This window comes from Chelonoidis abingdonii, chromosome 1, assembly GCF_003597395.2.
Source record: "Chelonoidis abingdonii isolate Lonesome George chromosome 1, CheloAbing_2.0, whole genome shotgun sequence".
Lineage (NCBI taxonomy): Eukaryota > Metazoa > Chordata > Testudines > Testudinidae > Chelonoidis > Chelonoidis abingdonii.
The window spans coordinates 208,624,959-208,684,745 of record NC_133769.1 but is presented as its reverse complement, the minus strand read 5'-3'; the positions used below and the strand labels follow the sequence as shown (position 1 = coordinate 208,684,745).

The 59,787-nt window shown below is 44.8% G+C and overlaps 1 protein-coding gene and 1 long non-coding RNA gene across 4 annotated transcripts; one reads left to right on the top strand and one right to left on the bottom strand.

The window, feature by feature from the left end:
* Positions 1-10,202: 10,202 nt before the first annotated feature.
* On the bottom strand, positions 10,203-13,507 carry LOC142046289 (uncharacterized). Its single transcript, XR_012655157.1, has 2 exons — positions 13,418-13,507; positions 10,203-10,854 (listed from the first exon to the last, which is right to left on the bottom strand). It is a non-coding gene; the product is annotated as an uncharacterized LOC142046289 (long non-coding RNA).
* Positions 13,508-13,950: 443 nt separating this feature from the next.
* LOC116821860 (histone H4 transcription factor-like) lies at positions 13,951-32,297 on the top strand. Of its 3 annotated transcripts, none has more exons than XM_032775322.2 (10): positions 13,951-14,021; positions 15,290-15,466; positions 17,807-18,030; positions 23,022-23,136; positions 24,229-24,381; positions 25,374-25,451; positions 26,506-26,626; positions 28,278-28,416; positions 30,602-30,717; positions 31,111-32,297. In XM_032775322.2, the coding sequence occupies exons 2-10, from the start codon at positions 15,316-15,318 to the stop codon at positions 31,508-31,510; spliced, it is 1,497 nt and encodes a 498-aa protein (XP_032631213.1). In that variant the 5' UTR covers positions 13,951-14,021; positions 15,290-15,315; the 3' UTR covers positions 31,511-32,297. The 3 variants fall into 3 exon arrangements, with proteins under 3 accessions (XP_032631213.1, XP_032631214.1, XP_032631212.1); XM_032775323.2 differs by having other exon boundaries at positions 13,951-14,026; positions 15,314-15,466; XM_032775321.2 differs by having other exon boundaries at positions 13,951-14,026.
* Positions 32,298-59,787: the final 27,490 nt, after the last annotated feature.

The window sequence follows — 59,787 nt, the reverse complement described above, 5'->3', positions numbered from 1 at the left end:
TACTGCTGCAAAAAATCTCCAATCAAAGGCGCAGGGGCACACCGACACCTAGAGTGGAGCACCCACAGGGACACTCATCTCGAAGAACGTCAGTTACTGCACAGGGTGAGTAACCTCCTCTTTTCTTGATTAAACCCCTGATTTGGAAACCTTTATAATGCTGCTGTAAAAATTTACTTCAGGCTCTGACTTACACAAAGTATAGCATACAGCACATTTTAAAACAAACTTTGAGAACATTGTCTTGGATGTTTTCTTTGTATCTTTCTACACGCACTACTTGTTTGAGCTATGGAACTCACCATTTCCATTTCAAACTGAAATTCATCAAGCATCCATAATATAATCAAACCCCATTTGACATTTCAGATTGTTTTCTGAAGAATCCAAGAAATCCCCCACTGCCCTTGTACAGGGCCCTGAGCTCTCCCCTAACACACTGCTATTCTCAGTCCTGAGTGTTCTCATGCATGCTGTCTCAGCACCCACACACGCAGTCCCCTACTGCTGCCCTGCATCCAGCTCTGAGCTCTTTCCCAGATAGATAGGTTGAAGAGCACCATCCTCACCAGGGGCCCAGCAGTTCTGGGAACCCAAACTGCATTCAGTGTGTCTGCTTCTCCAGGAAGCATCAAATACCCAGATCCAGTCCTCCCATGTGTCTGTGACTGGAGATTCCTAGTTAGGGTGACCAGATGTCCCAATTGTATAGCGACAGTCCTGATTTTGGGATCTTTTTCTTATATATGTTTCTATTACCATACAGCCCCGTCCCAATTTTTCACACTTGCTGTCTGGTCACCCTATTCCTGGTGCTCCCTGCTTTGCTTCTCCCAAGAGTTGGGGGTGCCCAGGGACACCAGGACTACAAAAGAGGTGTTGCAATGTGGCCCATGGAATTGCAGTGCCTTTCAAATTTGGCCATGGAAGGGTCTGGACTACTCCCCCCTTGTGCCCCTGCCTAGCAGTGGGTCCTGTAGCCCACGCACCACCAGAAAGCTCCTGGGCATGACTGTGCCGGTACTCCTCCCAGAGCTGTGCCACACATGCCGCAAGGCTTGACTTTGCAAGGCGCTTAGCACACTGGCCCAAATACAGCAACTCACTTAAGCACATGCTTAACCTTCAGAGGCATGGAAGTCGAAGGGAACTACTTATGTCCTCAGAGTGAAGGATGTGCTTAAGTACTCTGCTAGCTGAAGACCAGAGTGCTCATCACCTTGCAGGATCAAACCTTCTCACCTTTTCTCCTGCCTGCCTGTTATGTCTCTTGTGCCCTCCTTCCTCCAGCACAGGACTCCACCATCTCTGTGCATCTAGAGCAGAGAGCATACATATACACCAGCAGCAGACACCATTTTCTATACTCTGGGTCCTAGTGCTGCGCCTCCCCCACCCCCACAGTCTGGCACCTGAGGTGGTCGTTTCAGTTTGCCTCATGGTAAGGCCAGCCCTGGCTATCATGGTGCACCTAGCATGGAAAGCAGGTTCCAGATGGTTGTGGGGCAAGTGTGGGGCAGGCCTGGCCCTTGCACTGTGTCAGGGGTGGGTGCAGTCTTGTCACCCTGGACGATCCCCCACCTCTGGGATCAGAATTTTAAAATATTGTGCACAGAATTTTTGGTTTTTTTGGTGCAGAATTCCCTCAGAAGTAGTAAGGGGAAGGTTAACACAGTTGTATGGATTCAGAAGTTGGCTTTTTTTCATTTCACATTATTTTTACTATAAAACTAGAACACAGACACTAAACCATTTTAACAAATGTTTCCTGATAAAGTAATAACACAAAACTTGCAGAAATTTACAAGTTATATAAGAACATTTATGAAACACAAAACAAAGGCAACTTAAATGTCTTTGAGCATATGTCATACTGATATAAGCACTTTTATACTAATATAACTATTGTCTACATTAGAGGTTATTGGCCTTGTCCTCACTAAGACTAAAAAAAAGGGAGTGGAGGTGTTCTTAACTTGTTAGCTAACTCACATTAATTAACTCAAGGTAAAATCCCAGTGAAGACAAGGCAATTTTCAGTTTTCATACCTGTGTGTGACTTTTGAAATAGAGTTACCGGTTAAATAAACTATTCCAGTATGCCATCTGATTTTTTGTGCAGTATTTAAAGAGACATATTATACCATCAGATCTATCTCAATAGCTTAATAGATGGCAATTTCCAATGCCCAAATATTATTTGATTTTGCTATAGAAATTACATACTATCAAAATATGCAGGCAATACTTCCTGATGCAGACAAAACTCTCTCAGTTTTCTAGCATAGATGGATAAGAGAGACAGGGCCGGCTCCAGGCACCAGCAAAGGAAGCAGGTGCTTGGGGCGGACTATAGAAAGGGGCGGCACGTCCAGGTCTTCAGCAGCAATTCAGCAGCGGGTCCCAGTACCTCTTGGAGCAAAGGACCCGGCGCCGAATTGCTGCCGAAAAATTAAGCAGTGCGAAGTGCTGCTTTATCCTTTTTTTTTCCCTCCTTAGCCGCTTGAGGCGGAAAAAAAGCTGGAGCCGGCCCTGAAGAAAGACAATCCACTGACTCATTAGAGATATTGAAATTGTGACAGGAATATTCTAAAACTTTTCAAAGTTAGTTTTTAATATGTATTTTTATTGCTGTTAACGCCCATGCAGCAAAACATCACAACTAATTCAAAGTACCAGGCCCTGGCATTCATTCCATTCAAGGAAAAGTATCTGATTTGTATCATCATCCTTGCTCTCATTTCAGGTTTTTTTTAATACTGACCTATTTACTTGATCTAGCTATTTTGACTTTAAAATGTTTTAAAATAAGCTGTCACAATTTGATAAAGATGGTTTAGCTAAACAAATACAAAGAAGAAAAAGTCCAGTATTGACAAACTGAAGGGTTTTCAAATTTTCGCTTAGAATTGCCTAAATTGAAAGCAGCTTTAACTTCCAATTACGCCTAATGTGATCTCTGAGTGGCCTTTGGTTAAACAAACCTTTTACCACAGTGCTGGCGTAAAAAAATGTGTTCTGAAGAATAAAATAAGTGAAGAGAGAAAATACTTGGTAGCATAGAACTGTATGTTGAATGCATTGTGAGGGGCCATACCATATTAAAGACTGTTTTTAACTAAATTTTAGTGTTTATCATTTCCAAACAGTCATTCCTGGAAGGGCTCTTGTTCTGCACTCTGAAAGAGAGATACAATTTTATCACATTTAGTTCAGCAGCAAATTAAAGGTGAAACGTACTCAATGCAAATAAGTTTGAGATGCTAAAATGATAAGGGAATGACCCAGATCCTCATTTTGTCACTTTGTGGGATGGGCAGCATGCTGCAGAGCTGTTATACATACTGTTTTGTGGATGGTCTCAGAAGAGAACAATTGAGAGATGTGTTTGTTCGTCCTCCCTCATTCACTCAACACCCCTACATATTTAAGGCCCTATTCTGACCTTTCAAAGGAATGCCTGTTTCTTACTTTAGAGAGACAAGGTAGGTGAGGTAATATCTTTTATTAGACCAAATTCTGCTGCTCAGAGACACAAGCTTTTGAGCTACATTGAGCTCTTCTTCAGAGCTGAGAAAGTTACTAAGAGCGTCATAGCTAAATACAGGATCAAACAGATAGTTTGATATGCTAAACTATCTGTTCGATCTTGTAGTTAGGTATTTTTCTGGTACATGTGAAGAAGTCATGATTAGTCAATTTTTGCCCTAATCCTGCAGGCAAAAGAAATGTCGTTGTACATATGCAAGTTAGAACTATTTAACTTGAGTAATCAAAAGAAACAATTAGAAACTTGCTCCTGAGGGAAAATGTATCTTATTTTAGTTCACTATCCTCCCCACATTTTCCCATGCAGTACATACAGATCTCAACATGAACTAAGTTTTCCTGTAGGCATAATTTATTTATGTGGTTAGCTAAGTGAGAAAAATGGGTTAAACAGGTGACAATCTCCAGAAACAGAGAGATACATAACATGCTGCTGGCAGAAAATTTTTTACAAGGCACACCGTATTTATTGGTCTTGTGTTAGAGGAATCCTATCATTCTTGAAAACATGGCTGGCTGGCTGGCAAATGGACAGCTATTATTTTAAAATGCATTAAATTACCTTCCTATTTAACATTCTGTTCTCACATCATCGTCCGTAAACCAAGTGCAAAGACTTCACCAAAATGAACATTGACCTAAAAACTAATTTCAACTGAACCCTGACTAGTTGTATTCAGTTGAAGTTTGTAACAATCTAAATTCTGACTGTTTGATTATCATGCACCTTGGCTTACTGCTCAAGCAACCATCACAGTGTACAGCAAAATTAACCAGACATGTGGCTTTGATCTAGCTACGAATAAAGGCAAGTCCTGTAAACACATACACACCTCTTTAACTTGAAATGTGTGCATAAGTATTTATTTTCAGGATTGGGGCCAAAGAGTGTTGACATTTACAATTTTATTTTATTTTATTTTAAGGACTTAGGACTGCAACATAAGTAACACATTCATGCTGCCATCCAGTGTAACAGCAATATTAATGGCTGGCCACAGTGCTGCAGAAAATGCCCTGAGGAACCAATATCAGCTGAGTTAAAATGGAACAAAGCACACATGAAAAAGTAATAAGGGGCAGAAAAGTCCCACTTTGTTTACAGAGGTTCTCTTTTCTTCGCCAGGAGTAGGGGATGGGAGTAAGGCTTAAATAATCTAAACTTTATTTTTTTTTGCTCAATCCAAAAAGGTCTCCAGAGAGAGACCAGTTATAATTTATTTTGTAAATCAAGCTGTGACAGACCATGGTACAATCCAGAGTAATGAGCAAGTGTGTCGCACCTGCCCAGCAACTTTGGGTGCCTTACAGTGCCTCGCTGAAGTAGCTCACACCTGGGCTGCTCAGTTACAAACAGCATCCCAGCATGCAAGCCACACCCTGAGTGTCTGTGTGTAACTGCAGCCTGCCAGCCACACTTTGGTTACAGTCTGGCTTTTATCAGCCTTGGTTATACTACAGGGTGACTTCAACGCCCCCCCCCCGCCCCAGATTTGCACCCCCAAAATGTATATCATTTATTGCTAACCCTCTCCTGAACAGTACAAAATATTTGAAGTCCATTATTCCTTAAAGGGAATATGCTATTTTATTATCTCAAATAATTATCAAACACTTCAATTTAAACACACTGGCTTAGCTAAAACAGTCAAATAAGCTTATTAACAGCCCAAGCCAGCACTCAGAACAACCTGCTCAGAAAATTGGCTGGTTCAACCTGGGCGCGAGCACCCAGACGCTTAGAACATCAGCCCTTGCCCTCTGCTACTCAACAGCAGAGTAATGTGCTCCTGTCTCGTGTTGTCATCTCTATGGGCGGTAAAACTTCCTCTGGGGGAGGCCAGCTCCTTGTCCTGCCTCTTCCGCCCACAGCCCCATCCACGCTGCACCCCTGCTCTGCCCCAGGCCCCGCACCACTCACCACTGATTCACCACTCACCTACCGAGATTCCCCTCTGCTCCCCTCCTTCCCCGCCTGCCTGCCGCTCACTTAGTCACCCCCACCCCTCCAGTCCCTTTTCCCACCCATCATGAGACCCCTTTACCCCCACCTGCTGTGCAGCCGGCTCCAGGCCACAGCGCGCCAAGCGCCTGCTTGGGGTGGCACACCGTGGGGGGCGTTCTGCTGGTTGCTGGGAGGGCGGCAGGCAGCTCCGGTGGAGCTGCCACAGGCATTTCTGCGGACGGTCCACTGGTGTGCGGCTCCGGTGGATCTCGCACAGACACGCCTGCAGCAGCTCCATCAGAGCCGCGGGACCGGCGAGCGGCAGAGCGCCCCCCGCGGCGGGCCACCCTGCTTGGGGCAGCGAAATTGCTAGAACCGGCCCTGGCTGGCTCGCTGCTCGCCTCCTCACCCACCCTCGTGACACCCTCTCCCTTTTCACCTTAAAGCACTAATAACATTCCCCAAGGGAACTGAACAGGCAACAGGCTTAGCACCATTGCCAGACGATTCTCCTCTGCGTGGCAGGGAGTTCGGTGTATGCTGTATAGAGAGAGACGAAAGCCCAATCTTTCCTTTTGAAAAAGTGCTTGTCATTGACAGCCTGCTTTAAAGCAGGAGTTTAATCACCTTTCTTTCAGCGAATCCCCTGCCAGACTCATTTACTTGAACTGGGTTTGAATAAAATGACTAGATCAAGAAATAAACTCACTGGCTAGGTCAGGTTAGCAGCTACTTCTTCTGGGTACAAAGACTAACTGAAGGGTCGGCATTTGGAAACTGTTTTTAAACCCAATAACACATTTTCCTACGATATAAAAGCCAGCTGAATGTGGCCAAAGGCTTCCTGGGCGTTGACAAATGACTGTTAAATGGGTTTATTACCACTTTAATGGCTCTTTAACAGTTTCAATTATCTCTGCTACTAGGTATCTGGAAGGCTTTTTCACTATGTATAGTTACTCAGGAATCCCCTCCACTTGCCTCCTCGCTCCTCCCCTCATCTGCCGCTGACTCCCTGCTCACATTCTCTCTCTTCTCTCTCTCACACACCCACCCCCTGCGGACAGTTGGGTGAGGAGAGACGCAGCTCGCAGCTGCGGAGACCTCTGAGCAGGGCCGGCGCTTCCATTTAGGCGCCTTAGGCAGTCGCCTAGGGCACCAGGATTTGGGGAGGGTGGCATTTTGCGGCTCTCGGCGGCAATTCGGCGGCGGGGGGTGCTTCCGCACTCCAGGTCTTCAGTGGCAATTCTGCAGTGGGTTCTTCACTCGCTCCCGGACCCACCGCTGAAGTGCCCCGAAGACCGGGAGCGCAGAAGGACCCCTCTGCCGCAAAATTGCCGCTGACCGGGAGTGCGGGAGGGCGGCCTGCGGCAGGTCCACAGGAGCCGCGGGACCGGCGAGCGGCAGCGCTTGGGGCGGAGAAATGGCTAGAGCCGGCCCTGCGCCTAGGGCGCCAAAACCCATGGTGCTGCTCCTGCCTCTGGGGGAGAAAGGGGATGGGGTGAAGGAGAGGAGAGGAGGAAGACTCACCCCAGGCAGCAGCAGCAGCGAGCATTGGGGAAGGGTCAGAGCAGGTAGGGGAAGAGGTGGGTGGCACCACGGCTCAGGTGTCGGGCAGCAGCTATGGCTGTGCTAGGGGAGGCAATGCCCATGCTCATCTCACATGAGGCTGGTCAATGTACAGCTTAACAAAGCTATGTGTATTTTTACCGAGACTTTACAGGCCACTCTGTTGCCCTGGCTACCGATACTTAGTAAGATAGCACTGTTCCATATTCGCCATGAGAAAACCTGTCATGCCATGAGAACAGCCTGCCTTTGTATGCAGACCTCTTCAACCACCTGCCAACTCGCCTGTCTTCTAGACTCCCTTTATTGTCATTTATGCTCCACAGACATGATGGTGGAATCTTCTTGGCACAATGAATGGTCAGCGACGACAGTCATTAATCACTCTCTCGTCACGGACCCAACCATCTGCTCACCAGGTTTTGATCTATCAAGGCACCTGTGGTCATCTCTGAACCGCTTTCAAACAGGGCAGGGGAGCTGTGCAACCAATCTCTTTAAATGGGGTTTTTCTAATGATCTGAGATGCAGCTGCAGTCAACTTCAGACTATGTTGCATATGTCATATAGCATAAGTCCCAATTCTGAATCTTAGCATCCAAAATGTGGGTGCCTGCATGAACCCTCCAAGCTTAATTACCAGCTTGGATCTGATAGCGCTGCCACCAGCCAGAATTCCAATGTCTGACTCACTCTGGTCTCCCCAAAACCTTCCCTGGGGACCCCAAGACTCAGATTGCCCTGAGTTCTCACAACAAAGGCGAACATAACCCACTTCCTTCCCCCTCTTTACCTCTCTCCCAGATCTTCCTTGCCTCGGATACACTAGGAGATTACCCTGCTTCAATTCCTGTGAAACACAACATCCAAGAGCTCAAGTGTCTCTCCCTTTCACCCACGAGGCTTATACAATTTCCAAGCTTAGTAAACTCTAGACAAAGAGATTTCCCCCTCCCTTCGTTCCTACCTTAACCAGAAAAAAAATCAAACAGGTCTTAAAAAGAAAGTTTTATATTAAAAAGAAAGAAAAAGACATAAAAATGGTCTCTGTATCAATGTGGTGACAATATTACAGGGCTCATTGGATTAAAAGAAACAACAAAAATTGAATAACAGCCTTTGTTCAAAAAGAAAATACATTTTAAACATTTCCAGCACTACACCATGTAAGTACAAACAATACAAAAACTATATTTCTGTATACCTGTACTTACAACTGTGGAAACGAAGATTAGAAGCCTGGAGATAGAAAGATCACTTTCAGAGCCGGAGGAGAGCAACAGAGACCACAGAAAAGGGACACACACCCAAAAATTCCCTCCCTGAGCTTTGCAAAAAAATCCGGTTTCCTGATTGGTCCTCTGGTCAGGTGTTTGGTTCCCTTTGTTAACCCTTTACAGGTAAAAGAAACATTAACCCTTAGCTATCTGTTTATGACAGCATATCCTTGATGAGTGCCGACTGACTTATTTTGATGGCGGGCTACCAGCTCTCCACCTGGCTGATGACAACACCATCAAATGGCTGGGCACATTGTAGCTAATATATCAGGTTATGCACAAAGAGAGGGATTTTAAATGAGTACAAGTAATGAGGCAGAAAAGTCAGAAATTATTACAAGAAAAATGAAGATAAAATGTTTACTAATACCTAATTGGACAAACTATATCATATTCAACAAGTCTACATGCTTTCAGAAGTCTTACTGAACAAGCCATATAGGTCAGGACCCCTCTCCCAGAGTCCAACAAATGCTTCCTTTGTCGCTTTGGGCTAGTGAATGCAATAGGCGGGGAGAGAGGGAAGTGGAAGACTTGTGATGTTTGTCTCTCCTTTTTATAGTTTCTGTCCCTCTCATGAAAAACATTTCCTACTGGGAACTAGGAGACACAGTCCATGTGGAAGGATGTTCCCTGCTGGCTTTTTCTCACCTTTGTTTTCCTTCCTGCTCAACGACTCTGATCACTGCATAAATGCAAATTAAGCAGAGCACATATTTCTTTGTTTAGAACAGACCCGTCTGCTAATCTCAGTTTGGAACACGCAGGGCTGGCTCCAGGCCTCAGCACGCCAAGTGCATGCTTGGGGCGGCAAGCTGCGGGGGGCGCTCTGCCGGTGCCGTGAGGGCAGCAGAAAGGCTGCCTCCGTGGTTTGCCTGCGGAGGGTCCACTGGTCTGTGGTTTCGGCGGACCTCCCGCAGGTGTGCCGGTGGAGGGTCCGCTGGTCCCATGGCTTCGGAGGACCTCCCGCAGGCACGCTTGCAGAAGGTCCGCTGAAACCACGGGACCAGCAGACCGTCCACAGGCACGCCGCGGAAGGCAACCTGCCTGCCATGCTTGGGGCGGCAAAATTCCTAGAGCCGCCCCTGGGAACACGTTAATAACATGATCAAGGGAATTTTATAACTTTACAATGTTGTTGCCACACATATTTTACCAGGAAGATACTGACCAGCAAATTATGAGTTTTCAAATGATAATTTACAAGACATGCCTTGTACAAAAAATATTACAATAGCAAGTCTATACACTTTCCTCTCAAAAGTAAATTAACTCTCTGTTTTGCATTTACCAGTCTAAAAAAAGCAAACCTATTTTGTCAACTAAAACTAATCCCAGCAATATTTGATTTGTTAACCTACTGGACTCAAAATAGAAATAGCTATTAGATACAGGCTAGATTATCAACTTCGTAGTTATGTGAATAGTACATTACAATTTGAGTAATCTCATTGAAACTCAGTGGGACCAGGTGTGAAGTAAAGCATGTGATCACACCCTCAAAGGAAACCTCCTCACAACACCTTCAAAAGGGGAGCCTGGGAATTTAAATTAAACCCTGCTAGATAACAAAAACTTAACAGGGACAGGGACATTGGTTTTATGGCTCATTACAACAATCTTTAACACACTACCCTGCCTGCTACCCTTAATTGCCCACTTCAAACTCAGTATGCATAACAATCTAACCCTTAATTGCCATTTCTAGTAATGGCCTACAACATGCATTACCCCTTATACTTTACAATCTATTCCAAACTGTATTTAGCTCAGACACTGTAATTTCCTTCCCCAGCTCTGAAGAAAAGCTCTGTGTAGCTTGAAAGCTTGTACTTCTACCAACAGAAGTTGGTCCAATAAAAGATTTTAAAAGTGTATTAATATAATGTTTTAAAAAAAGTGAACGGTACAGAGTTTAAGTGTAGAAGTTTCTGGTTATCAGGGAATAATGTACAAATTATCAATGGGTGCGAAGTTCGGTTTAAGATAGGGTGGTATAAGGAATACATAAACTGCAATATCCTCTATTGGGGGTAAAAGGTTAATGGGTCAAAGTACAGACATTGAGATATGAGGGTATGTTGTTCATATAATGGCTATATTCAGGTGTGGAGTATAACGAGTGGTTACGATGAGATGGATGGATTGACCCTCATTTGGTGAGATTTAACGTTCAGTGAGTTTACGGTTCCAGTTCATATGGTCCAACGGAAAAAGTCTCTCTGTCCCTTTCTTGTAGTTGATGCACGATGTTGCTTCGGCTCATGCCTCCTGGTACTGTCGGCGGCCAGTGTAGAGTCCCTGGACCATCGGATGGTGTATGGCGCCTCATGGTCTCAGACAAGGCATGTTTAGCGTTGACCAATCCCGCAGGTCCGCAGGACATGCTTGTTGCAGGGGTCCCAGGCATCCAGGGCTCCAACGATCAGGGTGTCCATCTGCATATTACCTCACCTACCAGATCTCTTTTTTTCCTTTGTTCCACGCAATACTCTGGCTTAGAAAAAAATTCTATTGAAAACAGGCAAAACAAAGATATAATGGAAAAATAAAAGTCACAGACAGCAATTGCTCAGTAGGCTACCATGAAAATGGTATGACATCAACAACATCTCACATTTATTATGTGTATGTATTGTGATAGCACCAGCTACAGACCCCAGTCAGGACAAGGGCCTTATTGTAATGGAATTATACAGTTACATAGTAAGACATAGTGCCTGCCCAAAGTATTTATAATCTAAAGCCCCAATCGTGCAAAGATTTACATGTTTAACTAAGCATGAATCATCCTATAAAACCCCATTCCTATAGACACTTAACCACATGAGTAACTTTTAAGATCTTAAGTATCAGAGGGGTAGCTGTGTTAGTCTGAATCTGTAAAAGCAGCAGAGAATCCTGTGGCACCTTATAGACTAACAGACATTTTGGATCATGAGCTTTCGTGGGTGAATACCCACTTCGTCAGATGAATGTAATGGAAAATTCAGGGGCAGGTTGTGTGTGTGTGTGTGTGCGTGGTGTGTATATATATATATATAAATGGGCAGGTATATATATGTTAGCAAGCAAGCTAGAGATAACGAGGTTAGTTCAATCAGACACCTCAGCTGCTAGAACAGGGCCTCATCCTCCTTGATTGAACTAACCTCATTATCTCTAGCTTGCTTGCTAGCATATATATACCTGCCCCTGGAAATTTTCACTACATTCATCTGACGAAGTGGGTATTCACCCACGAAAGCTCATGATCTAAAACATCTGTTAGTCTATAAGGTGCCACAGGATTCTCTGCTGCTTTTAAGATCTTGAGTAGTCCCACACTGACTTCAACAAGTCTACACGTAAGTAAAATTAAATATTAATGTTACTTAGCACAGCAATGGCTTTCTAGACGGGGCATCACAGCTGACCTCGGCCTAAACCAAGCAGCCCAGGCAGAGGTGAAAGTAAGTGGGTACAGGCAGGTATGGAGGACCGGTAGAAAAGGAGACTGCCTGAGGGAGGGAGAAGCCTGCCCCCTGCATAAGAATAGTTTAAACTCAGCTGTTTCCTGAGTGGTTCAGCCCTCAGGGTTAGGAGTGGTTTCTAGCATCCTTGTTAATTTCACTCACAGTAGCTGGGGGGAGTGGGGAGGGTGTGTTTGACCATGACAGGGGCAGTCCTTGTCTGTCCTCGGGATGAGGGGATCTTGTCTCCAATACTAATATACACAACAAATACAAGCATTTGGCTGCACCGCTTAAATCCAGAACTAATAAAAGCAGCTGGAAGGGGAAAACTCACTGTCATATTGGTTTCTTGTCTCCTCCTTCCCCCTCCTCTGCCAGGCTGCAGACAAGGGTCTGCATTCCTCCCCCCTGCAGAGGTTCTCTTCTAGGCTCTAGCTTGCAGTAGGGACACTGGCTGAGATGGCTGCTGCTGCTGCCTGCATAAGAACAGTTTAAACTCAGCTGTTCCCTGTGCAGTTCAGCCCCCAGGGTTAGAAGACGTGTTTCTGGCATCCTTGTTAATTTCACTCCCAGTTGTTGTTGATGGGGAGGGTGTGTGTGACCATGGCAGGGGCAGTTCTTTTCTGCCCCCGGGATGAGGGGATCTCCTATACACAAAAAACACAATCAAAATCAGGATCCATTTCCAAGTTCAAATCTATCCCATTCCCTCCCCAGAGAGGATCATAGTTGTGATGTCTAAACTGCTTGCAGATCCTCTTTGAAATGTTACTGAACCACACAAGAAACAGCCAAATTTAAACTGTTCTTATGCAGGAGGCAGGCTTCTTCCTCCCTCAACCAGTCTCCCTGCTGCAAGCTAGAGGGAAGCCCCTGCAGCTGCTGCTTAGTGCCAGGCAGGGAGAAAGCACAGAGCCTAGTGTCCGCAGCCTGGCTGGAGGAGGAGGGAGGACACAGAGAAAAATGTGACAGTGATTTTTTTACTTTTTCAGGCTTATTCCAATAGTAAAGTTTTATTACAGACAGTCCTGGTAGTAGTAATACTAGCTTTATTTTCTCTATCTATGTCATGCAGTGGGAGGGATTCATGAAGTACATGGGAGAGGTGGGTGGGTTGCGATTGGACTATATAGGTAAGAAATGTAAATTACTTTCACCCTTGCCCAAACCCCAAGGGCTCCCAGCCCCCTCTGCAGCTGGTAGCTCCAGGGGTGATTTAAAGGGCCCGACTCCTAGCTTCAGCTGAATCCCTGAGCCCTTTAAATCCTGATTTAAAAGCCCTGGGATTTAAAGGCCCCACTTCTTCTGATAGAGGCCACACCTCTTCCAGTTGAGCCCCCTCCCCCTCTGCAGGACTCTGGAGTACTGGCAAGTCCTTTAAGGTACTTTTACCCCTTGAGTCCAGGACACTGCTGTTCCTGTTGGAAAACCGGATTCTTACAATCACCCAGTTACCACAGGAACGCTGCATCCACCCTTTCTAGATGAGCGCTGCCATTGCTGGTAGGCTCAAAGAGGCATGATTATATTTAACACAAGTTACAGGATGCCTTTTCTGTGTCACACACAATGTCACAGCTGATAATTTACAAGTTCCACATACAATTTACAAATCTTACCCTATGCAAATCCAAGCAGTCTATGAAGTGAGGCCACACAGGTGGCAGCTGTGACCCTGTCTACAGTACGGAAATCTGGACCCTGTGTGGGGAAGAAGACAAGGGGTCTGGGGTCTTGGTCACGCAGCCGGACTCAGGGAAATGGGGGGAACAAGTCGCTGGCACGTGAGGAGGGCAACAGAGGGGACCCTGCCCCCAGCTTGTTAATTTTATAAAAGGGCGGGGCTAGCCTCCTCCATGTCCCCGCCTCCCTCTGGCGCGTGGAAGGGGGCGGCGCCGACTCCAGGCGGCTCCTAGCCCCGCCCCTAGCTGATCCCAGAGGGTCAGGGGTGGGTGATCGAGGATGCGGCGTTCAGTCAGGGTGGGGGAGCGCCGAGTCCATCCGTTGGCGGCGGCTGCGCGTAGCCTTCCCCCTCACCCGCTGAGGCGAAGGGGCGGCATCGCAGCGGACCCGGTCACTCGGAGGGAGTCTCGGCCCCGCCCCCCGGGCTGCTATGACGAGGCGCCGCTTCCCGCCTCGCTAGGCACGCGAGTTCTGGGGGCGCGCCGGCGGGAGCGTCGATCGCGCTGCTAGAGCGGCTGCGGCGCGCGGGCTCCGGCCGTTGTTAGGTGCTTTCCAGCCGCTGAGGTGTCCGTCCTCGCGCGTGGCTCGGCCAGCGCGTGCTGTGTCTGCCCCACGCTCCCCTCCCCCGTGTCCGTGGGGCTAATGGTGGGGGAGGCGCCTCTGAATGCCAACACCCCCCTCCCTCTGTGAGTTCCTGGGCGGGGGTGGGAGCAGCGACAGCAAAGTGACATATTTGGATCGTTGTAATTCAAATGCATCGAGCCGTTCCCGTGGCGGGACCGTTGCAGCCAGGGGCGGCTAGACTGGCACAGCGCTTCTGAAATACCGGCCCCGGTCCCGCGGGCCTTTCCAGAGAGTAGGGCTTGCTCTGCCCCGCCTTGCCGCAAGTGGCTCTTGTTCCCAGGGGAAGTTCTGCTCCGCCCCCCTGGCAGTGTGCTGGCTGGCACCTTTGGGTGCAGCAAGGGCTCAATTAAAACAAAGAATAACAATCATTTGGGATTTTTTTGTTAATTATTCCAAATTTGGGTAATTTTATTAATTCAATGTTTGAAAATGAAAGACTCCATGGGCAGAGTGCAAGGGGGGGGCAGTCAGGACACACGTAGGACCATCCCTGCGTTCTGCGCTACAGGTCAGGGAGTCAGTGAACAGTACAATCAGGTGTAACTGCTGAAATGACACTGTTACAGTTTGTTAGAGGCACCTTTCACAGTATAACATTTTCAGCTATGTCAGTGATTTTGGAAAACAGTGGTTAGTTAGCGTCTGTTCCTTTTGCTGGCACTTTCTCTAGTCAAAGTACAGAAATACTGTCAGCAAATGCACTGAGTACTTCTTTAATTTCATGATGTTGAAATAGAGAAACTGATTTAGGGCCCATTTCCTCACACGTCTGCCTAAGGCCTAGTCTTCACACAGATTTTGTATTGGTATTCTGTTGATTAGGGGTGAGGTTTTTTTACCAATATATAGTTATACCAGTACAAATCCCTAGTATGTTTATGCCGCTATACACGTGCTTATATCAGTATAGCTTAGTCCCCTTCCTATATGGGAATAAGCTATACTAGTGTAAACAGATTTATATCAGTAAGGTGCCTGCACTGTGTGTGTACCACTTCAACTATATCACTATTGTTAAAGAGGTACAACTTTTTGTGTAGACAAGGCCTGTGTACATGTGAGATTAGGCCATAGAGTCTGAAAGATACTATCCACCCAGTTATAAAAAGGTACATATCATAATTTGGGGGTAAATTATGTGATGGTTGTTTTCATAAGAGAAATTTCTGTAAATCTAATAACAGATGAAACTACTCTGTACTTTTAAGTAATGGCCCCTGGAAACAAATTCAAGAACTCTGAACTGATATTACTGTGTGAATGGGAAGAATGCCTTTTTGTAGGAAAATGTATGGAGGAATTTTGTGATCATGTTGCAGAACACTTGAAAGAGTATCGACAACATCCTCTGGAAAAAACAGGTAATACATCTGTCTCATTCACCATACAAATAATATTGCAGTTTTGAAGATTTTTGTACTTTGTGGCCCTGATTTTGCACTGGCACTTTGTTGGTAGAATGAAGTCAATAGGACTCTTATGTGTGTGCTGGTGACTACACACCAGAGTCACTTGCAGGAAATGGGGCCTATTTTTGTTTTTTTATTTGCATCTGATTTTGCTGTTTTTCTCTTTTTCTAAAGATATAGTACTAAAATAGAAATAATACTAATGTAGCTGAAGTCATGAATCAGAAGTTGAAACTCAATTTCTTGAATTAGGGCTAAACAGTGGTGTGTTTTTTTTTAAATTGGTAGTCTCAAAGAATTTTTGGATTTCTGGAACTTATGTGTTACTTAAGATTTCTGACTTTAAGGTGGAGGTTGGAGAAATCAACTTATAGGAAACTTGCCCTTTTTTGTGTGTTTTTTGTGAATAAACAAACTATTTACTTGCTCCTATTATGTATCTTGCATCTTTCTTCTAATGGTATTACAATTACTTACATGAAAAACTCAGAAGTTGTATCCCACAGAAAATTATAAGCAGTCTTTGTAGACTGTAATAGAAATAGTGTAGTACATTGTTCCCAAACTTGTTCCGCCACTTGTGCAGAGAAAGCCCCTGACGGGCCAGGCTGGTCCAGTTTGTGTACCTGCTGCATCCGCAGGTTCGGCCGATCGCGGCTCCCAGTGGCTGTGGTTTGTTGCTCCAGGCCAATGGGAGCTGCTGGAAGCGGCGCAGGCCGAGAGATGTACTGGCCGCTGCTTCCAGCAGCTCCCATTGGCCTGGAGCAGTGAACCACAGCCAATGGGAGCTGCGATCGGCCGAACCTGCGGACGCGGTAGGTAAACAAACCAGCCCACTCTGCCAGGGGCTTTTCCTGCACAAGCGGTGGAACAAGTTTGGGAACCATTGGTGTAGTAGATATTTTAAATATTGCTATTGTAGCTCTTATGAATCCTGACCTTTATTCTTAACACTATTTTCACATATTTAATTGCTGGTGTAAATACTAGACTGAGTTTAATTAAAGGTACAGTAAATGGAAAGTAAAATTAAACCAACAACAATATGCACTCAATGCCTCTTCTATCCAGAGTGACAGTATTTTATCTCATACATAAGTAAAAAGCTAATTTTTACAACATTCTGTATTGGTCCTCTGAAACCACTGGGCTTGTCCTGGGTTGCTTTGGTGCTCCAGAATGAATAATTCTATGATGTTACAGCTGCGTATAACCTACTGGAGTACTGGGCATGGGAGACTCAAGTAATTCCTGTGTTAACTTTTGTTTTGTTGCCTTATTATGTGGGCCCTATCCTGCAGTTGAATCAATGTGGGCAGATCCTTGCACCCACATGGAGTCCCTTTCAAATTTAGAGCCTCTGCCCACTCACCGGATTGAAACAAGTAGGCAGAACAAAGTGATGACAGTGTGAAAGCCTGCAAACTAAAAATGCCAAACAATCAGTTTCCGTATCAGATATTCTTAACAGTGTCCTTTTGAATTCAAGATTTGCACTGTCAAAAATCAAATATTGTGCAACACTCAAATATCCAAACCAAAATTACCAGAAACTCTTTTATCTGAAATAGATATATCCTCTTCTTTCTATGGGATTTCCTTTGTGTTTCCATACTTATTCATTGTGCCTATTACATTTGGATCATCCAGTTTGTACTATATAACTAAGTACTCAGGTGGGTTCAGGAAAGATTATTGAATAATTAAAAGTTTGGTTGGCTGTTATACAGGCTGGAGTGCAAATTGATTGTAAAATTTGAAAACATAATCAAGATTTTTGGAGCAAGGATTGTCATTTGCTAAAAGTCCAGTGCCTAAGAATCAGGCCTCAAGTGCTTACTATTATCATTTATATTGTGGTAATGTGTGATAAGTTTTATATGCAGTGTTCTTGTAGCCATGTTGTTCCCAGGATGTTACAGAGACAAGGATATTACTTCGCCCAACTTGTCTTTTTAATAGTAATCAATAACACTGTAGAACCATTCAATAGTCCTCACTCAGACATTCTAAGCCCAGTGCTCTCTTTCTGGGGAAAATTCCACTAGAATTATCTGAGTTTTGAGAAAGTGAAAAATCTTGTTCATTGCTGAGGCTTAAAATCTTTAGATACTTAATTATCTGAACGTAGCCGTTATCCATCATTCTACTAGTTTTACCCATGGTTCAGAAGATCATCACCTAAAATGTAAGTAATAGATGTCTTCTGGTACCTTCTTGAAGATTGTCTCACACAGTTCCTAACTTAATACGACATTCCATGAAACATTATTTCTTTTTTTTTGTGTTTAGAGCAGTACCATTGTTGGTGGAGAAATTGTGAATTTTTGGCTACAGGTCGCAGGGAGCTGGTAACCCATGTACATTTTCATAGTTATCACACCAAGCTGAAATTCTTAGGCTCTCAGTTAAGGGCATCCCACCAGGATTGGCCAGCATGTTCTCAGAACAGCCATAACCGGAATCAGATACCAAGGATTTCAGAGATGTATGTTTGCCAGTGGGAGAATTGTGATGTAAGTGAAATGAATGTTGTTTCCTTTCTTGTTTCCTAACTCTACCTTAACCTTCCCCAGCTCCAGCACCTGGAAGAAAGAGGTTTCACTACTGAATTGTTTTATTATTTATTATTGAGTGGTGTTCCATTCAATCTTCATAAGTAGAAATGGTAATTATTGTGATAGTGTTTGCCAAAGTATATACTGTATATAAACACCATTTATTTTAGGAGCTGCAACCGATTTACTTTAAATCCAAGTATTCTTCCTTTTGTTAGAACTAAAATGATTTTTTCCCCACTGCACTTCTTTTTCTGTGTGTTAGAAATATATCATACAAAATTGCAAAGTAAGCAGAAATATTCTAAGCCAATGAATATGCCATCAACTTAGTTAAGAGACCCGCTGTATTTACTTTGACCATTTTCTGGAACAAAAATTAGAGAAGAATATCTGATATTTTCTCAGATATTTGCAGCCTTTTAATGATTCTGGAACTAGATGGCTCAGAGGATGTGTTAGAGTCTTTCATCTTTAGGTCACTAGTTAAAATGTGACATAGCCTGGGAGCAATTGAAAAATGTCAGGTTTTGACAGCTCTCTGGTAGAATATGTAAAATTAATTAGTGGTCTTCATCCAATTCCTAGTGGACAATGTCTGTATCAAGAGTTGTTTGCAGTGTTGTACCCATGTTGGCTGTTGAAGAGAGCTCTCTGTAAGCTTGAAAGCTTGTCTCTTTCACCAGCAGAAGTTAGTCCAATAAAAGATATCACCTCCTCACTTTGTCTTTCTGTATCAAGAGAGTGATTACATTTTACACCAATTATTATCCTCTTTGCCAGTGTTTGCATAGTTGGTAATAACTGAATGGGCTCTGCTAGGAGTGGAACCATATTAGTAGGGCAGCGTGGGGAAGCATGTTGTCTGTCATCTTTGGCTCCCTGAACTCAGTTCTTGTCAGTGGGCATTATCTTTGCATCCGTTGGGTTGAAGCCCTGCAACTGATGCTCCCTCTGGAAGAGGACTCCTTAGACATGCCCTTTAGGTTGAGAACACAGAGCAAGGTAGGCTTCAGAGAACCTTCCTTCACTATTACCTCTTTTTAAAGGTTGTTACCCCTGTCCAGGTTGGTTTTCATGAAATTTACAAACAGCAATCTTTGGGTCAAATAGTTTAATAAATAAGTCAATGAAGAATATAGAGAGAATCAGATTAAAACAAAAGACTTGGCATGCAGAACACAGAAACGCTATGAAACTCACTCTGCAAATCTCATCTAGATAGGTTGACTTCAGAATTAAAAATAAGCAGATGCTTACATTTCTGGAAGAGCTCTCTCTCCCCTTCCCGCCCCCTACTCTTCTGGCCTTTCAAAGTCACATGGTTTCAGGAGTCTCAGGTATGTCCCCCCCATCAGCTTTTAGTTGTTTCTTGTTAAAGATGTGCCAATTCTGGTTGTGGATACAAACAATGATCCTGATTCTTCAGTGAAGTCCATGAAATGTACTCCCATTGACTTCACTGTTGCTCTGCCGAGGCACAGAGGTCTGCCGACATGGAGCTCATTGCTGAATTTAAGTCAGTGTAATGTTTGAACAAATGTACTATCTTGAGGGAGTGGAATAGTTTCCATTTTCTGTATAATGGCTATTGTCCCATGTTTCTATTAACATTCCCCCTATCTATCACTGGAGGTATTTCCCAATTTCTTCTGTCAAAATGTAGTATTCACAAGCTCTTTGATCTTAGTCTGCCTAAAGGGTGACTGGATCCTGCTCTGTGTCTCTTCTGAGATGTTAACCTAGAAGAAAGCGCATTTGTTCCTTTGGCTCTGAATTTAAAGAGACAGTGCTCATATAATTCTTAGATTTCTCTCTTCATGTTAATGCATATCTAAACCAAATAAGAATTATTAACAGATTAGTTTTAATCTGTCACAACCTCTACCTGTATAAATAGAGGATTTTAGTCACCAGGGCCTGGATCTACAAAGGTACTGAGGTGCCTGACCCCCAGATTTAGATGCCTATATAGCATTTTTAGGTGTCACTGTGATTCACAAAACCCTTGCTTGGTTGCTGCCTAACTCTGTAGGTATCTAAAGTCACTCAGCATCTAAATTTTTGCAGTAAAAGTTACGTAGGCACCTATGTTTCTGCCCCTAGGCAAGCACATTGCTGCCTCATTGTAGGTGTTCATTTATTCTAAGACCAGAAGAGATCATTGTGACCATCTAGTCTGAAACTTATTGGTACAAGTCCTTAATGACAATTGAAATCACAAACCCTGGTTTATAAGGCCAGTGTTCTGATCCATGTGCTAGAGGGCCTTTATAGTGTGGATGCCTATCTGCCATCTAAGCCTCCATGTGAGTCATGACTCAGGAAGATAGGCGTCCCTCTGACTAAATTGCATGTGGTGCTCAATCCAGTAAGTGTGTTTCATAGGCCACCTAACACCACACCAATAATGGGGGGTTGGCAGGTAATGAAAGAACCTTTATCTTTATCCCAGTGGTTAGGACACTCACCCAGAGTACTGGAGACCAGCAGTTTAAGTCCCCGCTGAACTGTAATGATTCTCACTCTCTCTGGCCAAATTAATATTCAGTTATTTAAAGTGGAACAGATTCAAAAGGAAAGAATGAGGGAGATCCACATGAGAATAGTCTAGTGATTAGAACATGCACCTGAGAAGTGGTAGACTCTTTGTTCAAATACCTTTTCACTGGGCAGAGGCAAGACTTGAACTGGGGTTCCCACCCGCCCACCCACCATGTTTCTGTGCAGAGTTGGTGGCTTCAGAGCACGTCTACCAAATCAGGCCCCACGTGTGACTTAGGCAAAGGAATTCTTATCTTCTCCCAGTTGTGGATCATAAGCAGAAATAGATACCTCCCTGCAGCATGAAATTAGACGCTTATCTCCATGACAAGGGTGAGGCTTATATCCCCTCTCATTGGCATCTTCCACTGACTAACTTAAGCAGTTCTGCGCCTAGTGTGCTGAGTTTTGTGGGTGGCCTTAGGCACCTGTCTCTCCCCATTCATTGTATAGGAAGCCTTAGGTGCTTAACTCAGGGTTTGTGGATCACAGTGTTGTTCTTGTGGTTTTCTGGGCGCCTAAGTCCCTTTGTGGATCTGGGCTCAGTGTATGAAATACAGAACCTTTCACAAACATTCATTTCTCTTTCAAGTTAAAAACCAAAACACACATAATTAATTACTATATCATAAGATAATTGGCTGTATAGCTTGACCTGCAGGTTCCATTGAGCCCCATAACTAATGGAGGTTACTTTTCCCACCGTGATTGTTCTTTTTAAAATATAAAAGTTAAAAAAAAAAAGTCCTTGTGTATGTACTTACTAGAAATGATCTTGCATGTTGCTAGGCCTTTAATTTTAAGAAATACCAATAAAACTCAGAGATCTCATATTTTTTCAGGCCAGGAATCAAGAGCCGCCCTGGTTGTGCATGTCAGGAAACTCTCTCTCTTTTGTGGAACATGTATTTAAAAAAAACTTAACATTTATGGGAGTTGTTCTGATGGGGTAGTAACTTCATTTTCAGTTAGCATATAATTCAGTTTTTAGGGGTGATTGGGGTTTTTTGTATGGTTTTCTTCACTTAAGATGAAATATGCCCTTTAATTTTATTTCTTTCTATACGTAGCACTTTGCTAAATATTTCTATACATGTTCTTTCAAGCTTAAACTGCTGTTATGAATTGTATTAATTAAAACAGTGTTTCCCAACCTGGTAGGCAGGCTAGACTAGTCCAGAAAGGTGGGGTAAGATGCAAAACAAAAGAGGAGAGAGAGGGGACAGGGAAAGCTGCTAACCATTTCCACTCCCATAGCAATGGATAAAGTCCTCCTTGAAAATCACCCATTTTGCCTCCTAGCTTCTGTGGTGGCTCCTAATGTATCAAACTGCACATTGACTCACTCACTCTTCTCTACTGCAGCAACATTGAAATCTAAAGTTACTGAGATGATGTGCCACCTCTGCCCACTCTGAGCAACCTGCACTAGTAGGTTTCTGGTGAGCGGGAGAGTGCAGGGGGAAGCAAAAAAAAAAAACAAGGAAAAAGAAAGAATCTAGGGAAAAAGGAGAGAGACAAAAACAATTTTAAAAAATGAGAATAGGTAAAGAAATATGGAGAGTCAGTGACAACTATACCAGGACATGGTGCGATGGGATGGTGAGGGCTCTTATTTGCTAACCCATCAGAAGAGGGGGCTTCCAACAAAAGAAAAGTCAGGAGCCACTGGACTAAAATAGACTGACTTTATCTTTAAGCTACTACAGCAGAGATCAGCAACCTTTGGCACACGGCCCATCAGGGAAATCCACTGGCAGGTCGGGACGGTTTATTTACCTGCAGCGTCCGCAGATTTGGCCGATCGCAATGCCCACTGGTCACGGTTCATTGTCCCAGGCCAATGGGGGCTGCGGGAAGCAGCATGGGCTGAGGGATGTGCTGGCTGCTGCTTCCCACAGCCCTCATTGGCTTGGAAAAATGACCCACAGCCAGTGAGAGCTGTGGTGGGCTGAACCTGCGGATGCTGCAGGTAAACAAACTGTCCTGGCTTGCCAGCGGATTTCCCTGATGACTGTGTGCCAAAAGTTGTCAATCCAGTCCAAATATCTGTAATAAAAATAATATAAAGTGAGCACTGTACACTTTGTATTGTGTGTTGTAACTGAAATCAGTATATTTGAAAATGTAGAAAAATGTCCAAAAATAATAAAATTCAGTTGGTATTCTGTTTTAAAGTGCAATTAATCATGATTAATTTTTTTAATTGCAATTATTTTTTTGAGTTAATCTCATGAGTTAACTGCAATTAATTAACAGCCCTATTCAAAATTTCTTCAATAGATGAGGCATGATTTACTCTGTGTAAATTCTCTAGAAATCACTTCTCTCAATATGTTTTGTTTTTGTCATTTGATTTCCTGCCAATACTATCCATCATCTTCATGGTTCCATTTTGTCCTCAGGTTACCTACAACAACCCAGAATGGTTTTACTGGCATGTTGCCATGCATGCATACTCTACTGAGAAAGAAAACATTTCAAATAACAAGAAAGCTATTTGTTGTTGTCACTGGAAAGGTAGCTCACATTCTATATTTAATTTAAAAAATATGGAATAATGCCCTAATAATTTCACTGCCACTATAAAATTTACTGGGTGTTTCATGAAGCACAGGAATATGTTAGATATCTTCATACAGCCTTTTTCCAGCAATCTTAAATAATTAAAGTACTTTACCTACATTGTAAGCTCCTGATTAATTTAAATGGATTGCACTAGCAATGCCAAATCACTTCATTAAAAGCCTAGTATGCCAGAGTCCAATCCTTCAAGGTTCTGAGCACCCTCAATTCCCATTTGACTTCAGTGGGAATTGAAAACTTTCAGCACCCACAGGCTTGGGGTCCTACACGGAAGGCATGTTTTTGAGCTTAGAGTAACAATGTTGCTGCCCTAAAACTTTTTCACACTTTGTAAGAATTAAAAAACAGTAATTTAATGGGCGTTCTGCACATAACTTCAATGGGAATTTTGCCTAAACCAGTAGTCCCCAAACTGTGGGGCATGCCCCAATGAGGGGGCATGGAGAAATGTTTAAGGGCATGCATGGAGGGGCCCAGGCCAGCTCCAACAGGGGGCATGGAGGGAGTGCCATCCAGCCCGTTCTGCCCCCAGCCTAGCTCCAGCCCCAGCCCCAGCTCCGTTCTGCCCCCACTCCAGCTCCAACCACAGCTCCACTCTGCCTCCAGCCCAACTCTGCCCTCGTTCTCCCTCTGCCCCCCCTCCAGGCCAGCTCTGCCCCCATCTCTACCATCGGCTCAAGCTCCTCTGCTGAGGAAACCTTGGCTGAGGAGTAATGGAGCGGGGGACGCAGACAGGAAAAGTTTGGGCAACACTGGCCTAAGCCAATGCCCACTGAAGTCACTGGGAATCAGTCCATTGATTTTTAGTAGGCTTTTTAAGAGGCTCTATGTAGCATTTGCAGAACTGAACTCTTTGTAGTGTTTGCAGTAGTAATGTTCTAACTTTTCCTAAAAACATTTTAGTTGTGCTCCTCTAAAAACTTATTGGCGGACTATATATAATACAATCTTTCCTGTTTTTACTCAAGAGAAAATAAAGTGCTCATGTGCAACTGTTCTGTAATCTTATATAAGATGTGTTTTTAGATTGTTCAGGAACATTTAAAGGAAAGCACAAGCTATGGGATCACTTAAGAACCCACACTCAAGAAAGAGTGGTGGCCTGTCCCTCTTGTGGAGCGATGTTCTCCAATAATACCAAGTTTTTTGATCATGCCAAGCGACAGGTTTCAGAGGATCGTAAGTGGATTTGCTCTATTTCTGTTTACATTTATTTAGGGGTTTACTTTTGGGGGGCTGGTTTATAACAGTACATATATAACACCTATTACTATTTTTCAGAAGTGTCAATTAAATGCAAAATTGACTTTAGGAAGGAAATTATCTTCCTGAAGCATGGAAGTACTTTTAGCTTTGCAATGATTGCTTCATATAAAGGATGAATTGGGGTAATGGGGGAAAGAGAATACTCAGATGCATATTTAAATATAGTGGCTGTCCACCTGACAGTTGTGGCATTCCATTGTAAAAATAGAGATTGCTTCTGACTCCATGCCCATGGCTTCTCAGGGTAACTGCATTCCACTGGAACAGTGAAACTGATGACCAGTAGGAGAAGCTGTTTAATGCCAGAGACAGAGCTCTTACAGGAGTTGGACTTAAATTATGGAATTCACTTCTGAAAGTGATCTGAATGATCATGGAACTAAGCTCTTTCAGAGCTAAATGCAACACTCTCTCTTGAGCTTAGATTTTTACTCAACATGTTCTTCTCTGCAGCACATTCTCCTACCACTCCACCCCACCCCCACCACTCTTCAGCAAACTATAAACTAAGCAGGATATTTTTCCTACAGGCCAGGAAGGGGGAGAAAGATTTTTGTTTTTTTAAATACTTGGAAAATGCTCAGGTACTATGGATGTTACGGAGATGGGGTCTATATAAGTACTGAAACCATAAAGCTCCAAAACTTGGCAGGTTTCAAACTGTTAATATTTGTTAACAGATTGTTGTCTTGTTAGGAGTAAAATTAATATATTGCTAATTAAAATTCTGCAATTACCCTAAACCAGATTTTTTTCTGAAAAACATCTGGAATACAAAATAATACTGAAATTGTCCCACCGCTGTGACAGTTCAGTGATCAAATTGACAACCCTAATCTATGTGTTTTTAAAAATAGATCAATAAATATCAATTGCATCACTGATCAGTTCCCATTAAATTTCAGAACAAGTATTTGTTTGTCAGAATTGTGACAAACGCTTTGCCAATGAGAGGTTACTACGAGACCATATGAGAGGACATGGTGAGTCAGAGCTTTAAATAATTTTTCTTCTAAACTGTAACACAACCATAGATAGATGATAATATTAAGATATCTTTTCATATATCAGTTGAGAGAAGCAGTATACAGACTCAAGGCAATTATGATACAATTGTGGGGAAACAGAAGTCTTACTATCAGATACAGTCGATATGAGATGGCTTTCTCCTCTTCGCATGCCCACTTGTTTAGGACTTTCTGCACTGTGTCCTCACTTGACTACAAAGTTTGAATATTACAATTCCCTCTTAGGGTTTTTCTTCATGGGGAGGTTATTCTAGAGTAAGAGAGTATAAACTTAAAGTGCTAAAGCTATTCTGGAATAAAAGTGACTATCTGTAATTTAGTTTAATTAACTTTCCAAGTGGATTAAGCTCAATAAGAAAAGGGCGCTCGTGCTCCGGGATAAGTGTGTCCATATGTGGATCTACCTAGCAGTAGCTAATGAGGAATAGCTTATTTTTCAGTTGCTATTCTGGTCACTTTCCCCATCCAGACAAGCAATTAGCATGAGCACATTGTGCCAACCATACATATTTTATATTGGCTGCCCATAAAGCATCAGATTATAAAATGACACACTTCTTTAAACTCTTCACCAAAGTGTAGATCCTGCCTAAATTCAGAATTTCCTGTTGCATGCACTCACAACATCCACCTTTTACGAATTCCCACCATTGTGCCATAAGCAAGTAGGCAATTAAGCCTTTGTTTTACTAGTCCCTAGAGAGTGAAACAAGTTCCCCCTTCCCCTCTGAAATTTGTCTCTCTCTCCATCGACATTTTGAAAATACCTCAAAATGCTTTTTCACATGCATGTTTATTGGAATGCCCACTGTTTGGCCCATATTTATTACCCCTCTGTTCTCTTTCTTTCCCCCTTTTTTTTTTCCTTATGCATTGTATACCCAAATTAGTGTTAGTTGTTCATTTTAGTGTGAATGGGTTTTTCTAAATGTTTTTATAATATTGCACTGCAGACTGAGTGTCTTGGCAAAGGAGTGACATAGAAATAAAAGTATTATTATTTCTCCAGTTACCCATGTTACATGTCCATTTTGTGATATGGTATGTACAAGTGTCTCCTCTCTGAAAGTGCACATCAGATTCCGACACTGTGATGAACGCCCTTTCCACTGTGATCTCTGTGAAAGTAGGTAAGAAGATTTGGAACTCTTAGCTAATCAACAGAAGTTTGGAAATAATTCAGTGTTCAATGAATGTAAGAGGTAACAAAGGTAAGAAAAACGTTCAACCCTTAAAATAGCAACCCTTTGCTTAAAAAATATATAGATAAAGGGATGCATTAGTCTGTTGGAACACATAAAGTTGGAAGTAGGATTGATACTTGATTTCTAGTGCCAAAAGATGTCCTCCAAGTAAGACTATGCATACTGTAAGAAGGCCATCAATGATCAATGTAGGTCATATTTAGCAACTATTTCCCCCCTCAATTGATCAGCTGCAAGGGTTACTGGATATTTCTGTGAGAGTCAGATGCTCCTCTTCTGAATTGTCGTCCTGCTGCTGGATCATTTTACCTATTTCCTCTCAGTTACCTCTATTTTTCCACTCTCACTTGATTCTCTTAACTTCCTGGTGGCTCTCACAACTTTCTTTACTTTTTCCAGTTTGGTCAAAGGGAACACTGACTGCGGCATTACTGATGAAGCTAGATGTAATGATATAGGACACTTACATACATAGGCAGGGGCCGATTTAAATAGGGCCTTGAAAGGGAGGATAAGAAGTTTAAACCTGATGCAGGGATGGATTCCAGGAGAGGTCAGATAAATGGATAACACTTTCATGTGCATGTTTTAGATAGACTGGAGGGAGTAATATGAATATTTGAGGGACTAGAGCGGAGGAAATTGCTCTTATGACATTTGATCAGTGCATGGACAAGAGTTTTAGAGAACAGAGAGGCGTGGATGGATCATTGAAAAGTTATTGTGGGAAAAGTGGCAAGATTTGGACATAGCCTGGATGCCTAGGAAGAAAGTAGAATCAGAGATTACCCCCAAACCATAATAATGAGAATGTTAGAAGTATATTCCCCTTTCACAGATTATGAAATGGACGTAGCGAGGATAGGTGATTTGTACAAGGTCCCCATTGCTCATCGTTGTCAGAACCAGGAATTTGCTTCATATAAATGAACTCAAGAATTTGTGAAACCCACTCCTGTGCTTCAACCACTAGATCAGAGTTTCTCAACTTGTGGGTTGGAACCCAACACTGGGTACCTAGACTGTTTCCAAGGGTTGCACTGCAGCTCCTGTCCCATGAGGCTGGCTGGGCTCGCCTCCCTGCTCCAGGCACTGCAATTTTTGGGGTCCCAGCACCACTCAGATTTGGCCCAGCTACCATGTCAGGAGTCTGGGTAGACCAAATTTGAGTGAGTGGCACTGCAACCCCATGAGCCAGATCACAACTCCACTCAGACAAATCTGGTCCAATCAGAGGGGCAGGGCCAAACTTGAGTAATGCTGCAATCCCTGAGGTTGCAAAGCCTGGAGCTGAGCCAAGCCCAGCAAGCCCCACAGCACAGGAGCTGCCACTGTGAGGTGAGTGCCGGGCAGGACCCAACCCTCTCCTCCCCCATGTGGGGAGGCAGGATCCAACCAAAACCATCCCAGGGCCTCCACCCTCAGAGTATTTACTGGGTTGCAACAGGCCATAAACATTTTAAAAGGGGTCCTGAGCCCAAAAAAGTTGAGAACCACTGTACTAGACCACACCCTCTCTGCTATTATTGCTGTTATTTGAACAGTAAGAGTAATTTTTCACCTATATGCTCCTCAGTTTTAAGAATGCTTATGATCTCCATAAACATGTTGAAACACACAATGATTCAAATGCCTACAGCTGTGATGTAGAAGGATGTGTTTTTACTTCACGGACTTCACAGATCTTGAGACAGCATTACAAGAGAGCACATATGGTGGGTATTAAATAAATAGACGGAAGTATCTTTTAATAGACAATAGGGGCTGATTTTCAAAATGCATGTGTATAACAAAATACCTGACTTGTGCTTGCATCTAGGCTATTTGGGTGCATAAATTAACCCTACACAGTTGCATGTTCCCAGTCTTGAAAACTGAGCCAATATCATGTTTTTCTTTCCTGTCAATCAACAAGCCATTCCTAGCCTGAGAAGCAAAATATTTGAGGAATATACTTCTGTGTCAATTTACTGCACTCTGTCCCTAGAACTAGTGCAGCACACAAACAGAACTAGAACTGGTACATATTTATTATGTGGTTTTTAAACTTGTCTGAGTTATAATCAGGGGTCAGGTAAATGGGGGGCCCATGCCCAGGGTGCTGTACCCAGGGGGTTGCCACAAGGAGCTCAGGCTTCCCCTGGCTGGCTGTGGCTGGACTCCTCTCTGGCCCCTCCCCCACGCTGGGCCAGCAGGCTTCTCCCCACCCCTCCCGCCCCCTCCCACACTCTCTCCTTAGCCAGCTAACTGAGGGCCCCGGCTCTGCCCCGGCCCCCGGGAGCCCAGAGCAGCGCGGCCAACCGCTCGCTGCCCGGAGCGGAGCCAAGTCCCTCCCTGCCTGTGGCCCTGCACTGTTCGGTCTCTGAGGGGGCCGGCCAGGCCGGGGCCAGAAGGAGTGAAACTTCCATGGGGGGGGGTGGAGGATGGGGAAGCTGGGCTGAGCTGGGAGGAGTGGGGACTTAAAGTGACAGGGTCTCTGACTCCCTAGCACACACAGGTAGGGTGACCAGATGTCCTGATTTTATAGGGACAGTCCTGATTTTTGGGTCTCTTTCTTATATAGGCTCCTGTTACCCCTCACCCCTGTCCTGATTTTTCACATTTGCTATCTGGTCACCCTAAACAAAGGCTCTCAGCCCCACATACATTCTGTCTCTCACAATCCCCCAAACACACAGTCACACACACGCTGTCTCTCTCACACCCACATACGCTCTGCCTCTCACAGTCCCCCGACACAGGTTGTCACACACACAGTCTCACACTCCCCAACACACACACTGTCACACAGTCCCCCAATACAGTCACACACACACACTGGCACTCTGTCTCTCTCTCTCACACACACAAACACACGCTCTGTCATGTGCTCACACACACTTGTATTACTGCTTGGTACTTCCTGTCAAAATGCTTGTGGTGAGCCAGCAGTGGCTAGGGGCTGCAGGAGAGCTGTGGGCTCTAGCAAGTTGCAGCCTCCATGTGACAGTGCGAAGCCTGCCTTGAGCCGCAGGCCAGGCGCCACAAGCCACTGCAGCAGCACAGAAGTAAGTGTGGCAATGCACCATATACCATGCCACCTGTGCTTCTGCTGACAGTGGCCTAGGAATTTGCTAGTTGCAGCAGTTACTCATTGTGACATTATCTGATTAAAACATGACCATGCAGATCATTGTTGCAACCACTGTTATATATTTGCAACAAATCTTGTACAAAATGTGGCATGTAAGATGTCTATAAAAAGGTTACGATTTGCTAAATATGTTTATGCTCTCTGTATGCATGTATCATTTTTGTACTTGAAGTTATCAGTGTTGGCTCTATACCTGTATTTCAAATGTTTGCTCCTGGGTAACGCCCACAAGGTAGTTAGCAGCACATCTTGAAGGGACTAGTCAAAGTAAGTGGCTCATCAAGGGACACTTAACTCACAGTGGACCATGGGGGACACCCATCTCCGCTGAATGGACTTTCCTGTGGACATTCTATATGAAGTATAGGTAATGGCCGGGGGGAGCCCAGGGAGCCTGTAGGAGCCAGGGGTGATGAGGGAAGGGGGTGCCAAAATACAAATTCGCCCAGGGCACCATTTTCACTAAAGCTGGCCCTGGTTATAATGGCTGATGTATTGCAATCCAGTACTATCCAGCTGATGTTTGTTTAAGCTGCAGTTGTTTGAGGGGAAGCCATAGACCCTGCTATCAAGACTGAGCTATCTGCAGTATATTTTTAGATCAGAGAATTGCAATATTCAGTGGAGGTTATCTGTCAAAAATGTGTACTTAGAAAATAATGTAAGTATTACAGGAGTATAACATAGTTAATATTAATTTTTCTTTAATTTTACTTTGTATTTATCATCAACCTCAATTACTGATTTCCACATCATCTTTTCCTCAGAATAACGGCAATCTAAAATATAAATGTCACATCTGTCAGAAATGTTATTCCTGGTGTTACACATTGACTCTGCATCTTCGCAAGGTGCACAAACTCAGCTGTCATTCTCGCTTCAGGTATGTTATCAATTCTTACCCAAAGCAAAAAATGAAATCTTTTTTCCTGGGGGGGTGGGACAGCCTTGTATAGGGGATACAGATATTTGGTTGATTACCATCTAATGCTCAGTTTAGAGAATGAGGAGCTCTTCTAATAAAATATATTATGAATAGATATCTCTTCTATGCAGGTTCATGTTTAGAGTCGCACAAAGTAGTTAGTGCCATTATGTTTGTTTCTTTGCATAAATTTTGTTTCCTTTAACTACCATTTCATACATTGCAATTTATGATTTGGGTTTTAAATGCTAGCTGTTTGGATTTAGTATGCATTTTTAATTTTGTATTTGTATGAATGTATATAAAGCTACAGTCATTTTTATTTTCATTACTTTAATTTTACTCTCTTAGATACAAAGAAGATGATGATGGGTACTTGAGGCTGAATGTAGCAGTTTATAATGCTGTCACGGGTTTAGATCAGGGTCTTGAGAACAAGATGGCACCAAAGAAGTCTTCGGTAGTTCAAAACCGTACTGGAAAAGACAGCTATGCCTCTTGCAAAAGTAGTAATTCATCAGTGGAACTACATACCACAAGATGTCAGAGATGGTCACAGACTGCTGCAGAAAAGGTTATGGTAGAATCGGACACCTCCATAATGGAGCCAGTGTATTTTGACCTTCAAACTACACCACAGTCATTTGAAAACTCTGCTGCTCCCTCTGAACTTGATCAAGCAATGACATTGAATACAAAGGAAAAATTAATAGAAATTGCAATAGGCTTGGGACTTCAGGTTGCTGTTTAAGAAAAATGCATTTTTTTTTTTTATTTTACCTTGGGACCTATTTAGTACTCCTGGAAGAGTTCATTATTTTAACTAAATATGAAATTTACAAAGAGTCTGCATTGTTTTCACTTGTCATATTTTGTATGTAACGTTGTGTATGTATTTGTTAAATATACTAAATTATTTTATCTGAGTAAATGATAGTACACCAGAAAGGTTTTGCTATATGTTCAATATGTGATACTTAGATGACTGACTATTCCAACAAGAAGGTATTGGATTTCATTAATCTGTATGCTGTTGTAGTCTGTCTCTACAAAAGAAACAAAGCTATCCCTCAAAGGCAGAATTCTGAGCCAGTACACTAGACAAAGGGTTTGATCTGGTAGATAGTGCATTGCTATTTTTTGATTAGATAAACATTTTTCATAATGCATCTGGTCTACAATATTTCTAAGAAGTGTCTTTGCCTTTAGTTATTAAGTATATTTCAAGTATATGCTAGAGTAATTTTCAAGTAGTTTACTTTGGCTTTAAGCGATGTGTTTTGTAAATTAATATAATTTTAAAACCTTTTTCATTGTTTAAAGGTGATTACAATTCAAGAATTGTTTGCATTCATAGAATAGTGAAAAAGATGTTCAGAGAACTGACCTTGGTTTCAGATAGCACTCATTATTGTTGAGAGATTACAAAGTATTTCATAATAATCATTTGGGCACTAGAACTGATGACTGTATTTTTCAGAAATAGTTCTATGCAGCCATGGTTATAGAACCTGTTAAATAAAAAATGTTGGATGTGACTCCAGTATTTAGTTTTTTCATTCACTTATAAAGGGTGCCAATAATGAGACAGCTACTGCCCTGCAATAAAATACCTTAAAGAATAAGCTTTCCAAATAAAATGTACAGGGATATACAGTTTCAGAAGAACAGGGACAGAGTCATACCCATTACAACTTAGAACAAACCTAGTATCCATCAAATCACCCAACCTATGGTGGGATCAGTTCTTGACCAATAAGAAGAGTGGAGAAACAAGAGTAGCAGATATAAAAGCAAGGGGAGGGAGCCCAGACAGCCAAAAATAGGCCAGCTGAAGTAAATGAAAACTTGACGTATACCCTAAAGGCAGCTAAGGAGGGGTTCTGGCAGACTTTTTCTGGGAGGGAATTCCGCAATAAAGAATCCTCCTTTGAGAAAAACGTGTCCCCATTCCAGTCCTAATTGAATTAGCCACCAAGTTCAGACCTGCCCCTTATCACCTAATTGTTTCAGAAATTGTTATAGGATCTTTTACTTCTGATTAGATGCCTACCACAGATGGAATCTTTGAGGTATTTAACTAAATAAAAGCCACAGAAGTTTTTCATTTTTTTGGTCAAAATAATGCACTTTTTGACCAAGTTCCAATCTATACATCTGAACCTCCACCACTGCAGCACAGATATCTACCACTTGAGCTACAGTGCCTATGCATTATGGTTGGAGTCCAGCTTGGCTTGCTCTCTCCTGTCCTAAAAATTGGGGGAGTACTTGCCCCATGTAGTGCCCCCAGAGGTGGTTTGATTTGATGGGGCCATATGCTGGGTCAAGAGGGGTTTTTGTGGGAATCCCAGCTTGTCTGTCTCATCCCTGACCCTCCAGGAGTTGGGGGAGCATATGGTGATGCATATGGTGCCCCCTGAAGTGGGGTGAGTAGAAAATGGGATGCTGGGGTGAAATTGGAGGGATTGATGGGGAGGAGCCCAGCCTGGCTCTCCCCCTGCAGTTGCTTTGGTAGCTCCCAAATGTTCCCAGCTGCTGCAATGTGTTGGCTGCTGCAGCTGCTTTGGTGGCTGCATGGACCAGGGTGTCTAGAATAGTGATTGATCTTGGCAGGCTGCCAATACTTTTCTGTGGCATGCCAGTAAGAAGAAAATTGGGATTATTTTTTGTTAACACTTTACTTCTCACCTAAATCTGAATGGAATTTCACCGGGCAAAAAAAAGGCACCTCTGTGGCCTGAGGGATTTCTCCCTGCTGACTATCAAAGGCCTGCTGCAAACAATAGAGCTATTAATGCTTCTCAAAGAAAATAATCTTTTCAAATGGAAAGTGTTAAGCAACCTGAATCAACAGGTCATTCATTACCAGTTCCCCTCTAAGGGGCACTAGAAAAATGTTAGGCCTCAATCCCGCCACTGATTCCCACAGCAGACCCCCATACTTGCACTGAGCTCCACTGCCATCACTGGGGACTCCATGCAGGTGCAGGCATCCACTTGCATAAAGTCAGTTGCAGGATTAAAGACTTAACATAAGATCAAAAGTCCATGTAGTGAATATCAATGCATGAGATGAGAGGAGGATGTAGCCCCCCTCCACTCCATTCAATGGGTACATTATACTCAAATTCATCTAATCTGTGGAGTCGCTGCTCTCCCTGTGGAGCAAGGGGGTCATAGCCCTCCCCATGGGGATGGGAGGGCTCTGCCCTGTATGTGGCCAGAAGCCACTTTCAGCCCTGCTTATTTCTGAGCTCCAGCAGTGCTGTTGTTGGGAGTGGTGTCCCAAACCCCACTCTTACCTCTGCGCTATTGGCTTGGTGGATTGCCTCGGCTGGGTGTGGTGATGCCAGCAGCAGCAACAATGGGATCAGGGCCCAGCTGGGCCAGGCAAGTCCCTCCCCACATTCTCATGATGGAAAGACAGCAGACCAAACCTGAGTTGGGTCCTGTGCAACTGGATAATCTGGGCCTGATTTCTGTGGGTGCAACTGAACCCATGTTACAGCTGCCTCTGCATGAGACAAGTAATAAGAATGCATGTAGTGGAGTAGTTAGTCCACAAACTCACTGTATATTGTAAGCCTGCAGGAATTGCTAATAGTTAATGGGATCCTATTATATGTACTGTTGTAAAGTAAAACAATTCTGTTAGATCAGCAACCATGCAATGACAAGTTTTTTCAAAGGGAAATCATCCCTTTGAAAATCCATACTTTTATTTCCTCTCTTAGTTACTTTATTAATTACACCATACTCCCCCCATCCTGCAAACAGTTATACACATGTTTAACTTCACTATTATTCACAGTGGTAAATTAATCATGTGCATGTTTGCAGGACTGAGGCCTCAGAAAGCTGAAAATCAGATTTGTAGTTCTCTAGCTTAATAATATGTTCATATACTAATTCCTGTGCAGATCAAGAGGCTTTGTTTACACTGCTTATTCTTACTGCTCATGTGCACCACTACTTAGATCCAGTTGATGGGCCAGATGGTTTTCAGGGTTTATTGGTTTTGTTTTCAGCTGTGTGTGTGCCTATTTGCACTATGCAAAACAAAATATAATATAAAATGTAATTCTGCTATTTTTTTTTAAAGCTCTTCAGTGAAAAGAAACCTTTCATTTCAATTTCACTACAGCATTGTGATTCCAAACTGCAAAACCTATGTGTTAGTCATTCAGTCCGAAAAACCTGAAAAGTAAAGTCACCAGGAATGCTCTGGTGTTTGTAATTAGTTCCTGTTTAGCATTTACTTTCAAGTTATTTTCTTCGTAGGTTGCGCAGCTGTATTAAATATAATTGGAGGCTATAAAAGGTTGCTGTTTCCTGGAGGGGCCTGTAGAGGGTGCAGGTGTACTGAATGCTCATCATGATAACCCAAATCTTGCCATGAGTTTGGTGTTATGCATTGTTCTGTGCAGTCTGTATAAATTCCCCTCTCACCCCTATGGGTGGTATGTGTCTTCCTCAACCTCGGGTCCTCTACAAGAGGCCTGGGAGTTTGAGGGTTCTGCGCAGTATCTTAGCTGTTCCTAGCACTGCACTCTTCTGGACAGAGAGCTCTGATGTTGTTCCTGGGATCTGTGGAGCCACTCACCCAGCTTAAGAGTCACAGCCCCAGTGCTCCTACCACACTGGACCACTTTGACCTTCACTTTCCACATCCTCTCAAGTTCTTCTTTCAGGCCCTGGTACTTCTCCAGCTTCTCACATTCCTTCTTCCTGATGTTCTGTCACTTGACACTGCTTATTATCACCACCGCTGTCTTCTGGTCCTTGTCTATTACCACAATGTCTGGTGGTTGTGCAGTACCTGCCTGTCCGTCTGGATCTGGAAGTCCCACAGAATCTAGCCCTGCTATTCCACACACCTCTGTGAGAATTCTCCCATCTGGTCTTGGGAGGGTCTAGCCCATAGGACTGTGCAGATGTTCCTGTACACAATGCCAGCCACTTGGTTCATTCAGTGTATGCTGTTCCTGCCTGCATCTTACATCCTGCCACTATGTGTTGGACTGTCTCTGAGGCCTCTCTGCAACAGTCTGCACCTTGGGTCCTCTCTGTGTGGTAGACCGCCTGCTTCAATGGATTGGTGCTCATGTGCCTGTCCTGTGCTGCTATGATCAGTGCCTCAGTGTTGTCTTTTAGTCCAGCCCTTTCCAGCCCACTGGTAGGATTTCCCAATGTCAGCCACCTCAGCTATCTGTCAAATCAAGGTACATCCCATGCAGGGTCTTGTCTTGCCATGGCACTTTTCTGCTCTGTCTTCCCCCATGTCTGCTGCTGCCTCAGGGCATTCTCTCACAGCTCATCTTTGGGGCCATCTTACTAGAATTACTCCGTGGATGTTCCGGGTTTCGTCCAGGACAGTGGCTTTGACGCTCAACACACAAGCCCGCCGCCTTCTATTCCGGCTGGTATAACTAGTCTCTGGTGTTGGACTGGGGGTGGAAACCTCCGTGCATCGTGAGGAGCTTCCGGTCTTCACATCGGAAGCTATCCATGTCCTCCTTTGGCCAGCTCACTATACCCGGCAGGGTATCTGTTGATGGCATGGATCTTGTTCTTCATGCATGACTGGCTCTTCAGGACCTGTCTTATCCTTTGGTGATACTTGGATGTTGCTGTCTTCCTTGCCTCCCTCCTCGGTGGTTTCCATGTGACTGTGGGACGCACAGGTACTTGTAGTGGTCTGTATGTCTGCTATGTGGCCCGACTGGTAGTTCCACCCCATCAGTCTTGACTACCCCCTCTCTTACATACATCGCGCCACACTTCGCAGTCTAATGATAATCCCGATATCCTCACTGTAGATCCGCGGTCAGTTGGATTTAGCGAGTCGATGTCCTCGTTCAATTCTTAGCATACAGCTTGATGTCACCCTGTAGAGGAGGTGGCTGATGGTAGTTCCACTCCTGAACTTGTACCCGTAGCCAGTCCTTGTGATTATCTGGCTGAGGGGGTTAAGCCTATGCAGAACAGCAGTGGGGACAGTGCATCACTTGGTATATGCTCCCACTTGATGGCCACTTGTGCAAGCTGCCTTGAGTTGACTTCCAGTGTTGTCTTCCATAGTCCCATTGAGTTTTGAGGAAGGTCCTTAGTGTTCTGTTGACTTTGTATAGCGCCAGACATTCACAGATCCACATGTGCGGCATTGAGTCGTAGGCTTCCTGTAGTCAATCCAGGCTGTGCTCAGATTGGTCTGTCTAGATCTTGAGTCTTGGGCGACTACTCTATCTATGAGCAACTGGTGTTTTGAGCTCTGGTGTTGTTCCAAATGCCTTCTGAGCTGTGCTCATGTACTGGCCCATATGGTCGCTGTAGCTTGGCGGCTATGATGCCTGATAGGACTTTCCATTGTTGTGGGGAGGCAGCTTATTGGTCGGTTAGTTGGACAGTTTGTTCCCTTGCAGGGATCTTTCATGATCAGCACTGTCCTTCCTTGTGTGCCGTTTGGTGGGAGCCTGCTGCTAGCAGCTGGTTCATCTGTGCTGCTAGGCATTCAGCACATGCTGTTAGTTTCTTTAGCCAATAGGTGTGGATCATGTCTGGTCCAGGTGCTGTCCAGCTCTCATTTTCTTGACCCCTGCTGATGTTTCTATGGTGATGGTGAACTGGTTTCTGTTCTCGGGAGATTGCTGTGCTGTGTTCTCAAGGTCCTGCAGCCCACTTTTGCACTGGGTTATGAGTCTTCTCTTCCCCATATTTCTCAGTAACTGTTCAGTTTTCTGCTGCTGGTGGCTCTGCTGTTATTGGGTGTTTGCATCTGCAGTTGGAGTACACCTTGGATGTTTTTGGAGAACAGAGCATTTACTTTTTTGGTCTCTGCTCTCCTAGTGTATCTCCTTAGCCTGGTAGCCAGTGCTGTGAGCCTTTGTTTAGCAGTCTCTAGGCTTCAGATGGAGTCAGGCCTTAGCTTTATTTTTTCAGTAGCCGAGTCTTATCCTTAATCTCTACACCCTTCTGTAAGTTCCACCAGCTGACTAACTTCTCTCCAAGTCGTGATCTTATCCTCCAACCTCATTTTCCAGGTGGGTACATACTGTTGTTCTTCTTGATCGTGTAGCCAGCATCTCCAGGATTACAGAGGCTATAGAGCGTATACCATTCATTGGTTTAAGTTATGGTGGTGTAAGGGATTGTCATGAAGGGCTCTAATTGGCATCTTCTAACAATGTCTATCTGATGGTACTTCTCCACTGAGCCTTGGTAATCGGTCTCGGAGGTTGACTGTAGCTAGTTTCTCCATGATCTTATGCCTCATATCAGCTGCTGTGCTCTGCAATGGAGGGGGTGCAGTGAAGTTCAAGCTTCAGGTGTGGGCTGCACATCCACTTGTTCTTCCAGGTCTTCTTGAGTCTGGGATGTAATGTGGAGTTGGTCTATCTCAAGCTGTGAGAGCAGCTTCCTCTTTACTGAGTTTGAAGCGTTGGGTAACTAGCTGTTTCTCAGTAAGTGTGGATGTAGGTCTTTTGTCCATCCATAGTCCCCTCATTCGTTTCATATATCCCCTCTCATTAGGTCTACTGTTGTAGTAGCATTCCATCAATTCCAGGTTCTCTTGTCTCGTCCATGAATGGTTTGTTATATAACAAGATAAAACATTTATTAAATTAAGCAGCTATTTCTTAGCGAGGAAAAGCTTTGTTAGAAATGTAAAATCATGTAATGCACTGTGTGAGACCCCCAGCTGAAAAACTGCTGCTTTACTCCCACATATCAGGTATGAGATGGCTATGATTCACTTAGGGCCAGATCCTGTTCTCATGGAGTCAGATCATCAGTCAGTGTAAACTGGCATAGCACAATTGAAGTCTATGCATCTATGGAAATGTATACTAGCTGAGGATCTGGCCTTTTAGCTTTAATGGATGTCAGAGGCACAGGACTGTACCCTTGGCTTTGAGGAGATAAAGGGAAAGCCAGCTCACCAGTGCCGCAGTACTGACGGACAAACAGTACAAAACAAACTCATTAGATGCCCTCATGCTCACCTTGCAGCAGGAGGAAATGCACTGCAAGATGGTTACACCTGCCAGAAAGCAGCAAGACTGAGGGTATGTCTATACTATGGGATTATTCCGATTTTACATAAACTGGTTTTGTAAAACAGATTGTATAAAGTCAAGTGCACGCAGCCACAATGAGCACATTAATTTGGTGGTTTGCATCCATGTACCAAGGCTAAGATCGATTTCTGGAGCGTTGCACTGTGGGTAGCTATCCTGTAGCTATCCCATTGTTCCCGCAGTCTCCCACGCCCATTGGAATTCTGGGTTGAGATCCCAATGCATGATGGTGCAAAAACAGGGTTGCGGGTGATTCTGGATAAATATTGTCACTCAATCCTTCCTCTGTGAAAGCAACGGTAGACAATCATTTCGTGCTCTTTTTCCCTGGATTGCCCTGGCAGACGCCATAGCATGGCAACCATGGAGCCTGTTTTGCCTTTTGTCACTGTCACCGTATGTGTACTGGATGCCGCTAACAGAGGCGGTACTGCAGCGCTACAGAGCAGCATTCATTTGCCTTTGCAAGACAGCAGAGACGGTTATCAGTCATTCTGTACTGTCTGCTGCTGTCACGGGTGCTTCTGGCTGACCTTTGCTGAGGTCAGCCGGGGGTGCAAAGACAAAAATGGGACTGACTCTTTGGGTCATTCCCTCCTTTATATTTTATCTAAAAGTAGAGTCAGTCCTGCCTAGAATATGGGGCAAGTGTACTAGCCACTCTGTGTCAGATCCCGCAGAAATGATGAGCTGCATGCCATTCTAGGGGGTGTCCCTGCAACAACCCCACCCGTTGCTTCCCTCCTCCCCCAGCCCTCCAAAGCTACCATTGCAGTGTCTCCCACATTTGTGTGATGAGGTAATAAAGAATGCAGGAATAAGAAACACTGACTTTTTAGTGAGATAAAATGACGGGGAGGCAGCCTCCAGCTGCTATGATAGCCCAGGCAGGACATTAAACGGTGTGGGGGAGAGGAGCCCAGCATCCCGCTGCTATGATAGTCCAGGCAGTACAGAATCTTTTCTTTAGACATGAAAGGGTGGGGGATGATGGAGCTCAGCCCCCAGTTGCTATAATGAAGACAGTTACCAGCCGTTCTGTACCATCTGCTGGGAATCATTCCTATTTTTACCCAGGCACCCCTGGCCGACCTCACCTGAGGCCAGCCAGGAGCGCTCATGGGATGATGACAAGGATGGCTACTAGTCCTTCTGCACTGTACCGTCTGCCACCGGGGAAGGGAAGGGAGAGGATGCTGCCGTTCAGTGCTACAGCACCGCGTCTACCAGCAGCATGCAGTAGACATACGGTGACATTGAAAAAAGTCAAGAAACTATTTTTTTCCCTTTTCTTTCACGCAGGGAGATGGGGGGGGGGGGTAAATTGACGAGATAACCCTGAACCACGCCGGAAAATGTGTTTGCACACAGGCATTGGGAGCTCAGCAAGAATGCAAATGCTTTTCGAGACTGTGGGGACTGTGGGATAGCTGGAGTCCTCGGTACCCCTCCCTTCCCCTCCATGAGCGTCCATTGATTCTTTGGCTTCCCCCGTTACGCTTCACACAGCACTGTGCTGTGGATTCTGTATCATGGCCTGGAGATTTTCTTCAAATGCTTTGGCATTTCGTACTTCTGTAATGGAGCTCAGATAGAACAGATTTGTCTCCATACAGCGATCAGATCCAGTATCTCCCGTATGTCCATGCTGGAGATCTTCTTGGTTTGGGACTGCGTCGTCACCCCTGCTGATCAGAGCTCCACGCTGGGCAAACAGGAAATGAAATTCAAAAGTTTGCGGGGCTTTTCCTGTCTACCTGGCCAATGCATCCGAGTTCAGATTGCTTTCCAGAGCGGTCACAGTGGTGCACTGTGGGATACCGCTCAGAGGCCAATACCGTAGATTTGCTGCCACACTAATTGTAATCCGATATGGCAATACTGATTTCAGCGCTACTCCTCTCGTCGGGGAGGAGTACAGAAATCATTTTAAAGAGCCCTTTATATCGATATAAAGGGCTTTGTTGTGTGGATGGATGCGGCGTTAAATCGATTTAAATGCATAGTGTAGACCAGGCCTGAGTTAGTGGAGATGGTAGAAGAGCAGCTATCTTTACTCAGGGGCTTGAGGAGCCCAGTGGGGAAGGGGGAGCTGCACATCTTTTCTTAACACTATAGAAACAACTTTGGTTTTCATTTATTTTAATAATATTCATTTGTTTTATTTTATTCATATTTTGCACTTTTATATGTTCCCTCTTCATCTGAGGAGCATGTTATTGTGGGCAGAGCCGGTAGTGACACACATAGTTAAGGTATCCTAACACTTTCCATTATAAGGTCCTGATTTGAGTTGTGTATATGTTTGCCAAATGTTAATAGGTCTGACTGAAATTTCTCATGCTAGATGTCTACCTTAGCCTGATTTTGGGGGAAACTATCAGCAAAAATAGTCCATCTCTTTCTAAGAATGCAGCTAGGAAAAAACACAATATTTTCTTCATATTATACGTATTATTACAACTGTTTAATTTAAAAACATGGATTTGAAAATTGGCAGCGGCATCTGCCTGGTGTCAGGGATGTGCCTTTTGCCATCCCCATGGAAATCTGCCCATTTGGCCAAATGATAAGCCTCTTAAAAAAAAAAAAAAAAAAATCACAATTCATACATGCTCAGTAGAGGCTTATTGGAATTTTGCAGGTAAATTCTCAGAAGATTCTGTCTGTACTGAGCATGCTTTATTCCCAGAAAGTGATGGAACATGCTCGTTCCCAAGGCTGCAGGGCTGAGTAGAACTTCCCCTGAAATTACTATTTCTGGCTGCAGAAACTATTGTGGTGACTGGCACAAGAACTGAGAGCACAGAAACTCTCTCCTGTGCTCTTGATACCTGCCTTTTTGGTGCCCAGGAGAATGGAGGTGAAGGATGCAGCCTAACTGGAATGCAGAAGGGTGAAGAGAAATTTTTGTGGGGGTGGGGAGAGAGAGTGGAGTGAGCCAGGAAAGGGAAAACCAAGACAGGAGCCTTGGGTGGTGGTTGTGGGAAAGGGCAGAAAGGGGCTGCTTGGAGAGGGCTAGAACAGGAACTGGTTGGAGGGGAGAAAGAAAGAAAGGGTCAGTCTTGATGGTGGGGGTGGAGAAATGGTGGTAAGAAGGGTCTAATCTGTACCACTAGAGAGTACTCACCCTCAAAACCAGAACTCTCCAATCTCACCATTCTTCTGTTGTCAACAAATGGGTATGAAACCCACTGATAAAATCTGCATCTCAGCCCTTCTCTAGTGATTGGTCCATGTAGAAAATGACAACATACTACTGCTACTATTAGTTGCTCCTTTAGCTCAAGTGGTGGAATTTGTGCTGTGGATCTAAAGATTCCAGTTTCTGCTGATGACCCATGCAGAGGTCAATGTGTTTTCACACAATGGATTTTTTTGTTGGTGTTGCTCTTTTTAAAAAAATAAAATAATAATAATAATAATAATTTGGAAATAACATTTGAAACAACAAGTTAAAAGACTATAAGGTTGCAAAGTCAAGCACTTAAAAGTTAGGAAATGCCAGAATTAGGGTTGCTTGTGCAACCTTAATTGTATGATATAATTTTTGCTACAGAACCTCTGCCTCATTCAGTGCACTATTTCTGGCATTCCTGAACTTCTGAGTGCTTGACTTTGCAATGTTACTGTTCTTTTAATATTTAATATAACTACATAAAATTGAAGTGTACTAAATAAAGTTCAAAGCATTCTTTGTATGCTAAAGCATAGAAACATTTACCCTCTTACTACAAAACATCAGTTCTTCTTCGAGTGCTTGCTCATATCCATTCCAGTTAGGTGTGCACGCGGTGCGTGCACGTTCATCGGAAGATTTTTACCCTAGCAACCCCTGGTGGGTTGGCTGGGTTGCCCCCTGGAGTGGCACCACCATAGCACCGGATATATACCCCTGCTGACCCGACCACTCCTCAGTTCCTTCTTACCGCCCGTGTCAGTCATTGGAACAATGGAGCGTGGCTTAGCTGTCCTCCACTTCCCTAGCTACACCTTGTTTCTTCGCTATCTTTGTTGTATATAGTTGGTTTTATATACAGTTATAGTTAGATAGTTCTTAAATAGTTAGTATATATAGTTCAGTGGGGTTTGGGCATTAGCCCCTTCCCTGCATCCGGTGCCGGGGCTCATGCCCGGTTCACCAGGGTTCAAACCGTGCTCGGCCTGTCATAAGCCAATGCCCACAAGCGATCCCCACGACTCTCATCTAAAGTGCCTCAGGGAATTGCACATTACAGATAAGTGCCGTATTTGCAAGGTATTTAAAACCGAGGACAAAGAAAGAGAGACTTTCGCCTAAAGAATCTCCTCATGGAGGCAGCTTTGAACCTCCGTCCTCGTCACCGAGCGCTGAGCACTCTGCTAACAGCGCTCTTCCGGCACTGGACCGTGCCAGCACCGCCAAGACACCATGGCACTGGCCATCTCTGGCGCAGGGACCTGCTTGGCACCGATCTCTCTCCCCGAAGTAGAAGAGGTCGAAGTCCTCCACTACCTCTGTGCCCTCAGCGCCACAGATGCAGCCTTGTTCGGACCGCCCGGCACCGGCACCTGCACCTGCTGCGGCACCGACTGCTGCGGTACCGTCAACTCCGGTCCCGCGGGAGCCGTCGAATCCGGTCCCTGAGAGCTCCTCGCCGTGGCCTATGGTTGAGCTTACGGTCCCCTCTAGACCGGAGACATTCTCCACAGCCAGAGACCTTATAGCCATGATGGAGTCTGTCCTGCCTCAACCCCCAGCACTGCCGGTGCAAGTATTACACTCCAGAGGCAAGCCAGCCATAACGAGACCTCCTTCAGTCGGCTCAACAGACCGGCACCAATCACGATCCAGATCCTGGTGCCATTCGCGGTCTCATCGATGATCACGGTCCCGACGCCGCTCACAGTACCGGCACCGCTCACCTATTTGGTACTGGTCATACTCGCAGCATAGATCAATGTCTTGGCCTCCGGCCCGGTACTCTCAGTACCGCTCCAGCTTCCGGCACCGCTCCCGGTACCGCGACTCTCGCAGCCGTTCCCGCCGCAGACCTTTGAGATCTAGGTCGACCTCCTGGCACCGCACCTGTCGCAGGTCCAGGTCTCACTCTCGGCATCAGTATGACTCCAGGTACCGATCCCCGGTGCCGAAGAGATCACCAACGGTGAGAGAGAGGGACTCTTTCAGCTTCTCCCTGGCCGTCCCCGCTCCCGTCCGTGTCTTCGCAGGCGGACAGTGCGTATGCCCAAGACAGAGACGCCGATGTGCCCGCCACAATATTCCATGAGCCCCAGGCTCAGGATCACAGACCTCAGTGGGCATTCTAGACACCTTGGGTATATCATCAGGCTCAAGGTGCACATCCAGGTCCATCGTGCTCTGCCACATCAGAACACCGGGTGCCGGTAGCCAGTATAAGCCGCCCTCCTCCTTCTGCTTCGGAGGAAGTGTCGGTCCAGCCACAGGACTCCCAGATCCCAAGGGAGACAGAGGCAGTCCACCAAGAAGAGCCCTCCACTGACCCACTTGTCCCAGGTCTCTCCTCATCCTCCTCGCCTGACGAGGTGGTAGCTGGAACGTTGTCTGTAGGCCCTCCACCAATCGACCTGAGGGCCCACCAGGACCTCCTCAAGCGTGTGGCACAGAATATGAACTTGCAAGTCGAGGAGGTCCTGGAGGTAGAGGACCCAGTGGTGGACATTATATCATCTGATGCCGCCATGAGAGTGGCCCTCCCCTTTATACGGACGATCCAGGCCAATGCCAACACGATCTGACACTCTCCGGCCTCTGTCCCACCTGCTGCCCGGGGAGTGGAACCTAAATATATGGTGCCCTCCAAGGGCTATGAATACTTATATGTCCATCCCCCTCCTTGCTCCCTCGTTGTCCAGTCGGTCAACGAGAGAGAACGCCATGGCCAGCAGGCTCCAGCCCTGAAATCAAAAGACGCGAGGCGCATGGACTTGCTGGGGCGCAAAGTCTATTCTGCAGGGGTGCTCCAACTCCGCATGGCTAATCAACAAGCCCTGCTTAGCCGCTATAATTATAATACCTGGGCGGCGGTGGACAAATTCAAGAAGTTACTCCTGCAGGACTCCCGACAGGAATTTGCGGCCATCCTGGACGAGGGAAAAAAGGTGGCTAGAACTTCCCTCCAGGCTTCCCTGGACGCCGCGGACTCAGCGGCCAGGACCCTAGCCTCTGAGGTTACTATGAGGTGTATCTCATGGCTGCAAGTCTCAGGCCTTCCCCTAGAGCTCCAGCATACAATCCAGGACCTCCCCTTTGAAGGGCAAGGCCTATTCTCCGATAAGACAGACCCTAGGCTGCAAAGCCTAAAAGGTAACAGGGTCATTATGCGCTCACTAGGCATGCACACGCCAGTGACTCAGTGCAGACCCGTGCACCCCCAGCCACACCGCTGTTATCCTCAGCCCAGACAGAGACAGGACTTTGCTAGAAGGCGGGTTAGAACCGGTCGCCGGAGGCAGTCAGGAAACCAAGGGGGCCAGAACCAAGGTCCCCTCCAAACCTTCCACAGGGCCAAAACCCTCTTTTGAAGGTGTGCCCGAGGGCGTCGTACCAGTATCAAAGGATCCGTTCCCTCCTTTCTCCAACCACCTCTCCCTTTTCCTCCCTGTGTGGTCCCGGCTAACATCAGATCGCTGGGTCTTATGCATGCTGGAATTTGGGTACCACCTCCAATTTATTTCACGCCCCCCCTTCCATCCCTCTTCCTTGTCCCTCTTCAGGGACCTCTCTCACGAGCAGCTCCTCCTCCAGGAGGTGCAGATGCTCCTTGCCAAAGGAGTCATAGAGGAGGTACCGGAACACGAATGGGGCACAGGGTTTTACTCCTGCTACTTCCTAAACCCCAAGGCAAAGGGGGGTCTCAGACCTATCCTGGATCTGCGGGAACTCAACAGATACATGATAAAGTTGAAGTTCCGTATGGTATCCCTGGGGACCATCATCCCATCCCTGGATCCCGGAGACTGGTATGCCGCCCTCGACATGAAAGATGCGTATTTTCACATAGCCATCTACCCACCTCACAGGAGGTTTCTCCGGTTCGTAGTCAACTGCCAACATTTTCAGTTTGCGGTCCTACTGTTCGGCCTCTCTACAGCCCCAAGAGTATTTATGAAATGTATGGCTGTAGTCGCCGCCCACCTCTGCCGCCATTTGATAAATTTTTTTCTGTATCTAGACCACTGGCTCATCAGAGGGACCTCCGAGGCACAAGTGATCCATCACGTCGGCATTGTCAAGGACCTTTTCCTACATCTAGGCCTAATGATCAATGCAGAAAAATCCACTCTAATTCCCACTCAGAGGATAGACTTCATTGGCGCCACCCTGGACTCCAACCTCACCAAAGCCTGCTTACTGCTGCCCCAGTTCCAGGCAATAGTGGCCATCATCCAGAGTCTGCAAGCTGCTCCGTTGACTTCAGTTTGCACTTGCCTCGGTCTCCTGGGTCACATGGCGGCCTGCACGTTTGTGACGAAGTACGCCAGACTGCGCCTCCATCCCCTCCAATCATGGCTCAATTCAGTGTACTGACCAGGCAGGAATGCCATAGATATGATCATCACCATTCCCCCGAGCATCCTAGGCTCCTTTGAATGGTGGCTGACCCCCTCCCTGGTGTGTGCAGGGCTGCCGTTCCATCTGCCCCAGCCCTCTGTGTCCCTGACGATGGACGCATCATCTCTCGGCTGGGGTGTTCACCTCGAGCATCTACGCACGCAAAGCCTTTGGTCATCTCAGGAACTGGCCTTGCGCATCAATGTCCGGGAGCTGAGAGCAGTCCGCCTTGCTTGCCAGGCGTTCCAAGAGCACTTGCAAGGCTGTTGTGTGTCAATATTCACTGACAATACAACAGCCATGTACTATATAAACAAACAGGGCAGGACAAGGTCCTCCACCCTTTGTCAGGAGGCCTTACGACTCTAGGACTTTTGTATAGCCCACTCTACAGACCTCATAGTGTCCTTTCTCCTGGGGGTTTGGAACACTCTGGCGGATCGCCTCAGCAGATCCTTCCTTTCTCACAAGTGGTCGCTTCGCCCTGATGTTATTCTTTCGGTCTTCCGGAAGTGGGGATTTCCCCGTGTAGACCTCTTCGCGTTCCGCGAGAACAGGAAATGCCAGATGTTCTGTTCCTTTCAAGGCCTCTCACAGGGTTCGATAGCGGACGCTTTCCTGATACTGTGGACGACTCACCTGCTATACGCTATTCCACCGTTCCCACTCGTCCACAAGGTCCTGCTGAAAGTATGCAGGGACAAAGCCCACTTGATCATGATCACTCCAGCGTGGCCCAGGCAGCACTGGTACACCATGTTGCTAGACCTGTCAATAGCCGACCCTATCCTACTACCTCTTCACCTGGACCTGATAACTCAGGACCATGGCAAACTGCATCACCTAGATCTACAGTCCCTCCATCTCACGGCATGGCTCCTGAGTGGTTGACCCAGTCTGAGATGCGTTGCTCTGCCCCAGTGCAACAAGTACTCTTGGGTAGCAGAAAACCGTCCACTAGAGCAACATATCTGACCAAGTGGAAGCGTTTCACATGCTAGTGTGGAGAGTACAACATTCTTCCCGCCGAGGTCTCCATCCCCACCATCTTGGACTACCTCTGGTCCCTTCAACAGGGCCTAGCGGTATCATCTTTGAGGGTGCACTTGGCGGTCATCTCTACCTTCCACCCAGGGGAGAATGGCCGCTCAGTGTTTTCACATCCTATGGTATCTAGATTCCTCAAGGGCTTGGAGCGCCTATACCCCTAGGTACGCCGCCCCGCCCCAACGTGGGACCTCAACCTGGTTCTTACCAGACTTATGTCTGCCCCATTCGAGCTATTAGCAACTTGCTCTCTTCTCTACCTGTCCTGGAAAACCGCTTTCCTCGTGGCCATCACATCGGCAAGATAAGTTTCCGAGCTCCGGGCTCTCACGGTGGACCCTCCATATACTGTGTTCCACAAGGACAAGATGCAGTTGGGACCACACCCGGCCTTTCTCCCCACAGTGGTATTGGCCTTCCATGTTAACCAGGAGATCTTCCTTCTGGTCTTCTTCCCGAAGCCACATTCATCGCACAGGGAGCAACAGCTGCACTCCCTAGACTTCCGTAGAGCACTTGCTTTTTATATCGAACGGACAAAGCTCTTCCGCAGAACCCCCCCAACTCTCTGTTGCGGTGGCAGAGCGTATGAAGGGCCTACCCGTTTCTTTACAGAGGATTTCATCCTGGGTGACATCGTGCATCTGCACCTGTTATGACTTGGCTCATGTTCCATCGAGCCACCTCACTGCCCACTCTACCAGAGCTCAAGCCTCATCTGCTGCTTTCCTGGCTCACGTGCCCATCCACAAGATATGTCGCGCACCTAGTCCTCAGTCCATACCTTCGCCTCTCACTATGCCCTGGTTCAGCAGTCCAGAGATGACGCAGCCTTTGGCTCCGCAGTATTACACTCTGCGACATCTCACTCCGACCCCACTGCCTAGATAAGGCTTGGGAATCACCTAACTGGAATGGATATAAGCAAGCACTCGAAGAAGAAAAGATGGTTACTCACCTTTGTAATTGTTGTTCTTCGAGCTGTGTTGCTCATATCCATTCCAAACCCGCCCTCCTTCCCCATTGTTGGAGTAACTGGCAAGAAGGAACTGAGGAGTGATTGGGTCAGCAGGGGTATATATCTGGCGACATGGCGGCACCACTCCAGGGGGCAACCCAGCCCACCCACCGGGGGTTGGTAGGGTAAAAATCTTCTGACGAACGTGCACGCAGCACCCGCACTCCTAATTGGAATGGATATGAGTAACACATCTCAAAGAACAACAGTTACAAAGATGAGTAACAGTCTTTTGTTGCTAGGTCATCAATTACGTGATGACAATAGATTTTGGGGGAGACCCAAGTGTGACTATTCATTCTTTTTTTTTTGTACTGGTCTTGCTCTAGGTCACACTCCTTCTTTACATTGACTTTATATTAGTGTAACTATGCTGTTTGCAGTCATTATTATGTTTGAACAAGCTTTCCCTTTTTTTGGTTCATGGTATGTTAGTGTTGCAGCAGTCATTTTAATAGAATACCAGACTGTTGGGCAAGTCCATCTTTTCTGTGCTGGATTAAGTTAAGCAAATGAAGAGGAAGAATGGTCTACTGAGTCAGGCATAGGAATAGAAAGCTGGAGTGTTCTGTTCCAGTTCTGACACAGGTTGCCCCTGTAATCTGGAGCAAATCATTCTGGGTGGGATCCATGAATGCTGAGCATTGCAGACCCTAACTTTTAATTGTCTAGAAAAATCACAAGGACACCACTGCGATCCACAAAGCCTGAATGAGGTGCCTAGGCACCCTATACAATGAATGGGGATAGAGGCTTCACACTCTGATCCACAAAGCCAGCACACTAGGTGGGGAGCTGCTTAAGGTAGCCGATGGGAGATGCTGGTGAGAGGGGTGTGCATCAAGTTTTGCCCCTCTCTCAGAGATAGGTGCATAAGTCCAGGGTGCTGGGAACTGGGGGAAGATAGGCCTTCAGCAGCTTATGTTCCATATGGGGCCTGAAACAAAATGGTTGGGAGAGAGGAATAACTCCCTTATAGCCCTAGAGGATAGGCTGTTCACCCAGGATGTGGGAGCCCCCCCAGTTCAAGTTCCCCCTTCTCCTAAGTGGGAGAAGGGATTTGAACAGGACTTGGCTACTCTCAGGTGAACTTGCTTTTGTATGACCTCACCTCAGACAATCTATCTGGAAGGCATGCTTAGAGGTTGCCTACCATATCAGGCCCCACCCACACGTCTTGGGCAGCCAAATGCCTATTTATCCCAGTGTGTGAGTGGCTCTAGAGCTTAGGAGATAGGTGCCCAGATGCCTATGATAAGGCTGTAGAGTGTATGCTCAGGCAGAAGATAGGCTCCCTGGCACCTAGAGTGAAGCTGCAGTGAACATTTATAAAGGGAAAAACACAAGCACCAAGTGAATTTAGTTGCCTACAGGGATAGGTGGCAACCAAGCAGGAGTTTTGTGGATTTCAGTAGTGTCTAAAAACAAGAATTAGGCACCTAAGTACCTTTGTGGATTGTACCAACTGTGCCTCAGTTTCCACACCTCTAACATATTTCCTTACTTTCAGCTTTTTATTTGTTCAAACATTACAGTAAAAAGCACAATCAAAATGCCTATAAAGGTCCTCACATTTTCAAAACCAGTAATTGATATCTTATGCCTCAGTTTTTGGGTGCTCAAGCTGAAACATATAGGACATGGTTTTCAAGATGCTGAGCACAGGCAGCTTCCATTAACTTACTCCCTGAACCTACAAAGATACATACACTTGCTTTTCTTTACACGGGTGAGCAGTTCAATTAAAATCTGTACTTACTTTAATTTAAGGGGATTGTTAAGTATGTGGAAAGCTGAGCATGTACATAAACATTTGCAGGACTGGGGCCTTAACCTGGAGACGTGAGTACTCTGCATGCATGGGTACCCAAGGTGTCACACATTGGGCACCCAAAATCTGTGGCTACTTTTGACCAAATTGTGTATAACAATATATTGGTTTGGACTATAAGGTCATGTAGTTCCATACCTGCTATTCTGTTTTACAGTACAGTATAGCAGCACAATATCACAGATCTTTGATGCATAGGGCAGAGCTGAAATCATAGAAACTTCAGATTGTTTTATTCCATGTATATTGAGTAATATTTAAAGGAGAATCATCCTGAAAGAAAAGGTTGAAGTGCAGTACAAAATCTTGTTCTTTGGCATAACTTGGAAATGTAAGTCAGTGACAATGGAACTCAACTAAGGGAGTATGTTTATTTTAGGTACTTAGCATTTTGTACACAGTCCTTTGCACTATTTCTCCATTATAGTCAGTCAACTTATTTCTACACACTTCTGTATAGAAAAAAAGCCATTAAAATAAGTCAGGACACATTATCTAAAGGGACTTTTGAGAGATCTGCCTGCAGGAGACCTGGAGCAGGCTTGCTAAATGAGCCAGTTTGAAACACCTGGCATGGGTAGGGAACCTCAAGCAGTTTATAAGAGAGCTGAAGACTTTTTTTTTTTTTTGTTGGAAGCTGACTCTGAGATGGTTCTAAGGGAGTCAGTTCTGAGCAGCACAGCTGCAAGCTGACCCCCAGAGTCACATCCTCTAAGAACTGATCATCAGGAGCCCTTTTACTCATCCAGGCTCTGAGGTAAGAGCTAAGGGGTTGGTCAACTCATTTATAACTCTATCAGAAGCTGGAATTTTGCTGCATGAGTGAATTTTAAACAAGTAGATAGCGATGACTGTGTGTTGGTAGCCCATGGTACTGCTTGGGAGTCTTAGGGTGACTGGATGTCCTGATTTTATAGGGACAGTCCTGATTTTGGGGTCTTTTTCTTATATAGGCTGCTATTACCCTCCACCCCTGTCCTGATTTTTCACACTTGTCTGGTCACCTTAGAGAGCCTCACTTACAGTACTGCTGCCCCTGCTGTGCCTATTCTGTGGGAGGCAGCTCTTTTTTCTCCAGTGCTGTCAGTGGGGCATGTCTCAGAAGTACTGAAGTCACCTATGACTTAACTTTTGTGCTGTCACACAGGTGTAACTTGGCTGAGAAATTAACAGCTGAACCGTAATAAATCGTGAATACCAGTGATGATTGAACATGGAGAGATTCTAAATAAACAAAGAGCTCAACCATGTGTGTAGCTGCTTCTATTGCTTCATGCTGACCCAACAGACAGAGTAGGCTCCAGAGTGATATTTGGGGTTAGCATGAGTGTGGGTGGGCTGTGTTCTGTGAGTGGACGAGGGGTGTGTGTCTTTTGAATTATCATGTGTGCTGGCTGTGTCAGGGCTGCCCAGAGGATTTAGAGGGCCTGGGGAAAAGCAATTTTGAGGGCCTCTTCCATTAAAAAAAAAAAGGTGCAATACCATAGAATACTGTATTCTCATGGGGGCCCCTGCGGGGCCTGGGGCAAATTGCCCCACTTGCCCCCCCAGGCAGCACTGGGCTGTGTTGCTGCTGTGTGGGTGATTCTGAAGAACAGTCTCCCTCATGCAACAGATGAAACTAGCATCCACATAGTATATGGGTGGTGATTGGCTGAGTTACCTCTGATATCACAATGGTCTGGGACTTTTGCATAGCATAGATACCTGCCTTACTGTAGCTGTACAGTGCACAGGTGTAATTCATAAAGTGAAAATGGCTGAGAACTTAAAACTGGATGTTAACAGACAGCGAAACCCAATGATGAACCAGCCTGGTGATGCTCTGAACACAAAGAGCTCTCAACCCTGCTTGCAGATGTTTCCATCACTTCACACTGACTCAGCTGGCATTTTAGGCTTTAGAGTGAGATTCCTGGAATGTTCTTCTAGATTCATAAGCTTTTCTTCAAAAGAAAAAAAAGTTAATGTACAAAACGCTAAATGGCAGAAAGTGCCCAAATCAAGTTTCCAGGCTTTTTTTGCATCTTTGATTTCAAATGCCTCTGCTCATTACCAGGCTGCTGTAAAGAGCTAGGGCCCTCAGTGAGTGGACATTTCAACAGGTTACCTAGGAGATCCAGACCCATGTGGAACTCTTGTCCTATCTCCCAGGGTCATTGCCAAAAAGGGACAATTTGGAGGTAGTAGCTGGTTTGACAGCATAAATGGTGACTTTCTGAGTTCTAGAACCATGGCCAGACTGCAGTGAGGTAGCTCTACTGTTACCTTAGAGTTAGTGAATGTCCCTTTCCCTCCCCTCCCTAAAGAATTCACTTGTTTGGCATCCTGGAAAATTCTAGTGCTTTAAGGCCAAAGAGTTCTTGTGCATTACCTAGGTGTTAAAGGTACCCTTTCCTATCAGCAAAATGCCATGTGAAGTGTTTGTTAAAGGATGTCATGCTCATCTAAGACATGCAAATATTTACATTGTACATATGAAATTGCCCAAAAGACTAAAATGCTCCCATTTAGGTGGCAAAAAATAGAATCTCTGTGCTCTTATTTGAAATCCTCACTGGCACATACCATCATCTGTACCCTACCCAGAAACGAGGACGGAGATGTCTACTGTGGCTTTTATTTAGGAAGAAACAATATTGTACAACTAACTCACCCATCATGATCTTCAAGATAAAGCCAATATGGGAATAAGTCAGTTAAGGCAGAACAGCGTTAGATTACTTTTTGTTTTTGGATACAGTGAAATATGAATGTGTTGTAAGGAGTAAGGTGGAGGAATTTTCCTTGCTAATTATAATGTAATTGCTTACTAGTAATGTTATGGAGTATGAATCTTGATTAATCAGAGGCACAAAATTATTTGGCTCTCTAGGCTCTACTCCTGCATGTGCTTAGCCTCACAGTGTGTAAAGTTATCACAGTGCATATGTCACAGTTCAGAGCAACTGCACCTGTGTTCACCTCTGTGATGCAGCAAGGGCATCTGCTCTAGGTTTCTGACTCCTCTGGCATCACCTTTCTGGGGACAGAGACTTTCATTTTTCTCCTTCTTGATGGGTATTTCAAGGCTGCACAGTTTCTTGCCTATGCTGGCAGTTCCCCAGCAAGCCAGACTGCTTAAACAGGACCGTGTCCATGCTTTGCTCTCTCTTTGAAGGTTACGAATTCCTGTAATTGCCAGCAGTTATAAATGATCACATAGGCCTTTCTAAGCAAGCACACTTATTCTTAAGGTAAAAGCATTACAAAGAGAACATTTTAAAAACAATGCAAGAACCTACCCCTCACTCCAACCTCAGGTTCTGGCAAGTGTCCGTCCTTCCAACCCTTCATTAAGGATTCAGGATCTGCCTTGGACAGAAAGTTCTTTCCATTTGTTGGATCAGAAGGAAGGTCCTGAGTCAATTTAAACTCTTTATCCAAAAGTCCTTTCTTTGTCTGTTGGTATCTGGAGAAGCCACTTCAAACCAATATACGTGAACCTCTCCAGGTGGTGTTACCTTTCTAGAGGTGTTACAGCCTGAGTGAATTTGCCTAATCACTCCCCACTGTTTTAAGTTCCTGGAGGACTGCAATCACCCTCCCCCATGGGTTTACATTTAATCTCTGGCCCACAACTTTACACAAACATAATGTAGTAAGATATTGCACGAAATTGCTGTAACTGTCACACCATAAAGTTAAGCAGGTGCTGTTGCAGGATCAGGCCTTAGAGAGCTTTCTACTAAACATAAAGCAGCTTTGGTGCGTAATAATCGTGTGTATGTGTGGTTTTCTGGGGCTTTGGTTGCATGGGGTTCAGAGTCAAGCTAACTGAGTTCTAATGGCATGATTTTATAACATAGCTCTTTGCAGAAAAAGACTTTTGTGCTTTCATCAGACAAATGCTGGTGGAACCTGGTTAGCAACACTCCTGTTTAAACATGATTGGAGCTGGCAGGCACCTGATTCCAGAATGGACAGGACCTGGTTTCATGTGGCTGCTTTTTTTAGGCCTTGACCCTTTACTACTGCAGTATGTCATTCTTTAGCTCTAAGCTAAGTGAATCTGGATGGATTTTTTTCCTCCAGTTAACTCGTATTTTTGCTAAAATATCATAACTAGCTTAGTTCTAACAATGTTCTCAATTATTCCAGTCAGGCAAATGTTTGCGTATTACTTTATTATTGTTGGAGTGGGGCCCACAGGCCCCATTGTACTAAGCGCTGCACAAAGAGTGTACAGTCTTAGCCCCTGATCCTGCAAATTGCTCTGACTTACTGGGGCTCTCTGAGGTCACAAATGTCTACCTGCGTTGATCTGATTCCATGACTGTGGTGCAATTCAAGACAAGAAACAAGTTAGCCCAAAAACAATAGGAGGGAGGGCAAGAGTAACGCTAATAAGATAATGTGGTTACATAGGCTGGATAACAGCTTGTCTACACATGAATTTGTTCCTGATTAACTCTTAATCCAAGCAGGAACTGTGGAGTATTGTGGACAGTTAGAATTACAAGCTATCATGTTAAGAGAGGAGGGGTTTCTGGGTCCTATTTGCAGGTTAGAGGCTTTGTAGCAAAGTTTGTCCAGCACACAGTCTGGAAAGGGAGTTTAAAGCATGATGACTGAGGTTTCCCTGCATTGGAGAGCAGGCTGTTTTCTCTCTCTTTGTTTTGGGGTTTTCAAGTGATGTTCTGAGTTCTAAGTAATTAGTATTGTTATGTTGCAAGTGTCTAGCAAAAGTATTTGTTTTTATCCAATGTCTTTGTCTAGATGCTGTGAAAGTAACAGGATGTGATGCCCAGTGGCCAAAGCAGGCTAGAGTCAATCTGGAGCCATGGTCAAGTGGTATGCACGTGGTCTGGAAGCTGGGAGATCAGTTGGTATTAAAGGCAACCTGGGGCAATGGTTGGAATTCTCAGAGGGGTCAGTGACCAGGTTGCAGGACAGGGAGACAAGGTCAGTCAAGCTGGCAAGGCACAGTCAGGCGAGACAGCAGGACAAGGTGGTCTGGGCAGCAATGGCCTGTTGCTCAGACAACTTCCTCTGCCTGTTGGGATGTTGTATAATCCAGGTATCCACTGGTAATGCTTTCTGCCCAGCCAATCAGGGGCTTGGCTGCTGTGGTGCTGTAGACCTTTAGCATTAATGCTGCTGATCAAGGGGAGAAGCAAAGTATTACCACTCTGACATGGAGGCTAGGGATGCCATTTTGGGGGTCTGGGTTCAATATTAGGGTCCTGCCACAGAAACAAGGCGTTGTCATTTCAGAATGAGCGTATCACACATGGAGTTAGTCAAGAACGACTCTGTGTATAGACAAGCCCTTAAATCCCAAACTTGATGTTCCTGAATCATTTTAAGGCTGTTTTTTAAAATACCTTAAACAATTGCCTTTTAAATACAGATCTTTGCAAAGACTGAATGAAAAAGGGCTTCATTTGGGTGACTACTGGGCTGCTATCCCTAATTAATAGATTTAGCACACATTTTCTGTTTGATATTTAATTTGCCAGATTAAATAGTTCAAACACTAGCTGCCAGAACAATAGCCTCAATAGTCTGGTATTCACTTTAAAAATCAGAGATTTGTTTTGTGAGATGACTTTGCACATTGATTGTTGCCCTGTATCATGTGACCTTCACACTTCATATTTTTCATGTGCAGAGCACCACAGTAAAGAGAATCTATAACAAAGGTTACGACTGCCTCCCTCCACCCCCAATATCTCAGATAATCCCTGCTTGGATTAAGGCTACTGTCTCATTTCTTTTCTTTCATCCTTTTGGATCAAATCCCACAGTATTTGCCCTTCCTCCAGCAAAACATCCATACTCTCAGTGAATTCACTGAGAGTGTTGCTTGAGTAGAGACAAGATTTGGCCCTTTGCCAATCAGGTTGCAAGATAATATCCCTGCTGGATCTGGAGATTACCCCTCCATGAGAGAGGGGTGGGTGTGTGAGACTGATATAAAACCTTTGCTGTCACTTGAACAGACCCTTGCTTTTTTTAATTGAAAACAAAGCAGGAGATTTTGAAGAATAACCAGATTGGTAGCCAGTTTCTGAGGACTTTAGTTGGGCCTACTGGTAGCTTTTTGCCACAGCCCTGCACTGGGATGGCATTGAGTTTAACAATATGAGTGAGAGAACTGGGACTAGATCTGCAAAGGCACTTGGGTGCTTAAGGGCCAGATTTAAGCTCCACTGCAATCCACAAAACTCCTGCTTGGCTGCCACCTAACTTTAGGTGCCTAAACTCTCTTGGCACCTAAGTTTTTGCTATAACAGTTCTCTAGGCACCTACATTTCTGCCTCAGGCATGTGGAAGCCTGCCCAAGGGAGCAGTACATATTCTCAGTCTCCTTCCTAAACCCCACTGCAATCATCAAATCAGGGGAAGATAGGTGTGCCTCCATGTACCTTGCTTGTGGGGCATACCTAGCTCCATACACAACAACTGGAGGGGTGGGGGGAGGCAAGACCCACCCCAATAAACTTTAGGCTGGTGATTAAAGAACTCACCTGGGATGTGGGAGATCCTAGCCTAAGCAATGACTCTGTGGGTGCTCTGGGTCTGTTCAGGGGCAGGAAGAGGTGTAACAAGGGTGGGGTCTTGGGGGGAGGAAGTGGCAGATTGGGGCAAGATCTCAGGATGGAGTGGGGGTGGAGCATCCACCCAGAAAAATGAAAGTCAGTGCCTGTGGACCCCAGTTCATTTTTCCTGGTGAGAAGGGATTTGAACAGGGTTCCCTGCTTCCCAGGTGAGTGCCCCATCCATGAAGGTATGGGATACTCTGATTGTGGGGGTTTCTCAGACCATGTCTACGTTTACAAGCATACAGTGGCACAGCTATACCGATGCAGCTGTGCCACCGTAAGAGCGCTCATGTACCTGGGTTATGCTGATGGGAGAGAACTCTCCCATCAACATCATAAAACCAGCTCAACAAGCAGCGGTAGCTATGATGGTGGGAGAGCGTCTCCCACCAACATAGCTCTGTGCACACAAACACCTAAGTTTTGCTCACATATGTTGCTCAGGGGTGTGTTGTTGTGTTTTTTCACATCTCTGAGCAATAAAAGTTTTGCCAACATAAGTGCTAGTGTAGACATGATCTCAGTCTCTCTTGTTCAAGCCATTCCTCTTTAACTGAGGCAGAGCAAAACTCACTCTGGTAGTCCAGTGGTTAGGCATTCACCTGAGAGTGGGAGGTCCTTATTCAATTCCCTTCTCCTTATCAGGCAGCAGGAGGGACTGAACCAGGATCTCCTACATTCTCAGTGAATACACCAGCTACTGGGCTAAAGGTTATACGGGAGGCTCCTGCCTTGTCCTCCCATGCAGTGTTGCAACACCACCTAAGTCCCTTTGGGGATCTAGCCCTTTGTCTCCAGTGACTAAGCAAGCAATGAAAACACACCCTCTGCTATACTCCTTCAGGGGTGTAGCATATTCCCCCCAGCTGGATTGAGCATGACCCTGCTTCCTACCCCTTGTGCCATGGTCAGAAGAAAGATACAAGAAGCTGAGCAGCCTCTGCCCTCAGGAAAGCCCAGAGACTAACTGAGGGCAGTTCTACATTTAAAAAGCTGCCACTGTGTCACTGTAGCACTTTAGTGAAGATGCTTGTAAGTTGATGGGAGAGCTTCTCCTGTTGACATAGAGCTGTCTACATGGTGGGTTAGGTTGGTATAATTATGTCACTCAGAGGAGTAGATTTGTCAAATCCAGTGACATAGTTATACTGGTGTAAGTTTGTGGTTGGCTCTCCCAGGGGGGCTGTTGGGGCACCTAGCATCCCAACCCTTTGACCACCCTCAGAGGAGACAGCTACTCTCTGGTTCCCAGTTTTCCTACTCAGGCAAAACTTCCATTGACCTCACTTAATCAGAAAAGGGCTTAACTTTATGCTTGTTGAAATCAATGGTGCTCCTCAGAGTCTTTGCAGGATCAGGTCATGAGCAGCAACTTCAGGATTTGTCTCATTATGATTAAAACGTTATATTTTTGTGTGCATCTCAATTTATTTCTCTCATAACTCAGCAGAACCAAACCCACAATTTTAGTAAAATGACGGGGTTGGTCCTAGGAAATGTATATGCAGACATACCAATGACAATTGTTCTGTTTTGGTAAGTAATGGATGAGATATCTTATGAATGATAGAGTATCTACAATATAATTTGGCTAAATTGTACTTGGCAATAAGAGGTTTAAAATATTAAACATTCTCACCTGACATTGGCAGATCAAATCTGGCCAAAATTGACACTATTTAAAAATAAGCTTTAATGAAACCTAAGACCAGTGAAATAAGATTTAACATTGTTCAGCTTGATATATTTTTTTAAACACCTAATCCAACAAATTGTTGTTCATGGATGGATACATCATGTAGAGCTTTGCAGAATCAGGGGTGAACAAAATTCCCTGGGTGACACTGTATGCTCTGTTACAATACTACCAACCTGAATTATTAAAAATTCATGTGTCAGACTCCCCAAATCATCATTGGTTTAAAAACAAAGAGATTTAAAAATATTGGGTTCTTTTTATTTCCTTCTGGTTTTTGAGTGTTTAGGGGTCACATTTACAAACTTTTCTCCAGGACCGTGAGGGTTGCAAACTTAACTTATTTTAAAAATGAAGCCTGAGATTCTCATGTAACCACCTGACTACAGGAGCTGTGGCTTTAAGATAAGATGAAACAGCAAATGATGTGTGATTTGCAATACAATCACAAAAGTTGGCAACAATGACTGTGTTGTGCAATAGGTCAGACTAGACCACAGTGGTCCTTTCTGGCTATAAAATCTGTGGGGGGAAAAATCTATTCCTTGCAATATCTGCAAACCAAACACTTCAGCATTGTGCTCTTACCTGAGAACTGGGAAGTGAAATGTTCTAGAAAATGGCTATAAAAAACCCACAAAATTGACTAGTACATTTTCATTGAAACATGCAACATAAAAAGTGAACATTGAACTAGTTTTATTAAGTTTTAATAGCATAAGGTATGTAATTTAGGCAAGGAATTGTTTTGTTTAATATATCTGGCCCTGATGCTGCAAAGAGTAACACAGCTGCTTGCCTTTAAACATGAGTAATCCTGTTTAAATCAATGGGATTACTCAAGTGCGTAAAGTTAAGCAAATGTATAAGACTCTGCAGGATCAGAAGCTTCTTTTTTAACTGATGTTGCTATTGGGGGATAAGGAGTCTTGAAATCTAAGGAGGAAGAAGTTACTTTTTCATATTCAGTATACTCTGTTGGTTTCAGATGATGGCCCAGGTGCACACTGCATGTAGTTTTCTATTAAATGAGGGGGCAATAATATAACAGTGATAAATTGCCCTTGGAACTATGCTGATGAGTTAGGATTGAGGTGGCTATTCAGTCTTGTTTTGTTTTTAGGGATGTGACAATGAGGGGAAGAAAGTTGCTTAGTGCTCTAGGGAAATGTAGTCTATAACTAAGACAGAC

Excerpts from the sequence above, each read along its gene's own strand:
- LOC116821860 (XM_032775322.2), top strand. The coding sequence starts at position 15,316 with ATGGCCCCTGGAAACAAATTCAAGAACTCTGAACTGATATTACTGTGT. Across the intron at positions 18,031-23,021 it reads GCCAGTGGGAGAATTGTGAT|GTTACCTACAACAACCCAGA; the intron begins GTAAGTGAAATG and ends TTTTGTCCTCAG. Across the intron at positions 30,718-31,110 it reads AGCTGTCATTCTCGCTTCAG|ATACAAAGAAGATGATGATG; the intron begins GTATGTTATCAA and ends TTACTCTCTTAG.